Source organism: Heterocephalus glaber, unplaced genomic scaffold (assembly GCF_053883595.1).
Source record: "Heterocephalus glaber isolate CG9 unplaced genomic scaffold, H.glaber_assembly_v1.0 deba00001729, whole genome shotgun sequence".
NCBI classification, from domain to species: Eukaryota; Metazoa; Chordata; class Mammalia; order Rodentia; family Bathyergidae; genus Heterocephalus; species Heterocephalus glaber.
Genome location: NW_028258440.1, coordinates 3,508,548 through 3,580,636, shown reverse-complemented (window position 1 = coordinate 3,580,636; position 72,089 = coordinate 3,508,548). Strand labels below are relative to the sequence as shown.

General features: G+C 37.0%; 1 protein-coding gene across 1 annotated transcript; it reads left to right on the top strand.

The window, feature by feature from the left end:
- The first annotated feature begins 50,685 nt into the window (after window positions 1–50,685).
- Or13h1 (olfactory receptor family 13 subfamily H member 1) lies at window positions 50,686–51,612 on the top strand. The gene has a single exon (XM_004860113.1). The coding sequence runs from the start codon at window positions 50,686–50,688 to the stop codon at window positions 51,610–51,612; it is 927 nt and encodes a 308-aa protein (XP_004860170.1).
- Window positions 51,613–72,089: the final 20,477 nt, after the last annotated feature.

The following is a 72,089-nucleotide window of genomic DNA, read 5'->3' as shown; positions in this document are numbered from 1 at the left end:
CAGCAAGCACTTCCTTTATACATGGTAGTAAGTAGTAGTTTTGTGGGATTATGAAAAGATGAAAATAAAACACTGGTTAAAAATAGTTCTGGAACAAGACAAAGATGTTCACTCTCACCGTTTTTATTCAATACACTCGGGTTTTTTTGAAATTTTAGCAAAAGCAATTAGGCAAGAGAAAGCAATAAAAGGGGGATACAAACAAGAAAGGAAGAAGTCCAATTTTCCTTGTTTGCAAATCATATGTTCCTATACTTTGAAATCCCCACTCTACCCAAAGAATTCTATGCCCGGTAAATGAATTCAGCAATATAGCAAAATATAAAATCAATATTAAAAATAAATAGCATTGACAGCTTCCAATGCAGAGGAGGCTTCTGGATCTACATTCTATAGCTCCCACCACTGAGAAGGCTTCCAGGTCACCGTCCCACAGCTCCCAGTGCAGAGTAGGAGACTTCCGGGCCAACTTACCACCACTCCCAGCACAGAGCAGGTGAGCCACGTGGGTGTCAGCAGCACCGCACCCGATCCCCCCCTCACTGCAGCCCCCCCCCCCAGGTGAAATGAAAAGACATGTACACAAGCCTCAGAACCAGACTTCCAGATTACATACAGCAACCCCAAAGGGGAAACTAGATGGAATATTCTGATACTCAACCACCTGGACTCCTTGAACTAACAAAAGAAAAGGATCTGGAAAAAAAATAAAAGCAGAAATAATTTCTCAGATAATAACAGAGATTGTGCCCATAGTGCAAGACATGATTAATAAATCCAGGAAGCACACAGATAAAAACAATAGAGGAGCTGAGGAACATGATGGAATCTCAACATAGGAAACAAATGGAATCCATAAATCAGACACAAACAGATTTCCAGGAGATTAAAAACTCCACTGAAATTCTATGCAGCAGAATGAGCCAATGTGAGGACAGAATATCAGATATAGAAGATAAGATTGCAATTAGTCACCAGGAAAAGAAAAATTGCTTTAAAATTGTAAGGGACCAGGAGAAATCAATCCAGCAGCTGCTAGACATTGCAAAGAAGAATAACATAAGACTGACTGGAATCAGTGAAGAAACGGGAGAGAGTGCAGATGACATAAAAAATGTTCACAGAACTAATGGCAGAAAATGTCCCAAGCAGGGGAAAAGAACTTGACACACAGATAAGTGAGACATATAGGACTTCAACTAGCCTTGACCAAAAAAATCTACACATAGGCATATAATTCTGAAGATTCCAGAAACCCAACAGAAGAACAAAGTTCTCCAAGGAGTTAGAGAAAAGAAAGAAACCACACACAAAGGAAAGCCCATCAGAATCACAGCAGACATCTCAATGCAAACCCTCAAGGCAAGAAGAGCTTGGAGTGAAGTTGCAAGGCCTAAAGGAAAACAGCCTCCAACTCAGATTGATGACCGCTGGAAAACTATCTTTCAAAATTGATGGTGAAATAAGATGCTTTCGTGACAAAGAGCACCTTAGGAACTTCATGAATACCAAATCAGCACTCAAAAAAATTCTACATAATATCCTAGGAACAGACAATGAGGATCACAACTGCAGGAAGCCCAGCAGAATAAATTCATTGGGTGTGACAAGAAATTAAATGGAAAGGGGGAGATTCCAACAAAAAGAAAAAGTCATGACTATGATAAGTCAATACATATCAGTTATAACCATTAATGTTAACAGTTTCAATTCACCAATAAAAAGAAATAGACTGGCAGAATGAGTCAAGAAGCAAGATCCAACAATATCCTGCATACAAGAAACACATTTACTTCAAAAAGAAACTCATAGACTGAAAGTTAAAGGGTGGAAAACAATACTTCATGAGACGGGAACCTAAAGAAAAGTAGGAGTAGCTATAATCTTTGCAGACCAAGTGGATTTCAAACCCACACTGATTAAGAGAGACAAAGAAGGACACTATGTCCTTGTAAAGGGAACAATCCAAGAGGAAGAAATGACAATCATAAATATCTACAGACCAAAGACTAGTGCACCCAACTATATAAAAAAAAACTGACTTGAAAAATGATATAAGCACTAATACAATAGTAGTGGGGAACCTTAAAAGCCCATTATCACAAATAGATAGATCAACTAGACAAAAAGTAAGCAATGAAATACTAGAACTCAATCAAGCTCTTGAACAAATGAACTTAACAAATGTTTACAGAGTGTTTCACCCCACAAAATCAGAATACACATTCTTTTCAGCTGCACACAGGTCATTCTCCAAAATAGACCACATACTGGCTCATAGAACATAATTAAATGCAAAGGAATTGACTTTAGCCCCTGTATATTATTAGAGCATAGTGTGATGAAATTGGAGATCAATAGCAAAAGAAACTGCAAAAAATTCATAAACACATGGAAATTGAACAACACACTTCTGAATAACCAATGAGTCACAAAGGAAATTAAAGAAGAAATCAGACAGTTCCTTCAATTAAATGACAATGACAATACAACATATTGGAATCTATGGGACACAAAGAAAGCAGTCCTATGAGGGAAATTCATACCTGTGAATACTCACATTGGGAAAAGAGAGCGAGCCCAATTAAACAACCTGATGCTAAACCTCATGCTTCTAGAAAAAGAAGTTCTGGACAAACCCAAAGCTCATACAAGGGAAGAAATTATAAGGATCAGGGCAGAAATTAATGCAAAGGAGAATAAGAAAACTATACAAAAAAATTAATGAAGCCAAGAGTTGTTTCTTCAAAAGAATGAAGAAAATTGACAAAGCCTTAGAAAACCTTATCAGAAAAAGGAAAGAAAAGGCCTAAATCCATGCAATTAGGAATGAAAAGGGTAAAATTACAACAGACCCAGCAGAAATCCAGAGGATCATCAATACCTACTTCCAGAACCTATACACCAATAAGAAAACAGAAGAAATGGACAGATTCCTAGATACATATGAATTACCAAAGTTAAAGGAAGAGGGATTAAAAATTCTAAACAACCCAAAATCAACCAATGAAATGGAAAACGTAATTAAAAACTTACCAACTAAGATAAGCCCAGGTCCTGATGGTTTCACTGCTAAATTCTACAAGACATTTAGAGAGGAACTACTGCCACTTCTGTTTAAACACGTCAATGAAATTGAAAGGGAAACAATACTCCCAAATTCATTCCTGGAGGCAAACATCACCTTGATCCCCAAAGCAGAGAAAGACCAACTGAAAAAGAGAACTATAGGTCAATCTCACAAGTGAACATAGATGCAAAAATCCTTAATAAGATACTGGCAAATAGAATGCAGAAGATCATCAAGAAGATCATGCACCCTGACCAAGTGGGATTCATCCCAGGGATGCAGGGATGGTTCAATATACAAAAATCAATAAATGTAATACAGTATACCAACAGAGCCAAAGACAAAAACCATAGTTCATCTCAATAGATGCAGAAAAAGCGTTTGACAATATCCAACATGCATTTATGTTAAAAAGCGTACAAAAAATGGAATAGATGGTCTCTACCTCAAACTGACAAAAGCCATCTATGAAAAACCAACAGCCAATATCTTACTAAATGGTCAAAAATTGAACTTCTTCACACTAAAATCAGGAACAAGACAAGGATGTCCACTATCACCACTTCTGTTTAATAGAGTTTTGGAAACATTAGCCACAGCAGTTAGACAAGAGAAAGAAATAAAAGGAATATAGACAGGAAATGGAGAAGTCAAATTGTCATTATTTGCAGATGATATGATACTCTATATCAAAGATCCCAAGAACTCCACCCAAAGACTTCTAGACTTAATAACCAAATTCAGTAATGTAGCTGGATACAAGGTCAACACACAAAATTCAATAGCTTTCCTCTACACGAATGACAGATTCACTGACAGAGAAATAGGGCAAATAATTCCTTTCACAATAGCATCCATAAAACTGATATACATAGGGATCAACCTAACAAAAGAAATCTAAGGCCTCTTCGCTGAAAACTATAGCACATTGCAAAAAGAGATTGAAGACAATACCACAAAATGGAAAGACATCCCTTGCTCCTGAGTAGGAAGGATCAACATAGTGAAAATGGCCATACTTCCAATACTGCTATAAAGATTCAATGCAATCCCAATTAAAATTCCAGCAGTATACTTCAAGGACCTTGAGAAAACAATCCAAAAATCATTTGGAACAAGAAGAGACCCAGAATAGCAAAAGCAATTCTAGGTAACAGAGCCATGACAGGGGGTATAACAACCCCCAACTTGAAACTATACTACAAAGCTATTGTGATAAAAACAGCATGGTCCTGGCAAAGAAGCAGACCTGAGGAGCAGTGGAACAGATTAGGAGATGCAGAAACAACTCCAGACACACTCAGCCACCTCATCTTTGTCAAAGGAGTCAAACACTCTCACTGGAGGAAAGATAGCCTCTTCAATAAATGGTGCTGGAAAAATTGGATTTCAACTTGCCAAAGACTAAAACTAAACCTATATCTCTCGCCATGCACTAAATTAAAATCTAAATGGATTAAAGATCTAAATATTAAAACAGAAACACTGAACCGGCTGAAACAGAGGTTAGGTAGAACTCTTGAAGACATTGGTATAGGAAAAGACTTTATGAACAAAACTTCAATTGCCCGTGAACCAGCACAGTCAACAAGTGGGATCTCTTCTTACCAAAAAGCTTCACACAGCAAGAGAAACCACCAGCAGTGTGAAGAGACAACCCACAATGTGGGAAAAAATTGTCACCAGCGGTCCCTCAGACAAAGGTCTACTATCTCGAATTCATAAAGAACTTTAAAAAATCAGACCTCCCAAATTTAAAGACCCAATCCAAAAATAGGCATCTGAAAGGAACAGACATTTCTCAGGCAAAGAAGTAGAAATCACAAATAAACATATGAAAAACTGTTCAACATCACTGTTCATTAGAGAGATGCAAATGAAAACAATGCTCAGATTCCACCTCACTCCAGAAAGAATGGCTGCTATCATGAAATCAACCAATAACACATGGCTGGTGGGGCTGCAGGGAAAGAGGAACACTGCTCCACTGCTGGTGGGAGTGTAGCCTGGTGTACCCACTGTGGAAATCAGTGTGGAGATACCTCAAAGAACTAGGACTGAAATCCCATTTGACCCCGCTATTCCACTGCTGGGGATCTTCCCCAAAGAATTAAAAGAATCATACTACAGTGATATATGTGCACCCATGTTCATAGCAGCACAGTTTGTGATAGCTAAAACTTGGAAGCAGCCCAAATGCCCATCAACTGGAGACTGGATAAAGAAAATGTGGGTTTTTTATAAAATGGAGTACTACTCAGTCATCAAAAATGAGAAATTAGAGACATTTTTTTGGTACCAGGGATCAAACTCGGGTCCTTGTACTTGCGCAGCAGGCGGCAAAACCACTCAGCTAAATCCTCAGCCCTAACATTTTTTGCTAAATGAATGCACATTGAGGCGATACTCTTAAGTGAAATAAATAGGACACACGTGTGTAAATACTGAATAGTTTCTCTGGTGTGAGAAACTGAAAGTGTATATAAGGACTAAAAGTTATAATATATAATGTGAAATAGGGAGAAAAGGGACAAAGGGGAAGTGGAAAGGGTAGGGGAAAGGAAAGAAGGGAATAGAATTAATATGAGAAAATGAAAAAAAGGAAACAAAGTCTTTGTAAATAGGGAGGGATGGAGGGTTTGAAGGGAGGGCAGGAGAAGGGGGAAAGAATAAGAACCAAGAGAATATGTAAAGGTGCATATTTCCAATGGTGAATGTCACTGTATTGTACACCTAAAATGTACCGATAAAAGGATATACCAAAAATAAAATTTAAGAAAACAAATAATTAAAATGATGCTTATTCTACTTTAATTCAAAATTTCCTAAAAGCCCTGGTACTTTGTATAAAACAATAAAACAAATGTAAGGTATAAGAATTGAAAGTTTGGTCCAAGGTCAGTAGCTCAATGGTAGAGGACTTGCAGAACATATGCAAGAGCCTGGATTCAATTCCCAGTACTATAAAAAGGGGTAAAATAAAATAAAACAGAAGCAAACTATAAGGTACCTAAGAGTAAAGGTTGCGAAATATGGGCAAGATGTGTAAATTAAAAATTATAACATTTATAGTAAGAGACTAAGATAAACAGCAAGATATCCATGTTTGTGGCTAGGAATCCTTGATAACCAAAAGATGTGAGTTTTTCCTAAACTGATCCAAATATATGAAGAAATTTAGGTAAAGTATATCAAGTTGGTATATTGATTATTTGAAGCTGAATTCACTGGAGGAACTGTATCTGCAGAAAAGGCCATTTAGCCTGTGTTTTTGTACAAAGATTCTTTTGGGAGGGATGTCCTTCACATACCAAAAAATGCCTTGATTTCCAGACACAAACTGGTCACTAGAGTGTTAGTGAACCTGAATAAACAAACTCTTTGACATCACCCTTGTCTGCCACTAGTTTCCATACTCCTCCACCAATATACCTCTTAGTGACGTCCCTAGAGCGTATTAGAGTGTATCCTCCTAGCCATATATCCATGTCTAGTGTTATTCCTTCACACATATATCATTTTTTTCTAAACTGTATAAAAGCATCATGCTTTAGTCATTTCTTCAGATTTCTCCCACTTGTGAAGATGTCTTCTAAATGTAAAATTAATAAAGATTTTCAATAATGAATGTCATTATATTGTATACCTAAAATATACCAATAAATTTAATTTTAAAAAATAAAGCTTTTACGCTTTACACTTGTTAATCAGTACTTGTACTAACCGGATTCCTAGATCTAGCCAACGACCCCACATGAGAACTAAGGGGGAATAGAGAGGATCTCTCTGACTTGCAGGATTTGGTTCCAACTCGTGGCTCCTTCACTAGCTGGAAGAGTGCTAGCCCCAGGGCTGCTTCAGCTGAGATCCAAGCCTCTGACCAAAGGCCCAAAAAGAGTCAGATTTCTTACCAGTCAGGAGTTAAAATCTCTGCTGTGGGTACTGGACATGGTGACAGTGGTAAGATACCTTTTGTCTCCTTCTTTCTCCAAAAATTTGGATTGACAGAAAAAAATCTTTCGTGAACTAGTTCTGTGGATAAAAGTGACTTTTAGTGTTTTATGAGTACTCTAGATTCCTATTTGATCCTTTGTCTCTTAGAGATAGTCTTTGATTTCATTTGTCTGTCTCCCTGTAGCATTGGTCAGGAGTGGAATGAGAGGGAAAGGACACAGGAGTAGGTCTTTAGAAGCCTGTTGTTGCAACCAGTGCATACATGGAAAGTTCCCACCAGACCCGCTTTCATTTGGACAAATTTTGCTGGGGGTCCCTGAAAGAAAAAGAACAAATAAGTTTCCCCTCTTATCTTATGTCTTGAGAGCTTGGCTTTTGTGACCAAAGAGGACATCCTTTCTGGTCCCTGCCATCTGAGGTGCACAAGTGTCACCTGTGTCTTGCAGGCAGCCAAATGCTGGGTACTTGAGACAAGACACTAAGATACTAAGCAGCCCATTCTATGTCCAACTCACCAAGTTCTTGGGGAAGTTGGTTTTCATAAGAGGCTGGAGTCCATGAGGGGCTTTTGTTGTTCTAACCTTTGTCAACCACTTAGTGCTAGGAAACTCCAGCCCAGCATCACCTGCCCTGTGTCACAGACTAAGTGGGACTGTGACTGGAGGTGTCTAACATTTTTGTGGGCGACCAAAGACACTGCTGCACAAACATAACCCTAACTTCCAGTGGCATCGAAGGTCTTTTCCACTCCTAATCTGTCTCTGAGAGTGAACATGAAGCATGGGTGTCCCAACGCTGGCACCCATTTCAGGAATGCCTCTTGCATCTGAAATGCAGCTTCTGCACTATTTTAAAAACTGACCTCTGTTCCGCACTGTTTTCATGCCACTATACTCTGACTTGCAATTTCTCTCTACCTCTAATTATTGTATATATCCCACAGGAAAAATTATAAAAGCTAGTGAAAAGTTCTCAGTGAAATTTTAGCCAGTGTGATACCATGAATATACACAGCTCTACTCTCCCTTGACTTTTGCATTTTAAAAATAGAGGGAGCAATTATATTATGTTGATGTGTATGTTTATGTCTACATATGTGTCTGCAAATCATCTACATGATACCAAATTGACTTAGAGTGCTCACAAATTAATCGACTCAAATATTTTAAAGTTTATTGCCAAGCGTGTTGGTGCACGCCTGTGAGACTGAGGCAGGAGGATTACCATGAGTTCGAGGCCAGTCTGGGCTACATAATGAGTTCAGAACCAGCGGGAGGTAAACAACTAGACCCTGTCTCAAAAAAATAAAGTTTATGTGGATTTTGGTAAGTAATGATTGGTCTAATTGAAATACACATGTCTATTAACATTAAATACAATGCAGACACACGAGTTTTATCTTCATTAGGTGTTTAAGGTAATAAAAGAGCAAGTTTGAATTAAAAATAAAATTAAATAGATGAAAGTAAAATAAGGTAATAAGCACTTTTAACAATAATAGTATTTTGTAATATATTCACTTAAACAAATTTTCCAAATCTCTTTGATAACTACACCCTTAGAGTTTTGCTAAATAAAATTAAATGATGGATATTCATTGACTAGCTAGATCATTCCCAATAAGATAAAATATTAAAACATAATTGCTATATGTAGCTTTGAGTTTACCCACTTTTTACTTCTTAATACAAAAAATACGTATGTTTAGGCCTGTTAATAAACATAAAAAGTATACTTTGAGAAAACATTTATTTATAAGAGATTATAAAATGATATTAATCTACAGCATGTTGGTTTGCATTTGTTAGAAATAAAAATTCAGATTAGTATACGTGATTTAAACTACGAAAAAGAAGGGAAACATCTATATGTAAGCAAAGTATACAAAAAATTAAAATATTTCATAACTTAAAATTATACAAGTATGGATTTTATTCAAGAAAAAGTAATTTTGCTTAGTTTACAGGTCATTTAATATTTGATTCAAAAAATGTGAAAGTTGTAAAGGATTTATAAAAAATAAATCTTTAGAATAAATTTTATGTATGACCAAGTTCACTAATAATTTTAAAAATTATCTACAAGTCGTTCTAAAAATTAGACATCAATATACTGATGCAAAAGAAAATTTTTGGTCTCTGCTTTGAACAAGATATTCGTGTAGCATTTATAGGAGGTGATAAAAGTTTTGACCATCTTTTGAGTACATTATAAAAAAATAGAATGGAGATAGAGAGTGTGTGTGCCTTACCCTGTCTTTATTAGGTCTTTCCATTGCTTTGAAAAACTGAGTCTTCTCTCTTTCAAAGAAAAGCTTTTTCATAGCTGTGTAGCTTCCTGTACTTGTTCTTAAAGTTCTTAATGATCATTCTAGTTAAATGAATGGCTGTCATTTTCAGTGACTTGTGATTATGTTTTGATCAAGGTTTTAAACATTTTATATTTGAAAAACTTCCCCAAATCAAATTCTCAATTAAGTCATTTTCACTTCAAACTAACTGGACATCCCAAAGGGCCCTGGAAGTCCAAGGAGACATTTTTAACTGAGCTTAATTGTTAAGTTAAAACTCTATGGGAGGTTTTGTCAACTGAGAAATGATGCTTCACCTTCTTTGAGTTATATTAGTATAACTCAACTTTATATATGTGTGTGTGTATGTGTGTGTGTTGTTTGTTTGTTTGTTTCATAAATAGGTGTCCTAAATATGCATTCTAAAATTGAATGATTCCTAAAAATAAGATATGTCTTGGTATGTGGCATCAATCATAATTCTGATATTATATTGGTATATACCACAAGAATAACCAAATTTCCTTGTGAATTATTATTATTATTATTATTATGAACTCTCAGACTTTTGACTACGATTAACTTTATGTGATCCACAGGCAATTATGTTGTTTGATTTTTCTCTAAAAATATTTGCAATCAGCAACAATCCAAGAATCACTTTTTCTTCAGCAAAATTCATGGAAAAAAACTGACAAGTATTCTCAATTGCAGGTTTCTTTTTAAAAAATTCTTTATTAGTACATATTGCCATACATGATGATCACATTCATCATAGAGAATTGTACCTGTACATACTATGTGTTCTTTTTTTCCCTTTTCCCTACCCTCCCTTCAATCCTTTTTTCTCCCCGCCATTTACAAAATCTCCATTCTTTTTTTGTTTTGTGTTGTGTTTTTTTGGTACCAGGGATCGAACTCGGGTTCTTGCGCTTGCGCAGCAGGTGGTGAAACCACTGAGCTAAATCCCCAGCCCTCCATTCTCTTTTTTTTTTTTTCTTTTTTGGTGCTGGGGATCGAACTCAGGACCTTGCGCTTGTGAGGCAGGCGTCGGAACCACTGAGCTAAATCCCCGGCCCCCTCCATACTCTTTTTTAATCCCTTTTCCCTTCTTTCCCTTCTCTCTCCTTCCTTCCTTCCCATTTGACCATGCTCTTCCTACTCCTCGATATCATCTGTTTTGCTCCTTGTTTACCCTTTGAGTTACCCACACAAGAGAAACAATGTGATATTTAAACTTATGTGTCTGATTTATTTCGCTTAACATTACGGTCTCAAGGTGCATCCATTTACCTAAAAAAAAACTCACGTTTATTCTTCTTTATGGCAGAGTAGTACTCTGTTGTATATAAATGCCACATTTTCTTTATCCATTCATCTGTTGATGGGCATATGGGCACTTTTCAAGTTTTAGCTATTATAAATTGTTCTGCTATAAACATTAATATGCATATATCACTGTAGTATGATGTTTTTAATATCAGAAAGATGTCCAGAAGGGGCATAGCTGGGTCAATTGTACATAGATTTCTGATGACTTTAGATTCATGCCATTCAACTGAGTAAAAAAACTTCCAGTACTCTAATAAAAAACTAGACTCATAAAATTGATGACTTCATCCACTAAACCAGAATTGGTGGAAAAAAAACTGAATGATCTAAGATTATGATTTCTTTTTGTTAATTTTTGTTTTGTTTTGCAGGTTTTAGAAAACTGTCTACAGTTTACAGCAGTTTTGCAATGTACACTTTTGGAAACAAAATCAAAACATTTACTTGTCTAACTACTTGATCCCTCCAAAAATTTGAAACTATCAATGAATAATCTTATTTTATGATAATATAATTATTTTCATAAGTTCAGTAAGAATATGTTCTTCTTGTAACAGGACACAATTGGAAATCATTATATTACCTTGGATGGAATACCCCCAGACAGTTCTAAGGAGCTGAGATTAGCACTAAGAAGCCACTAAATCCCATCTTGGAAAGACTGGTCCAATACCTTGTCTGCATGATCCCTTTCAGGGTATCTGGACCTAGAGCAAGTAAAAATGTTAGATTCTGACAGATCTGCAAACCTTTGGAGTTTTGGAGAACCTCAAGAAGAAAGAAATTCATCCTGGTAATATAGGCAAAGTTGGATAGTAAATCCTTGGTTTGGTTTCCCAGCCTTGAGAGGTTTTAAAGGTCTAATCTGAACAAAAGCCAGGTGTGATGATGCACACCTGCAATCCCAAAACTTACAAAGACTGAAGCAGGATCCCAAGTTCAAGCCCAGCCTGAGCAGTTCAATGACTTGCTAAGATCCTGTCTTAAAATAACAAAAAACACGGGTTGGGGGGGTAGCTCAATGCAAAGGACCTGGGTTTGGTACCACAAAAGTAAATTAATTAATTAATAGAAATTTTTATATTTCAGCAAAGCAAGCTTAAAAAGAGTTCCTATATAATCAGTCATTATTCTGGCTATACTTACGTAAATTATCAGTCCAAGCTACAACTCATTGTCCAAATAAATTAGTATTACCTTAATTGTTTTGATTAAAACAAATTGGAAGGGGGGATCAGAGAGAGAAAATTATGTTTAAAAAGGTGATAGTACACCTGTTGTTAGGTTTTAGCCTTGTTCATTGTTTTGAGATTTTGTTACTTACTTACAACTTGGACTACACCCTGAATATTTTGTATTTTCTTTTGCATATCTGGCTGTGACTCTGCAAATTAATGCCTTCAATTTTCTCCTAACTTTATGACATGGAATCACTAAAACTTACCTAGTCACGAAGCTAGCCAACTTAACATAAACTTTAAAAAATTACTACATCTGCATATGTAGAAAGAATGTTCATGCCTGTTACTGTATGGATTACACAAAGTTCCTTGGAACATCTGTTGCAAACTATAATCCAGGGAAGTCTGTCATCTTGCCTTTCTCCACCTCTACTCAGCTGAAAATACTGGAGCTCAAATCTGGGAATGTTCTCAGCTGATTGCCTCTCAGACTCAGAGACCAGTTTTTAGACTTTCCCAAACATTAACTTCTGGTTTTCTTTTGCTTCCAGAGAGATGTCTTTTACTAAATACCTGTTTACTTGTACCATCTATAGTGGCCCAGCTTTGATAAGAATCAATTTGCAGTGCTAAAGTCGGTGAGGGCCTAGAATCTACCCAGACGTAAATTCCTTAATTTAGATTGTCTTCCAGGAAAAGCCTCCAGGCCTTGCTCTAATGATTCTTCAGGTTTAAAATGGGCTTTTCAAGAACTGGACATGAGTAGAAGCCAGGGAGGGGAAGAGGACATAATAAGAAATTAAAATGTGTTATGTACATGTACCAACTCCCCAGTGTACTGCAAAAACTACTAATAAACATAAAAATGGAAAAAAGAAAATGAAAATAATAATATCATGAGCTCAAAATGGGCTACACAGAATGTAATTTCCCATGAAAAGAAATATGCTCCCCCTATTTGTCACCCAGTCAACAAGCAACTTCTCCCCTCTCCCTTCCTATATACTGGGGAGGCAAATTTGAGCTCATGGCTTCTGGCCTTCTTGCTGATGGGACACACGATAAAGCCTTTCCTTTTTGCAAAATCCCAGTGCCATAGTATTGTCTTCCATGCTGATCAGGTAGCAAGGCCCTGTTGGCAAACAGTACCACCTCCAGAAATGAGCTGAAACTGTTCACTCAACTGACCTATTCCCAGAGATGGGAGCCTGGTTTCATGGGCCATCAACTCAGCTTTTAATGTTTTGAACTTCTAGTAACGTTTCACACCAGGAAAATGAAAGAATTAAGGCAAAATAGGCTGAATTGCTATATTGATTCTTTTAAGCTAAAATCACTTTGAGGAACTATAACTTCAGAAAGGGCCATTTAGCCTTTTTCTATGTGCAACAGGCCATAAACATTCTTTCAGGAGGAATGTCCCTCACATATCATGACTGGAAAATAGCCTTGATCACCAGGCAAGGACTGGTCATTAGGACTGCAGTGAACCTGAATAAACAACCTTTTTGCCTTAGCTTATCTTCTACTAGCTTCTATATCACACCCCATGCCTCTGAAGGACATCCCTAGAAGGTACAAACCCTAGCCAAAGATTCATCTGTCCCATCATTTCTTCATACACTCTTGTTCTTTATCTAAAATGTATAAAAGCATCATGGTTTAGTCATCTTTTAGATTTCATGCTCCTGTGACAATCTCCTTACGTATGTAAAATTAATAAAACTTTTATGCATTTCTCCTGTTAATCAGATTTTGTATTAAAAATGACATTGGATCTTTCTCACAGTAAAGTTTAATTTCAGAGTATGACTTTAAAATTAAGCAAATATCATAACATTTTAGATGATATGTAAGACAGTAGCTTTCTGATACAGAGGTAAAAAGAATTTCTTTAACAGCACAAAATAATATCCTAATGCAGGCATTTATATTAAATATTATACTAATATTGGTATACTAATACAGGCAGTTAAATTAAAAGTAAGAATTTATGTTCATTTAAAGACTCCAGAAAGATAAACCACAATTTGAGAGGAGATATTTGTAACACATACAACACTAGTATTGAAAATGCACAAATAATTCCAAAAAATCAATAACAAATTAGACAAATAACCCAAATGTAAGTGGACAAACTATTGGCACAATATTTCAGTAAAAGAGCAAACTAAAGTTCTAAAAGTATATAAAATTATACGTAAACTTTGAATATATAAAATGATAAGAATCCAAATTGCAACCAAGATGACATGTTATTAAACATCGATCTTTAGAAGTATGAAAGTATCAGGTATTGAAGGAAATGTAAATGTAAAAAGATACAAATGCTTTGGAAAATAATTTGGTATTATCCTCTAAAGTTAAACATTTTTCCTTCTCTGTAACTTAGTAATTGGACGTCTGATTATTTACCATTAAGAGACTAATGCTCATCTAAACCAGGAAACATGTACAAACACATTTCATAATATTAAAATTTGGCAACTTAAATGTATATCAGCAGAGAATAAATAAATTGTGCAATTATGCAAAAGAATATTGTATAATAGCAGAAATGATAATGTATACGTAATAGCATGAATAAATCTTAAAAAGAAAATATATTCCTAAAAGACTGTATACCAAGCAATACCAATTTTAGAAAGCTCAGAAAAGGGCAAAAGTAAATCACCCATTGTACAGACATACATATACATGTGATAAAACTAAACTTCAAAAAGTAAAAGGCATGAAAATCATACAAACTAAATAGCAAAAAAATGATTTACCATGCTCACTTTCCCAACTAGGACAAAGAAAATCTTGTGCTCTCAGTAAATAAAGAGCTTTGACTACTTGCTTTACCTGCAAGTATCTCTGGGATCTAGACACATAATTATACTTTTCTAAATCAAAGAAAGATATGTTGGTGCTGTCATTCTTGAAGAAATGCATTTTAAAATGCCATGTTGCAAGTTCCCATTAACTGAGAGAGAAAACTTACATTGCTATGACAGCAAACAACTTAATAAAAAAAATGGAAAACAATCAATCAATTTAGTAATCTGTCATTTCCAGAATTATCAAGTGATGTAATGAGAGTGCTAAGATTGCGATATTTTTTTTCCTTGTGGTCAGATATATACAACCAAATAGACTTCAGGCATCCTTGAATTAATGATAAACATAATTTAGTCAAATAGCAACCAGCCTTCCCATTTAACTGAATACTTAAAGCAAATGTCTGCATGCCAATTGAACTGATTTGATAAATGTCTCTAAATCTCTGCATCAATTTTTTTAAAATTCTTGTCAACCAGCCTTACTTCCTGTTGTGCAAATGTTATTTTTCTACATTCTCCTCACATTTAGTATTTACATGTTTAAATGGTTTTATTCTCAACAGGAATACAAGTTAAATATACAATGTACCAAGTGGAAAATGAAAAATTCATCCTGAGCATGCATGTGGCTCAGGGTGGACCACATTTGACCCCCACTGATAGTACTGCATTCAGCATTCACATAATGCATACTGATTCTGTTCCAAAGATTGTGCTTTGATACAGTGGTTAAATCTGACATGTTCAGTTGCTTTGAGGAGATTCTCTTAAACATAATATCACAATACCATGTCATACATATAATGTTAAAGGTGTGCATAGGATAGTCTAATAATCAGGTAAACAGGGCAGAAAGACGTGTAACCCAGTCTGAAAGAAAAAGCAGAGTGGGAGAGAAACCTAATTTAAATTGGTAGTGCTTAAAATGTTAATTTAGGGTGTGTGTGTGTGTGTGTGTGTGTGTGTGTGTGTAGAGTAGAACAGCATGGGAAAAGACACTGGAGTAAGAAACCATATGGCATGCGTGGGGGAGAAAGATAATAAAGCCATTCATTATTATGGAGTTCAAGGTGTAGCCCAGTAAGTGATAAAAGTTGGGTCTGCAGAAGTAATCAGCAGAATCTCATCTCATAGAGAACCTGGTAGATAATATTGAGAAATTTCTACTTCATTCTGCTAATATTATGAATCATATCAATAGATTTCCTAATAGTGAAGCATCATTTTCTGGGACTGAGTTCCACTTGTGCTGCTTTATTCTGCTCGCTAAAATTTTATTTAGTATATTTGTGTCCATATTCTTGAGTAAGATTGATCTGTTGGCTTGTTTCTTTAATAATATCTTTAACATGGTTTGTTATTAGCAACATTGTGGCTTAGTAAGATATTGAAAATTTTGCTTTCCTGTCTGTGCTAGTACTGTAGTTGTAAAAAAGAATCACTTGGAAAGTTTACAAGAATACAGATTCCTGACTTCACTTTTAAGGCTACAATTCAATAAATCTGGACTACACAAGTGACTTTGAGCACCCAAAGTATTCTTAAATGAGATGGTTTAGGGGCCAGCATTTCTGAGAAACAATCTTATATGCACTGGGCCCAAACAAATAACATAGACATTATCTTTTCTAAAGATTTCATAGAATTCATTTGTAAAAGCAGTCAGGCTTTTACATGGTTAGCTCTCTGACAATTCAACTTTTTTCTGTGGTAATTTTTTTTCTAAATTTTCTATGTTCTCTGGGCTTAAACTTGTTAATGTTTATTTTCCAAGAAAAATTCATCTGCTGCATTAAGGTCTTTAAGTGTATTTTCTAAGAGATGAGCTAAGTATTATGATGATGATGATGATTTCACTGACATCTATAGCTACTTCTTCATTCTAGTTCCTAATTTTATGTGATCTTATTATGGTATTTTCCAGATATCATAAAAATTTGGTTTTTGTTCTATCATCTAAGATGTTTAAGAAGTTTATTATTTAAAATTAAATACATTGTAATAAGTATAACATGTATATAGAAAAAGACTCAAAGTATACATTTTTATAAACTTTCACAAAATGAATAAACTCAACTCACTTTAGATCAAGAAATAGAACATTATTCTTATGCTAGAAGACTGTGTATCTCTTCCCAATCACTACGTCCTCTTCCTAGAGGTAACCACTGTCCTGACCCTTAACACCATGTACCTGTCTACTCTTTTGTGTCCACATTCCTTTGTGCAATATTATGCTGCTTTTGTGTGTGTGTGGTACTGAGGAATGAACACAGGGCCTTTGCAACAAGCTACGCCTCTAGTCATCTTTGTTTCTGTTATTTTCAAATAGTGTTTCACTAAGTCACCCAGCTGCTCCAAAGTCATGATTGCTCAGCATCTCAAATTCTGGAATTATGTTCATGTACCACCATACCCAGCATCATTATGCATTTGAAGTTCATCCACATCCTGGTATACAGTAATATTTCAATTTACAATACACTGCTGTGTATTATATAAAATATATTTTATTTCTATTATCCAATTAATATTATTGCTTTCTGTCTTATTAATTTTAGTCTTCTCTTTAACAGAACATGATCTATATCATTTCTGCTATTTTGAAGTTACTGATATTTCCCTGAAGTTGAGTTAGTGCAGTATTACCATACCCACCTGAAAGGAAGCCATATCTTCTGTTTTCAAGGTATATAACTTAACACTTATTGAATTGACCTCTTGAAACTTGAAATTATGTAGGTCCTCTGTATTCTTAACTTTTTTTCAATCTGATTCAGCACAGGCTGAGGTAAATAAATATCTCTAGTGCTTACTGCATTTTATTTTATGCTATGTTGCCTATAATTTTGGCTTTATATATTCTATTGGTAGTTCATTTTATTCATAAAGATTCATGAGAATTTAACTCACTTTGTCTTTACAACTTTTTTTTTGATTTGAAATTTCTATGATGTTAATAGACTGTCTGTCATGGATCATTAATACTGACATGTCAATTTCATTGGATTAAGAAATGACACAGATTAGTAAAGCACACCCCTGGGTGTGTCTGGGTGAATTATGGGTCTGTCACCCATTCCTCGCTGCCACTCTTCTCCTGCTATGCTTCTGGGATGCCATGAACTAAGTAGGTTTGCTCCACCACACCTTTCCACTATGGCACTATAGCCCTAGTAGGAACCATGATGCTCCTACTTTGAGCCAGTGGATCGTGGACTGAAACCATGAGAAAATTAAGCCTCTCTTCTTTTAAGTTGTGGGTGTTGGGTATTGTGTCTCAGCAATGAGAAAGCTAATACAGAACATTGTTACCAGAGAAGTGGGGTCATTACTGTGACTGTAACTGACCACATAGTTTTGAAGCTTTCCGAACTGGTTTACCAGAGGAGTTTGAAACAGTTTGGAGATGCAGGCTGGGAAAATTCTAGAATGCTGGAAGAAAAGCCTGATGAGTGATTCTGATTGGAGCTCAGAAGAACAAAATGTCAACAGGGATGCAGATAGTAAGGGCCATGCTCAGGAGTTTTCAGTTGGAAACCAGGATTCTATTGAGAGTCTAGAGGCATGTGTTTTACACACTGGCAGAAACTTTGCCTACATTTTATGCGTGTCCTGAAGAATTTTTAAGAGACTGAGATTAAGGGCAATGGACTAATTATTCTGGTGGAGGAAATTTCTAGACAGTCCAGTATTCAGGCTGTGGCATGAGTACTGCTGACCGCATTTATCCAGATTTATGATGAGAATCAGGGGCAAAAAGCAGAGAAGAAAATTTGATAAATTTAAATTTTGGCACAGAGGAACCATGTGTAAAGTTAGGGCCACAGGACAGGCTGCAGCTAAAGAAATTAGCATTATTAAAAAGAAACCAACCATTTTGTATAGGAACAAGAAGAAAAATGCCTTGAAAGGATCTTGGGAATCAGAAAGACCCCAGGCATGGAAGGTACAAAATTGCAAAAGTGTCAAACTTTTATTTGAGAAAAAGTCCCTGGGACTTCTGCTTGAGAATGACTTGATTCCCTGGGATTCATTACTATGCTGAAGAATTCAAGCCCCCACTCCAACCGAGGTCCAACGAAGCCTAGCTACTGCTCCCACTGACAAGAGAATTGACATCTCCATGTGATGCGGGTTTTACTAGCATGCAGAATTCAAGAGTTTTGGGGTCAGGGAAGCCTCCACTAAGTTCAGTAAGTTTTCAAATGAAAGCTTGCTTAATAGGCCAGGCAGGGAGCTTCATCATCATGGTAGAGAGCTTCATCATTACTATCTAGGTTTCCCTAGGAAATGTCTGTTCCTCTGAGATGTCTTCTGGGTGTAGGTGATTCTTGACCTTTCTGTCTGTCCCAAGATCCTACTTTCCCAATCTACTAATGAAGAGAAGTTGCTATCTATTTGGCTTAGCACCCAGTCTTTTGGTATTGAACTATGGTGATGGTTAAGACCCCAGTCACAGTGTTGTCATTTAGGGGAGAACAACTCATTACAACAGATATGAAATCCTGGCTAAAGTAGTGAAATTAGCAATAACAATAGCATCAAGCATAGCCTAGAAACTGACAAACTGTGGTCACTATTAATTTGGTATCTATCACCATAGGAGCAAGATATACAGTTATATAATGTTATGGTTTGTGTTTAGGTGTTCCCGCAAAGCCTCACGCAGATGAAGTGGGACTTTCTTTTTCAGAGGTAGTTGAATCTGAAATATGTGATGCTGGGGTTAAGGGCATGCAATTACTAAATCACTACGTGTGAGCAATTAATTTGGTACCGCCCTAATCCTGGTAGTCTGAATGAGATAAAAGGAGCAGAAAGACCCTGTTAAACACTTGTTACCTTTGCTACCTTGTGTGCGCCATATGGTTTCTCCTCTACAATGCTTGTTTGTCATCACTGTCTTGGAGCCAGCTGATTATGGACTGAAACCTTTATGACCTGTAAGCCAAATGAACCCCTTCAGGTTTAACTTTGGGTGTCAGGTGTTTTGTCTCAGCAATGAGAGAAAAGCAACTAACACATATAACAAAATCCAATGCAAACCAGGAACTTGTAGGCAATGAATTTCCTCTTCATGGAGTCATTTTACCCTGGGGAGAGGGGGAATTTAAGAAAGATAGGGGAGAAAACAGAGAGATAAATAAAGACAAATATAGTTGAAGTAAGGCTGAAGGACAAAGGATAATCACCCAAGCTTTAGGAAATTGGAGAAGAGGGCAGGGGAGAAAGAATGAAGGAGAAAGCAAAACTATTGAAGCAAACCAGAAAGACAAGAAACAGTGTTCGCTCACATGAAGATATCATAAAATCAAGAGAGACAGTTGAGGAAAGAGATAAAGATGATGAGAAGAATAAAATAAAAATAAAGGTAAAAACTGAAACAATCTTCAAAAAACCCAACCAGACAGAAAAAATAAAATGAAACAAAGAAAAAATAATAAAATTCCTCTGGTGTGCACAGTTCTGTGGTAGTGCTCAAGTCAAAGCCCAAAACTGCTGTGTAACCCCGCTAAGTCTGCAGTAGGATTAGTGCTGGATACTGGACTGATCTTGACCTCTGGATGTGGGGGTTTGGGTCATTCTTCAGCCATTAATTTTCTGTATGTCTCCATCCCGCCACTCCCAGCCCAGAGTTAGGGGCTTCTGAGCCACCATTCCTCTGCTCTGGGCCCAGAGGAAGGGGCTTCCAGGGCACCATCCGTCCTGCCACTTCCAGCCCAGAGGAAGGGGTTTCTGGACCACCATCCATCCTACCACTCCCGGCCCAGAGGTAGGGGCTTCCAGGCTGCCCTCCTTCCAATCACTCCTGGCCCAGAGGAAGGGGCTTCTGAGCTGCTGTACCAACAATCCCAGCTCAGAGGAGGTGAGCCCTGCAGGTGCAAACAGCACACTCCCCACCAGGGGGCGAAATGAGAAGACAAGTAAGCAAGTCTCAAAACCAGACTATCAGATCACCTACAGCAACATGAAAGGGAAATGAGATGGAACACTCTGACACTCAACCACGTGAACCCCATGAACTGGCAATAAAAGAGGATCTGGAAAAAATGAAATCAGAAATAAGTTCACAGAAAACAGCAGAGATTTTGCTCATAGTGCAAGACATGATTAATAAATCTAGAGAGGAGCTGAGGAACATGATGAGATCCCAACATAGTAAACAAATGGAATTCATAAAATGGATGCAAATAGATTTCAAGGAGATTGAAAAACTCCATCAAAAGTCTACACAGCAGAATGAGCCAATGTGACGACAGAATTACAGATATAGAAGATAAGATTGCAATTAGTGACCAGGAAAAGAAAAATTGCTTCAAAATTGTAAAGGACCATGAGAAATCAGTCCAGCAGCTGCTAGACGATGCAAAGAAGAATAACATAAGACTGATTGGACAAAATGAAGAAACAGGAGAGAGTGCAGATGACATTAAAAAAAAAACTCTTCACAGAAGTAATGGCAGAAAGCTTCCCAAGCAGGGGGAAAGAATTTGACATATAGACAAGTGAGGCATATAGGACTCCAAAGACCCTTGATCAGAAACATCTACACATAGGCATATAACTGTTAAGATTCCAGAAACTCAACAGAAGAACAAATTTCTACAAGCTGTTAGAGAAAAGAAACAAATCACATACAAAGGAAAGCCCATCAGAATGACAGCAGACTTCTCAACACAAACCATCAAGGCAAGAAGAGCTTGGAGTGATATATTCCAAGCAATAAAAAAAAAACAGCCTCCAACCCAGATTGATGTACCCTGCAAAACTATCTCTCAAAATTGATGGAGAAATGAGATACTTTCATGAAAAGAGCACCTTAGGAACTTCATGAATACCAAAGCAGCACTCCAAAAATTTTAGACAATATCCTAGGAACAGACAATGAGGATCACAACCCCAGGAAGCAAAGCAGAATGAACCCATCGGGCGCAACAAGAAATTAAATGTAAAGGGGGAGAACACAACAAAACAAAAAGTCATGACAATGGTAAGTCAATACGTTTCACTTAAAACCATCAAGGTTAATGGTCTCAATTCACCAATCAAAAGAAACACAGTGAAGGAATGGGTCAGAAGGAAAATCCAACAATATGCTGCATACAAGAAACATACTTAATTCAAAATGAAACTCAGGGCTGGGGATTTAGCTCAGTGGTTTCACCACCTGCTGCTCAAGTGCAAATGCAAGGACCTGAGTTCGATCCCCAGTATGAAAAAAAAAAAAAGAAACTCATAGACTGAAAGTTAAAGGGTGGAAAACAATACTCCATGAGATGCAAACCCCTCAAAAAGCAGGAGTACCTACCCTCTTTGCAGATCAGGTAGATTTCAAACCAACACTGATTAAGAGAGACAAAGAAGGACACTACATCCTTGTAAAGGGAACAATCCAAAAGGAAGAGATGGCAATCATAAATATCTATGCACCAAACACTAGTGCACCCAACTATATAAAACAAATACTAATGGACATGAAAAGTCATATATGCAATAATACAATTGTAATAGGGGACCTCTATACCCCACTGTCACAAATAGATATATCAACTGGACTAAAAATAACTAATGAAATACTAGAACTCAATCGAACTCTTGAACAAATGAACTTAACAGATGTTTATACAGTGTTCCAACCCACAAAATCAGAGTACACATTCTTCTCAGATGCACATGGGTTGTTCTTCAAAATAGATCATATACTCATGCTTAGAACATGTTTAAGTAAGTGCAAAGAAATTGAAGTTATCCCCTGTATATTATCAGACCATAGTGTGATGAAATTGGAGATCCACAGCAAAAGAAACTCAAAAAATTTCCTAAACACGTGGAAATTGAACAACACACTTCTGAAAAACCAATGGGTCACAGAGGAAATTAAAGAAGAAATCAGACAGTTCCTTCAATTAAATGACAATGACAGTACAACATATTGGAATCTATGGGACACAATGAAAGCAGTCTTACAAGGGAAATTAATACCTGTGAATACTCACATCAGGAAAACAGAGTGGGTCCAATTAAACAACCTGATGCTGAACCGCAAGCTTCTAGAAAAAGAAGAGCAGGACAAACCCAAACCTCATACAAGGGAAGAAATTATAAAGATCAGAGGAGAAATCAATGCAATGAATACTAAGAGAACAACACAAAAAAATCAATGAAGCCAAGAGTTGGTTCTTCAAAAAAATCAACAAAATTGACAAAACCATAGCCAACCTTATCAGAAAAAGGAAAGAAAAGGCCCAAATCCATGCAATTAGGAATGAAAAGGGTGAAATTACAACAGACCCAGCAGAAATCCAGAGGATCATCAATACCTATTTCCAGAACCTATACACCAATAAGATGGAAAACACACAAGAAATGAACAGATTCCTAGATGCATATGAATTACCAAAGTTGAACAAAGAAGACCTTAAAATTCTAAACAACCCAACATCAACCAATGAAATTGAAAATGTAATTAAAAACTTATCAACTAAGAAAAGCCCGGGCCCTGATGGCTCCACTGCTGAATTCTACAAGACATTTAGAGAGGAACTGCTGCCACTACTGTTTAAACTCTTCAATGAAATTGAAAGGGAAGCAATACTCCCAAATTCATTCCTGGAAGCAAGCATCACTTTGATCCCCAAAGCAGAGAAAGACCCAACCGAAAAGGAGAACTATAGGCCAATCTCACTAATGAACATAGATGCAAAAATCCTTAATAAGATACTGGAAAATAGAATGCAGAAGATCACCAAGAAGATCATACACCCTGATTAAGAGGGATTCATCCCAGGGATGTAGGGATGGTTCAACATATGCAAATCAATGAATGTAATACACTATATCAATAGACCCAAGGACAAAAACCATATGATTATCTCCATAGATGCAGAAAAAGCATTTGACAAAATCCAACATACATTTATGATAAAAACCCTACAAAAAATTGCAATAGATGGTCTCTACCTCAAACTGATAAAAGCCATCTATGAAAAACCAACAGCTAATATCATACTAAATGGTCAAAAACTGAAATCCTTCACAGTAAAATCAGGAACAAGACAAGGATGTCCACTATCACCACTCTTGTTCAATATAGTTCTGGAAACATTAGCCATGGCAATTAGACAAGAGAAAGAAATAAAAGGAATAAAGATAGGAAATGAAGAAGTCAAATTGTCATTATTTGCAGATGACATGATACTCTATTTAGAAGACCCCAAGGACTCCACCAAAAGTCTTCTAGACTTAATAACCAAATTCAGTCAAGTAGCTGGTTAGAAGAGCAACGGACAAAAATTAATAGCTTTCCTATACATGAATAACAGACTCACTGAGAGAGAAATAGGGCAAATAATTCCATTCACAAAGCATCCAAAAAACTGGAACACCTAGGAATCCACCTAACGAAAGAAATCAAAGACCTCTTCTCTGAAAACTATAGCACTCTGAAAAAAGAGATTGAAGATGATATCAGAAAATGGACAGACATCCCCTGCTCCAGTGCAGGAAGGATTAATATAGTGAAAATGGCCATACTTCCAAAACTGCTATATAGATTTAATGCAATTCCAATTGAGATTCCAGCAGCATACTTCACGGACCTTGAGAAAACATTCCAAAAATTCATTTGGAACAAGAAGAGACCCAGAATAGCAAAAGTAATTCTATGTAGCAGAGACATGGCAGTGGGTATCACAATCCCAAACTTGCAACTATGCTACAAACCTGCTGTGATAAAAACAGCATGGTACTGGCAAAGAAACAGACCTGAGGACCAGTGGAACAGATTAGAAGATGCAGAAACCACGCCAGACACACTCAGCCATCTCATCTTCGATAAAGGAGCCAAACACCCTCATTGGAGGAAAGATAGCCCCTTTAATAAATGGTGCTGAAAAAAATGGATTTCAACTTGCAAAGATTAAAATTAGACCTATATCTCTCACCATGCACTAAACTAAAATCGAAACGGATTAAAGATCTGAATATTAAAATAGAAACTCTGAACCAGTTGGAAGAGAGGTTAGGTAGAACCCTTGAAGACATCGGTGTAGGAAAAGATTTTATGAACAAAACCTCAGTTGCCCATGAACTAGCACAAACAATCAACAAGTGGGATCTCTTCTTATTAAAAAGCTTCTGAACAGCAAGAGAAACCACTAGCAGTGTGACAAGACAACACACAATGTGGGAAAAAATCTTCACCTGCTATTCCTCAGACAAAGATCTACTATCTCGCATCCATAATGAATTTTAAAAAATCAGATCTCCCAAATATAAAGACCCAATCTGAAAATGGGGATCTGAAAAGAACAGACATTTCTCAGACAAAGAAGTAGAAATAGCAAATAAATACATGAAAAAATGTTCAACATCACTGGTCATTCGAGAGATGCAAATGAAAACAATGCTGAGATTCCACCTCACTCCAGAAAGAATGGCTGCTATCATGAAATCAACCAGTATCAAATGTTGGCGGGGCTGTGGGGAAAGAGGAATCCTGCTCCACTGCTGGTGGGAGTGTAGACTGGTGCAACCACTGTGGAAATCAGTATGGAGATACCTCAAAGAACTAGGACTGGAAGTCCCATTTGACCCAGCTATTCCACTGCTGAAGAATTAAAAGAATCATACCACAGTGATATATGTGCGCCCATGTTCATAGCAGCACAGTTTGTGATAGCTAAAACTTGGAAACAGCCCAAATACCCATCGACTGGAGACTGGATAAAGAAAATGTCGTTTTTTATAAAATGGAGTACTGCTCAGCCAAAAAAAGTGAGAAATTAGAGACATTTATAGCTAAGTGGATGCACATTGAGGCCATACTCTTAAGTGAAATAAATAGGACACACATGTACAAATACCGAATAGTTTCTCTGGTGTGAGAAACTGAAAGTGTAAATAAGGACTAAAATGTATAATAGATAATGTGAAATAGGAAGAAAAGGGGCAAAGGGGAAGGAAGTGGGAGGGCTAGGGGAAGGGATAGAAGGGAATGGGATTAATATGAGAAAATGGAAAAATAGGAACAAAATCTTTGTAAATAGGGAGGAATGGAGGGGTTGAAGGAAGGGCTGCGCAAAGGTGAAAAATAAGAACCAAGAGAGATTATGTAAAGGTGCAAATTTCCAACGATGAATGTCATTATATTGTATACCTAAAATGTACCAATGATTAGAATGAATAACCGATAATGCAAAATAGGAAGAAAAGGTCTAAAAGGGTAGGGTTAGTGGGAGGTGCAGGGGAAAGGAAAGAAGGGAAAGGAAAAATGCTGAGAAATGGAAAAAATGGAAATAAAGTCTTTGTAAATAGAGAAGGATGGAGGGGGTGAAGGGAGGGCTAGGAATGGGGAAATAATAAGAACCAAGATGCATTATGTAAAGGTACAATTCCCAATGAGAAATGTAAATGTGTTGTATAACTAAAATGTACCAATAAAAGAATTTAAGTAATAAAAAAAATATCTTTCTCTATGTCCCTTGGCAGCCTACCCATGTCTCCTTACCATGATTGTCTCTGACCTGCTCTCCAAGTTGTTGTGGCATCCTCAAGCTGGGACAATCTGGGGTTGGTCCCAGTCTCTACATAGTTGGCCCCTCCTGGTCTTTGCACGGCCTTCTCTGTTCCACCCCCACTGGCACATCTGTATCCTGTGATGCTTCTTGTCACAGGGGGGTACTGCCTGCTTCACTGCCACAAATACAGCCCAAACTTGCTCAGTTCCCCTTCAATATCCTCTCTAATATGTTGTGTGCTGACCTCCCAAGCCTGTTTTACTTCCACACATTTGTGTCCTCTCAAGCTACTGGTCACCATTCACTTCTTTCTCTGCCTCCTCTGCACTGCAGTCCCTAACTTTGTTGTTGCTAGGGGTTCCATTTAGCAGCTAGGGCACATGACAGGAAAAAAAGCTGCTGGCCTGTCCTTCTGGGAGGGAGCAGTTTCCTGGTCACTCACCCCTGTGTGTGCTGACAAAATTTGCTGCCACGCTGCAGCGTCCTCTGTATGGAGGAAGGCAAAAGAGGCAGAGGGACTTATATCCCAGATCTCTCCTGTGTGGCTTGAGTTAGCTGCACCTTTGCAGTCTATCAGTTTCTTGGAGACCTCCCAATTTGGCAGTTCTTGCTCAGCACACAGGTGACAGTGCCACTGGCAGCCTTGTGGGCTGGTTCGACATTTTATCTGGTCCTATGTCTATGTTTTGTTTGATCTAAAAGTGTCTTATTTCAGATTAATTTTGGGACTAGGTTGCATGTCCCTCACTTTCTTCCAGCTACCTTTGTTTTTAGTTGATTTTCTCTGAGCAGTTCCAGTGTGGCTCCTCCTCTATTCAGCTGTGTTGAATCTTCTCTTGATGAATATTTAGATTGTTTCCAATCTTTATTACAAACAAAACTGCTATGAATATTAATGTATGAGTAAATATGAAGATGTATATTGGTACCTTGGTTCTCAGACAATTCTTTCCACAATTCTGGTCTCAAACCCAACAGGACAAGAACTGAATTAAATTCAATGGTTGGGTTCAATGCTCACCTTATGGGAAAATTTGATTTGGTTCTTAGCCCATTCAGTTTGCTACCAGAATCATGGAGATAATTGAATTTGTGAACTGACGTACCACGGTATTTTTTTCTTTCAGGTAAATACCTAGCCTTGAAATGGATCATGTGATAGGTACATATTTACCTTTCTGAGAGACTGCCAAACTGTTTCGAAAAGTTGTTATGTCATTTTGCATTCCCACCAGCAGTGAATTTTACCTTTAAATATTCTTAAGCTTTGTCCAAAGACACAAGTTCTTAGGAAAATTTTTAATTTTTGGCTTCTAATTTTTTTTAGGTTAGAGAAGAGCAACATTTATTCTAGGAATAATTTTGCACCAAAAATGAGGCAAATCTACCCTGAGTACTCTACTCAATGCCCCATAATGTGTCAGGTTTTCTAGTTTGACTGGTAGAAACAGCAGTTAGTCCTATATCTGTGTGAACTCCAGAGATGATTTTCCCTCCTCGTTTCAGATGGCTTTCCCCAAGCCTCACATAGTTCACATGCATTTGTTGACCAGTTCTCCCCCAAATAGTCAAGGAGGGCCTTCTGCATTCTCTGGAGTTCTCCCTGTGCAGCTGATTTCTGTACTTTGTCCTGCTCACAAGAGGTATTTTGTTTATCCTGGACTACCAAATCTGTCTCTGCAACGCAAGTATCTGTCAGGTTCTGGCTGACTCCCTTTAAGTCAGTAAACTGGGACAATTATAGAGGTTCTCCTTTACTTCTCATCTTCCATGGATCACTATACCTTGTTGACTGTTAGGGTCTGAAAGTATGTGCCCCTCTTCCCAAATTCTTATATTGAAACCTAACCCCAATTATGATGATACTAGGAGGTGAGACCTTTTGGTGTTGAGCAGGTCATGAGAGTGGAGCCCTCATAAAATGGATTAATGTCTTTATAAAAGAAGTTTGCTCTAACAAGATCCCTTCTTCCTCCACCAACTAAGGACACAGTGAGACAATCTTGTCTAAAAAATAGAAATCTGACCTTCACCAGACACAAACTCTCCTGGTGCCTTCATGTTGGACTTCTCAGCCTTCAGAAAAACTGTGAGACAGAAATTCTTATTGTTCATAAGCTACCCAGTTTATGGCATTTTGTTATAAGAGCCCAAATGGACTAAGATATTTTCTAAACTCTAGTGCTTTGAAACTTATATTTTATATACAGTATTTAATCTATTTTGGTTGTTTTTAAAAGGGGAGTAAAACTAGTAGCTGCTACTCTATCTTGTTTTGAGAGTATCTCTGATGTGCAAGCACATAAATCCATATATGAATGTACATATTCATGTTCAGCTAATGCCTTTTAATGGGTAAATTATTTCCACTTACTGATGTGCCAGTTTTTGCTTTTATTTCCTCTTATACTTTGTATATAATGGTTGCTTTATCTTTTCTTATATACCTATTTGTCTTTGTTTTAATTCAATTATTCCTTCCAAGGCTTATAGAGTTTTTAATTCCAGATGCTCCATTTTAAACCATGGTGTTATAAAATAAATTTAAATTATGATTTCTTTATCAACTTGAGAAAATACAGTACAGACTACCCACTATGGTAGATAAGAAAATCGCTGTATAATATTTCTGCCGACTCTAAACCCATCTCCACCTCACAATTTCAGCTATCAATATTTTAGGTCTTTTCCACACCAATCAGTGAAAGTTATTTTTAGAAACCTGTTTACCCCAATAAATATGAAGTACACCTCAAACTCACTGGGCATCCATAGCGTGATGACCCCTATCTTGTAGCACTACTCTGTTGCTAAGATAGCTTTTTTGCTTTATCTGTATTTGTCATACTTTACATAAACTTTGCTTTGTACCATAAATATATATATTAGGTCTTTTACTGGTTACCTTTATATACACAAATGATATACCTAAAATAATCTTATTTTATCAGCTTCTTAAAGAGCCACTATGAAAGGTAAAGGAATAATATACTTAAATATTTTCACAACTTCTCTTCTAGTTATAGTATTCCTTTCTCTTGATTTTGAACAGAAAGACTATTCACATTATTTCTATATCATTAATGATTATTAGGGCAGAAAGCAGATATACATCAATTTCATGTCTTCTTCCTGTGAAAAGAAAGTCTACATTTTAACCTTTCAGTTAGGCTGGCAGCTGGTTCATGTGATAAATTCCACTAAAGGAATATGAGCAGAAATGATGCTGACCATGTCCAAATCTGGCCTCTGTAATATCTGAGACAGTCTCTCTCTCTCTCTCGCTCTCTCTCTCTCTCTCTCTCCCCCTCATTTCATTTTTGTGAAGAGTTAAAACTCCAACACAGGAATATATAAAGAACTCAAAAAAAAATAGACCCTGCAAAATAAAAGACAGAGTCAAAAATGGGCCACTGAAATTAGCAGACTCTTCTCAGAAGAAATAGATATATGGCCAATAAATATATGAAGAAATGCTCAACATCACTGGCCATTAAAGAAATGCAAATTAAAGCAACATTGAGATTCCATCTTACCCCTAAAAGAATGACCATTATCAAGCAATCAAATAATTACAAATGCTGGCAAGGTTGTGAGGAAACGAATCCTTCTTCATTGTTCATGGAAATGTAATCTAGCACTGATTTCTATGAAAATCATTTTAGAGATTCCTCAAAAAAGTAGAAGTTTCATCCAACCCACATATACTCCCAAAAATGTTAAAGACATCATACTACAGCGATGCATGCAAACTCATCTTTATAGAAGCACAACTTGAGATAGCTAAATCTTTGAAGCAGCCTCCATGGCCATCAGCAGATGAATGCATAAAGAACATGTGGTATTTATACACAGTGGAGTACTACTCTGCCATAATAAAAGATAAACTTAAGTCATTTGTAGTAAAATGGATGCACCTCGAGACCTTACTGTTAAGTGAAATAAATCAGACACAGATGATTAAATATCACATGATTTCTCTTATGTGAGAAACTCAAAGTATAAATAAAGAGCAAAATAAAAGATACATAACAGGAAGTAGTGAGATAGATCTTTCTGAAAGGGGAAGGTGACTAAGAGATGGAGGGCAGGGGAGCGAGGGAAGGAAGGGAAATGGAAAAAGGAATTAAGATGTGTTATTTACATGTACCAACTCCACACAAGGAGTGTAAACACTAAGCACTGCCAATATCTAATGATGAAAAAGGTTTTTAAATTTTCAAGACAGGGGAACCACATATTGGAAAGAGCTTCTCAGTCATTATGTGAAGAGTAGCCAGTTAACAGAGCCACATGACATTCATCAGAAATCATGCTAACAACAAATTACCCTTTAGTGAATCTGATATTTTGATGTTGTATATCATTAGTAGCCTTCAAACATTTTCATAAATAAAACAGTTGCTTTATATTCTGATCTGTAACAATATATCCCATGTTCTATTTTAAAGAGTATTCCATATGCATCATCAACCCTTCTATTAAAATGTCTGTATGTGAATAAATTACTCACACAAAGACTAATACAACATGGAGTAGCTGGAAAAGTTTGATCTCAGAGAAGTAGAGAGGAGAATAGCAGTTACTAGAGACAGAAGGGGAGTGAGGAAAGGGAGACTGAAGGGGATATAGACAAGGATTGGTCAGAGGGTACAAAATTACAGTTAAATATAAGGATTAAGTTCTAGAATTCTATAACACAGGTGACTACAGTTCACAATAATTATCAATTATATTTCAAAATAACTAGAAGACAGAATTTTGAATGTTCTCAAAACAAAAAAGTATTTGAGGTGATGGACATACTAATTATGCTTATCTGATTGTACACATTGTGCGTATAAGTGTGGAAATATCATGCTGTAACCCATGATTATGTACAATTATTATATATAAATTTTTGAAAAAATTATCTGGGAGTGTAGCTCAGTGCAAAGGCCCTATGTTCAATTCCCAGTGCCACCAAAAAAAATTTTTGAGAGAGAAAACATTTATTCAAGTGTATCGTAATTGGTTTAATTTTTCATAATGATTTATGGAGATTTTATAACCTACTGTGGTAGGACAAGTAAAGTTTTCCCAAGATGTCCTTGTTCTAATCACAGGATCCTGTGAATATAGTATGTCAAATTGCCAAAGGGAGTTAATGGATGGAATTAAAATTACAAATCAGCTGGCCCTGAGTTTGGGAGATTATCTTACGTTACCCAGAAAGGCCTGATGTAATCACACAGACCTCGAGCAGAGAAATCATCAAAGCTATTCTGTGCCCAGACTTCTCAACTACAAAAACATTGAGATAGTACATTTATGTTCTTTTAAGTCTTGAAATTCCTTTAATTTGTTACAGCAACAGTAGACACCTGCTTTCTTGCATTGCGGTGATTATGATACATAATTAATAGTTTGGCTGTGTACAATTTTGTGGTCTCATTTCTTCCCTTTTAAAGACCTGTTAGGCATCATTTCACAGTTTCTATCCTCGACTATCAAGTAAAGGTCTGATTCCAGTCTTACTTTGATGTTCTTACAATTAATTTGATGGGCAGGAGTGGTGGCATGAGAACCCTTAGGATTTTTTTTATTTCTATGCAGAGAGCAGTAACATTAGCAGACTATGTCTTCATGTTGATATTTTTATGCGACAACAAAGCTGAAATCAAAAGGAAAGAAGAGCCTCTATGTGGATAAGCCAGTATGGGCAGTGTATACATCATTCCAAAGATGCATAGGAAATTTCTAAATGAAAACGTAGAGTTCTTAGATGGTACTTTTCCTAGCCCACAGTTGTCAGGAATTTTCCTAAAATTTCTTGACAGACAAGGCTCGACTTTAATTGTGCACTTTATAACCTTTGTTGCTTTTTAACTTTGTTTCTTTTTTCTATTTTCTTCAGAAATAACAATTATGTACCTGAAGGATTTCTGTTATTTTCCTTCTTTACAATATTCTGTCCAAATCTTTTCAACTATTGTTTCATTTATATTTCAACTTGATCATTTTTCAACCCAGTGACATAGATGTGTATATAATGCTGTAGACTGTATGTTCGGCAAAGCCTAGTGTCTCATTTTCATTACACTTATTGTGCTTTCTGTTTCTGCAGTGAATTGTTAAAAATTTCTGTACCCTGGCATTTCTTTCTGAAGCACAAACAGTTCACTTTTTATTTCTGATATCTTTTAGTTATTGCCTTTTTAATTTTGCAGATCACTTTTGACATTCTCTTTCAAAGCCCCATATTTTCTTTAATTTAGAGGATATTAAAGAAAAGACTTTGTTCAATATTTTCTTATGCTTTTTGGTATATTTCTTACTCTGGATACCTCAACTGACTTTCATTTGTTGCGTTTCTTTCTCTATCATCTCCATTATAATTATCTTTCTTTTTGTGACATTTTAGAAACTTTTTGCCTGTGATTATCTTTTAATTAAGACAAACCTTTAGTCAACAATACAGTCTGAAGAAAGATCAAAAATAGTGAGCTTGGACAAGGAAAAACTTGATTCATCTTCTAAAAAATCTTTCTAACATTCTATTGTGGGGATACGTACCTTTTGTGAGGAAATCATACATTTCCATAGGTTACATTTCCTACTTGTGAAAATTTTATATTCACTTTTCTTTCATTAGCCCAGAAGAAAAGTTACATGGTAGACTGCAAACAAACAAATAAATACACCATATCCATATCCTGAATTGTGGTCCTCTCTGAATCCAGTCCTCTGTTAGTTTGAGCATTAAATATTTCCAGAGGTTCAAAGAAAATCAAATAATAACTACTTTGCCAGTCACCTTATCCTTTCACTAAGTCTGCAGAATCCTTGTCTCTGTTTACTTTCATCATGAACACCAGTTCAGATGTTTGCATTTTTCCAAATTATCTTAAAGTTGTTTGATCTCCTAACAATTTCCATTTCTGAGAACTTTATCCTCAATACCCTGTTGCTACTGTAAGTTTATATTCCCTGTACTGTTATTCTGACATTTAGAGAGTATTGAGAAAATATAGTGACATATCAAAGACACAGTTGTCTTCCATAAATCAAAAGGCTGTCCAATGCCCTCATATATTTTTTAAAGAAATTGGCTAACCTATCCCATTGTGGAGACCCAGAGAGATTTTATTTAATTGACAGGGAAGATGCACTGATGTAACATGGATGCCTAACAATGCACAGCCTCTCAGGGAATTAAGGATTTTCTTTTAACCAAGAAGTTGGTTTTTCTGCTATCCAAAAGAAAGGACATGAAAACAACCCAAATGCCTGCTGTGGAAATGTCTCTTTCACTGGTCTCCAAAGTCTCCATTTTATGCTGACTTTCACCAGAAAAATCAAATCTCCCCCACTCAGTCACCTGGGAAGCTGGGATGTTAACTACCAAGGGCCTGCGTGACAAAAGAGCTGAAACCAAAGGGCAAGAAGAGGCTGCATGTGGATAAGAAAGCAGGGGCAGCATGAGCCCTGAGCCAGGCAGGCTTTGTGAGTGTGCAGAAGGAAATACAGAGCCTCACAGGTGGCATTTGCCCTGGCCCTTAGTGTGCAAGAAGCACCCTGCAAATTCTCAGCAGAGGGAATAGTGGGAGCCAGGAACCTGTTCCCAAGCCCTTTCTGACAACCTTCAGATTTTATGTATTCAGATTGCACTTAGAAGTATCCAGCAACTCACCAGTCTCTTTTGCAGCCTTCCAAACGCGTCACCTTTCAAAGAAATAATTGGAGGCAGGCTGAGAAAACAGCAGGCAATGGATAAATGCTTCTATGAATGAGTGACTGAAATGAATGAATGTGTGAAGGGAAGAATAAAAACCCCACAAATTCCAGAGTCTAAATCTGTAAATGACTAGAAAAGCACATTTCCTGAGGGAACTATTTCATCTCAATTTGGAAATACTCATTTCTGACCTCAAGGAGTCTACATAATGTATTGTAGCATCTGGTGAACTCGTTTTCATAAAACTATCTTTCACTTTTACCTATTATTGGAAGAAGTAAAAACTGATAACTTTTTCATGTCCTTTGCCCGAGCCCTCAAATTTGTTTCACTCAAATGAGAAGCCCAGATCCTGCCAGCTTTTGCCTAATGTTACAGCCATCCAAGGAAATTTTGGTTACATTTTACCTAGCCTCTTCCTTTACAAGCCATAAACCCCAGTACACTTGTAGGGTGCCCAAAATAGGAAGATAAATAAGACTTTCCACTGGAATATCAAGTAAAAGTCAAAATCTACATCTTCATATTTGAAAAGGGAAAATCTATGACTTACATACAAGTAATCATTGTTACGATTTTGTTGCAAATACATAAAGACTTTATATAGTTACTGGAACAACAACAACACAGCACCATTTATTAAAGAGGCTATCTTTCTTCCAGTAAAGGTGTTTGGCTCCTTTGTCAAAGATAATTTAGCTGAGTGTGCTTGGAGTTGTTTCTGCATATTCTGTTCCATTGGTCCTCAAGTCTGTTATTTTGCCAATATCATGCAGTTTTTATCTAGCTTTGTAGTATAACTTGAATTCCTGGACTGTGATGCCCTCTGCCTTTTCCTTACTGCCCAGAATTTCTTTTACTATTCTAGGTCTTTTCTGATTCCATATGAATTATAGGATTATTTTCTATAATTCTGTGAAGAATGCTATTGGGTGAGGCATATGGAACCTCAGATACCCATGATCAGAAAAGAACTACACCAAGACATATAATAGTTTAGATTCCAGAAATACAACACAGAAACAGAATCTTAGAGCTGGGGATTTAGCTCAGTGGTTCCGCTGCCTGCCTTGCAAGCACAAGGACCCGAGTTCGATCCCTGGCACCAAAAAATAAAAATAAAAACAGAATCTTAAAAGCTGCTAGAGAAAAGAAACAAAACACCTATTAAGCAAAACAAATCAGAATTACAGCAGACTTCTTAGCACAAACCCTAAGTCAAGGAGAGCTTAGAGTGAATTGTTTCCACCTCAAAAAGAAAACAACTTCCTACCCAAATTGACATATCCTGCAAAATTATGTTTCTAAATTGATGGAGATATGAGATACTTCCATGATAAAGAGCACCTAAAGAAATTCATGACAACCAAACAAGCACTCCAAAAAAATTCTCAAGGATATTCTAGAAATAGACAATGGAAGATGACAATGTCAAAAAGCCCAGTAGACTGAATTTACCAGGTAAGACAAGCAAATAAATAGAAGGAAGTGAGAAGGATCTATCAGCAGGAAAAAATAAGTCAATACCTATCAGTTATAACCATCACTGTAAATGGCCTCAATTCACCTATCAAAAGAAAGAGATTAGCATAAAGGATCAAGAAACAAGATCCAACTTCATATAAGAAAGACATTTCACACAAAAAGCAATTCATAGACTGAAAGTCAAATGATAAAAACACAATACTCTATGCATCAGGAAACTGGAAAAAAGCAGGAGTAGCTATGCTGATTGCAGACAAAGTGAACTTCAAGCCAAGACTGATCAGAAGAGACAAAGAACATCACTACATGGGGCCAGGGATTTAGCTTAGTGGCACCGTGCCTGCCTCACAAGCACGAGGTCCTCAGTTCGAACTCCAGTAACAACAACAACAAAAAACAATGTCGCTACTTTTAACATTGCTTAAGGGAACAATTCAAGAGGAAGAGATCACAATCATAAATATATATGCATCATTTCTCTTTTTTAACTAGAGTGATGGGAACTCAGTGAAAGAAAATGATGGATAAGGTGACTAAGTTCCTTCATCAATTCTTATCTGTAAGGATGGTAATATTGACCTACCTCTTTTTTCTAGTAAGGCTGCCAAGAAGGACAGCTTTTTGTTGCTGAGACCAAATATCTGAGAAAACAAAAGTAGAAAAGGTTTATTTTGGCTCACAGTTTCAGAGACTTCAGTCCACAGTTCAAGGCAGAAGCATCACTGTGGTAGGGCATGGAGTAGAAAAGCTGTTCACCTCATGGCAGCTAGGAAGCAGAAACAAAGCAAGAAAGACAGAGGAAGAAGCTGGGGATAGCATATATTCTTCAAAGGCAGGCCCCTGGTGACCTACTTCCTCCAATTGGACCTGACCTCCTAATAGCTCATTCAACACCATTCATAATCCAATCGCCTCTTTACTATCCAAAAAAACATTACTACACTGGGGGTCGAGCCTTCATTCATGAGTGTGTGGATAATACTTCATATTTGAACCATAACAGTATTAGAAAATTTCTCCAAAATGCCTGGAACAGACAGATCCAAGTCAATTTAAGGCAGTCTACATTTAACCCTGTTTGTCCTAGTAAGCATGGAGGATGAGGAATTAATGATAAACTTCACACAAATGCTTGATCAGGTCAATTTTGCTGTGGCCAAAGTTTACTGGAGGAAATATCACAGTGAAAAGCTTTAGATCTCAAAATATTTGTCAGTCTCTAACAAAGACCCCAATGATTTCAGCAGAATTTGACACAAAATCCTTAGCAAAACTAGGATTTAGCACAGTCCCTAAAGTTTATTATAAGATTAGAGAATCATGTTATCAATGTCGCATGTAATGAAGACATAATTTTAAAATATACTCATGCAATCTATATAAAAATACCAACCGTGACAGGAATTTCATTAAAGTACCATAATATTACCTCATTGAAAGCTCAGGTTTCCCTTAAGTGACAAAAATGTTTTAAAAACTAGGGATATAAGCGAATTTCCTCAATCTGATAAAGGTAATTTGTGAAAAGCTCACAGATAGCATCATCCTTAATCATAAAAGAGTGAATATTTTCCTCTTAAATTATGAAAACTGCAAGGATGTCCACTCCTGCCAATTCTATTTGACATTGCATTGTGGGTTCTAGGCAGGGATAATATGCAATAAAAAAGACTTCCAGATTGAAAAAGAATAAGTAAAATTATCTCTGTTTTCAGGTGATATGATCTTATATATAGAAAATCCTATGACATCTACCAAAGAAAAAATTAAAACAGCAACATCATCAACAACAAAGCACTGTTGGAACACCAAGATTACTAGATATAAGGTCAATATGCAAAATTTATTTGAAGTAAACAATGCACTCAACTGTAAAGAATGATAAATTTGACACATTTTCAGGGAAATGGATGCACCTTGAAAATATAATGTTAAGTGAAATAAATCAGACACACAAATTTAAGTACCAGATGTTTTCTCTCATATGAGAAACTCAAAATACAAGTACAGTGAAGAGCAAAGTGAAGGATTTGTGAAAGAAAACAAGAGCATAGGCCTTTTGCAAATGGGAAGAGGACCAAGAGTCTGAAGGGGGGAAGGAGGAGGAGAAGAGGAATGTAAAAGGATTTTTAAGATGTGTCATGTACATATACTAGTAACTCTCAGTGAATGTAACCATTATGTATCACAAACATGAACTAATAAAATGAAAATGAGGGAAGGGTATCTAGAGACAGGGAGGGATAAGAATGGGGAGGGGAAAGGGAAAAAATTGAAATATGCTAAGTACGTGCACCTACTCCCTAAGATGAACATACACATAATGTACTACAAACATAAAAAGTAAGCAATACAAAAATGTATTTTAAAATAATGCCATTGACAATATTGTCAAAAATAATAAGACACTTAGGAATAAATAGAAAAAAGTATCACATTTATACAGTGATTAACTACATGATATTGTTAAAATAGAGAAGATCTAAATAAGTGAAGAAAACCCCATGTTCATGGATTGGAGGACTTAATGCTGTTAAAATGGTAATACTCTTCAAAGTAGTCTACAGATTCAACACAACCCTTATCAGAATCTCAGCTTACTTCTTTATAGAAAATGAGAAGTTGATTCTAAAATTCATATGCAATTTCAGCTGTTATGGTTTGAATCTAAAATGTCCCCTCAAAGGGTCTTCTGGCTTAGTCCCCACTGCAGCAATGTTCAGAGGTGGAGCATTTGGGAAGTGAATGAATCATGCAGGCTCAGACATCATCAATGGATTCAAAATTTGATAGTACAGTATTGGGAAATAGTGGAAACACTAGGAGTGGGTCCTTGTTAAACGAAGCAGGTCACTGAGAGCATGCCTCACAAGTGTGTCTCTTGTGTCTATTGTCTTGTGCCCCTTCCTTGCTCTCTCAGTGCCTCCTGCCCACCAAGAGATGAGCTACTTTGCTCCACCACATGCTCTCCACCATGATATTCTGCCTCACTCTGGTCCCCAAGCAACAAAGCTAAGCAATTATGGACTGAAGCCTCTGAAATCATAAGCTGAATTAAATCTTTCCTCCTTTGAGAAAAGATTTCTCAGTTATGTTACACAGTAATGGAAAGCTAACACATCAAGGAACCCATATTAACTAAATTAATTCTATAAGGAACAAGAAAGTAAGATTTACACTTGCTGGTTTCAAACTACAAAGCAAACAATAATCAGTATACTATCTTACTGACATAAAGACAGGCATTATATATGCCTCTAAAAGAATTCAAAGCTTGAAAACTAATCCACATATCTATGATCTACTGATTTTTGACAAGGGTGCTAAGACCATTGAAAGGGGAAAGAAAAGTCTTTTCAACAAATGGTGTTGGAAAAACTAGATAGCAACATGCAAAATAATGTAGCTGAACCCTCACCTCACAATATGTACAAAAATTAACATAGGTCAAATACTTCAGTATAAGAGTTAAACTGTAAACCCTTAGAAAAAAACATATGATGTCTCTTCATGATCTTGGATTTGGCAAAGGATTATTTGACATTCAACCAAAAAGGTAGATAAACTGGACTTAATCAAAATTAAAAACATTTTGTCTCAAAATGAAGACTAATGAAAAATGTAAACACAAGCCACAGAATAAGAGAGAATATTTGCAAAACATGTATCTGGTAATGGACTTGTATATAAAATTTACAAAGAACTCAAAAATAGAAAACAAGATATTTCTGGATCATATCATAGTTCTATTTTATTTAATTTTTTTAAGGAACCTCTAAACTGTTATCTATAGTGCCTGTACAGTTTTACACTCCCATCAGTGGTTGTAAAAGGTTGCAATTTCTACATGCTCATCAACGGTAAGTGTTCTTACCACAAAACAAAATCAAAGGGACATAAGTAGTCTTTGAGAGGTGGTAGATATGCCCATGTCATTGATCTATTACCCTGCTCATGGTGAGGATATTGCAGGTATCTACATATATCTAAACTCATCAAAATGTACTATTAAATATGTGCAGGTTTTTGTATATTAATTCCTCCCTAATAAGGCAGTTAAAGATGAAACAAAATTTTTAAAGATTGAAGAAATGAGGTGAATAAACATTTCTCCAAGGTAGATAGACAAATGGATAAAAAGACCATGACAAGATACTCTGTATCATTAGCCATCAGAAAAACACAAATCAAAACAAGCATGGATGTTAAAGGTGTGAAGGTACCACTTTACACTCACTATGATGGATAGAATCAAAACACCAGATAACAGCATGTGTTGCTAAAGATGAAGACAAATCAGAAGAACACTTATACAATGTTGCTGGGAATTTAAAATGTTGCAACCATTTTAGAAAACAGCCTTCTAGTTCGTCAATGATTATACATGGAGTTATCATATTATGCAGTAGTTCTGCTCTTAAATATAACCCAAGAGAAATTAAAATATCCCCACATAAAAACGTGCACACAAATGTTTATTGCAGCACTATTTATAATACTCAAAGAGTGGAACCAAACCGAAGGTGCATAAATGAATGAATGAGTAAACATGATGTATTACATCCATGCAGTAAAATATTATTTGTTCACATAGAGGAATTGAGTATTGATAGATCCTGAAACTTAATAAACCTAAAAACACTAGGCTACGTGAAAGAAGCCAGTCACTCAAGTCCACATACTATGTAATTTCATTTATACAAGTCTAGAATGAGTAAATCTATAGAAACAGCAAATAGATTAGGAGTTGCTTAAGGCAGGGAGAGGGATGGGGTAGGTACACATAAAGGGTGTAGGGTTGCTTTGCAAGGTTATAAAAATATTCTGAAATTGAGATTCTGGCTGCATGTATCTAGGAATATGCTCAAAACTACTGTATTGTACATTGGAAAATGGATGTATTGTACAAAATGTGAGTTATATCTCAATAAACTTGTTTTTAAAAATTGAAAGAAAACTTGGTCTTGCAAATTGCTCTTTGTTGAATTAAAGGTCCAAACTCTAAACAAAAGAATAAATTTTTCTTTGGAGTAAAAAATTAAAAGTTCAAGAAAGGCAGAAGGAATACATTAATATTTCAATTCATGTTATAAAGTTATATGGGAGATGTGTACTTGCTAAAAAATTATTAATCAAGGCGATCAAAATCCTGATCTCGAGGAGCTTACATTCTTTTTGTCTAGCAGAATTTCTATATTGTTTCCTGAGTGCCAGGTACTGTTCTAAGAACAATATCTCCTTTAATCCACATAAAACCTTATGAACTATTATAGTTTTCACTTTGTGTATGATAGTACAACTGAAGTAGAGTGAAGTGAAGCAATATGTTCAAGGTCAGAAAGCTAGTAATTTTCTGGATGATCTCCTCTGTGTCATACTTTCAGTTATCAGTGATCCCTGCATTCATGTAATCTAGCTGCATCTCACCTTCATACTCTAGAATTATGTATCTAAATTTTTATTAACATCTTCACCCAAATATCTCTCAAACTCAACACACTCAAAACTGTATTATCCCCTTCCAAATTGTTTTTTTCTCTTACACTGTCTACATCCATGAACACACGCATTTAGTCACCTTCACCTTCTCCTATTTCACACTCCTTATTCCATTCCTGTGTCACTTTTACCACTCAAGTGCATTGATGAGCAAGTTTGGTCTTTCAGTATCTCATATCTGGTTCATGTTCTCTACATCTGTTGATATGCCTTGATTCGCATCTCATCTGGACTATGTCAGCAGCCTTCCAATGGCTCTCACTCTCCCCAGACTTGACCTTCCCCAATTCCACTTTACAGAATGCTGCCAGGGTGATCTTTCTAACACTCTCCGTCTTTAAGCTCTCTATCTGTAATCTCTCCCATAGTTTTTCACGACTTTTACACAAAGTACAAGTCCTTACTATGGAGATCGAAGCTTTCCCTCACCTGATCTCTGGCTAATTCTCCAACCTAATTGCTTACCCGACTTTTTTCTTAACTGTTGTGTTCAGGTAAGCCGTGCTGAGCTGCTTATGGTTTCCCAGTCTAGAAAAGTGGCTTCATATATCTTAGTACATGCTTCTACTTCTCTATTATTTTTCTTTCAACATGCATCATGGCAAGTATTTATCTTAATGGCTCAGCTCAAGCACTGTCTCCTCTATCACACTTGCCTAGCGGCCTATGATCCCCAAAAGAACTGACCAGACCCTCTTCTGTCTTTCATTATAGCTGGTATTCTTATTGAAGCACTTACAATGTGTTTTCTCATGAACTCTTTTAAATGACTGTATCTCCATTCATTGGTTGATGGACATTTGGGTTGTTTTCAAGATTTAGCTATTACACACTCACTATAAACATGGGTGCACATATATCATTAGAACCTGTGCTCTTAAGGATTCTAACTTCTACCACAGTTCCCTCAGTAACTTATAGGATCATTTTGATTGCATGTATTTGTCTGAGTTAATGCAAAAATCAATGTGTCTTCCCTCCTTTGTGAGAAAGGGGCATTACTATAATTATATAAATAAATTTAAAGAAAGTGTTTCTTAAAGAGAAAAAAAATAAATGGCCATATCTCCACACTAAATGATAAGATCACTGAATTTAGGAACCAAGACTTGGTTATTCCTAAACTTTGTGCGCCCAATATGTTGTTTGAAACCACAGTCTATGGTCAATATTTATTTGTCTAATAAATAAACACATTAATGAATAATGAATGAATGAGTAGATCAAGTAATCAGAATTTTCTGAAAAATTGACCACTGCATAGGGTCCCCTGCTGCACCAATTTATGAGCTCTACTGACTCAATAGGCTTTGCTCAAGTTGTGTCCCTCCTCAGGAACTTATCATGCCCCCACGCTGAATGCATCAACTGACTACATGATAAAGAATATCCACAATACTAATTGACATCTGTCATGTGTTTATTATGTTCTAAGCATGTTGTTTATCACTTTCCATTTAAGTTATTTCATTTCTTGATCTTGTTTTCTAATCTAATTAAGTGAACTAATCTATACATCTATGGATTTGTATTCCACCAAAATAATCAAATTAAATACATTTAACTTCAAATTTAGACCTGATTATGAGTTCTATAGATTTGCTCTCATTCAATTCAAATCCAGGCTTAAAATAATCCCATAAACTGATATATTTCTTCAGATCCTCAAGTATCTTTTAAACTCATCATATAATTTTGTCCTTATGTCACCCATGGACAGTACCTAGAATGGAGATTACTGTTCACTATTTCACAAACAGGAAGAAATTAATGGACTTAACATAATCACAGGCAAGTTTGTGACAGAACAAAAACTGGAATTTAGATCTCTCCTAGGAATTTATAGATTGAGGTCCCTTGTGATAATCTCATATTCTAAAGTATGTGTCATTTAAATGAGCACGTTTATTACAACTCTCTTGTGTCAAACTAACAAAAAGTTTTAAAAGTTAATTCCCATGGCTTGGCCTATGTTGGCTTAGAATATCCTTTTCATTATTTTTAAGCCTTCAAACTTTTTCCACTCTCATCCTGAGGAAGTGTTCAATATTTTCTCCACTGTTTACAATTAGAGGTCATTACAGGTACAAGTTGCAGGTAAAGTTAACTGCCAGGTTTGCCAACTTCTTAACAACGCCCAGTGTGGCATCTTTGAGGGTTTACAAGAAATAGTTTTTAATTGCTCAACTTTGAGCAGTGCACCAAGGCTAATCACGCCCCCAGAGCCTGGAGGAATCTCTACGACACAAAGCTACTAGAAGTGTTCTGTTTTTCTTGAACCAACCTAAAGCAACACTGGAGAAGAGCATTTTTCCAGCTTAAGCTGGGAATATCATTTTTACAATGTTGAGAGAAATTTCCTCAGAAATCTGAGATGTTTTGCTAGTCAGTCCTCTCTAGTACTTCAACATTCCCTTTATTCTGCTATGCTATGTCTCTTAACTCAGGGTTCAGGCCTACTTCATAATCGAAGAGAAAGGAAGACAGTAGAGTTGTCACTTGCTACAATAGGACTGTGGATTTGTACGTAACTCCAAACAGGCACCCAAAGAACTTCTTAGAGCATGGTTAGACCTCTAAAATTAAGTGTACACTTTCTCTTTTGCTCATCCTTTAAGAATTTTCCTAGAGTGAACCAGAAGCAAAACTTACTGAATAAAGTCTTCTACTGGTGACAATCTTTCCTAAGTAGTGAAGTGTATTCTCACCACCTCAGGCCCTGACCCCTCACTTTCCCCTCACCTATGACAATTCATTCTATTCCCTATCCTAAGACCCTCATTTGACTGCCAGGAAACATCCCTACTCTAGTGACAGAGCTCATTAGTGTTTCCTCTTTCACTGTAACTTAGATCTACCCTGACACCTTTTTGCTAGAACTTCAATTAACTTCTTTAAGTGCTTTCTATATACAAAAAAAGATATTTATGGCCTAGTATCAAAAGAATGCCTTCAATACAGTTTCTCTAGTAAAGAATGCCACAACTGGAATGAGCTTCAGAGATCATCTGCACAGTCAAAGAAAGAGGCCTAGAAAGTTGAAGTGATTTGTCCACAACCAGCCAGCTGTATTAGGTTCTCCCTTCTGACCAATTTGAGAAATGATGTTAAAGATTCAGTAGTCATGATATTAATTGAAGCTAAATTATTCTCATATGGAATGATACTACATCCTAAATATTACTGTATTTTGATTGGCAGTGAAACAAGCCTCAGCTAAAGACTAGTGTTGGTAGTTGGTACCCATATTGTGTCACACCCAAGGACCAGGACAAAATGTTGCTGAGTATAAGATCTGAGACTTCTGTTTTCAAAGTAAGCACCAAGGAAAAGACCATATGGATAATTTCTCAAAGGGCGCCAGCCTGGAAGTAAGAAACTCTAAGTTTCCTAGCCATCTCTGTTTTTAATTACTTGTGTCCTTTGGTAAATTCACTTGATTGCTTTAGGCCTCAGTATTCTCAACTATAAAGTGTTGGTACCAATTTATGGGAATACATTTGGAAAAATAAAAATAGCTAGCATGCCAATATTTGAGACTCTCCATGTGCCAGCACTGTTCAAAATATTTTACATATATTTACTCATTCCATAAAAAGAAAAATGAGGCCCACTTTCTGTGGATTACTAGAAAAAGTTTACTGAACCAGTAAGGCCCTAAGAACACAGCCATAACCACTATCCTGGTTGCCTCCTACCATCTTATATTGTATCTACTGCCATTACCATTAAGTGTTAAATGAACAGAAAAACAATGATCTGTCCTCAGGCTAGCTATGATATAGGTGAAGAGCCAGATAATATAAAAATACAAAATAACTGGAGAACTAGGCTGAGACTTAAAAGAAGATTGGGTAGATTTGGGCTTTCCAAATTATTAGAAGATCTCAAGTGTGAGTGCAGGAGTGGGAGTGAGAATGAGAGCATTTGTGCAGCAAAGAAGAAACCAATCTGATTTTAGTGAAGAGATTATGTTCAGGAGTCCCGGGTAACAGAGAGTGGAGTGGAATCTATAACCCATACTCTGTCACTGTGTACTTCACAGTATACTACTTGCCACAGGTGCATATTTATGTTCCTGACTCCTTAGTCAGTTCCAGTTTTCTCCACCAAACGGTAAGCTCCCTGACAATAGAAACCATGTCCATACTGTTTTTGTGCCATTGTATTCTCAGTGTCAGCGCATAGCCTGACACATCATGGGTGCTCATAAATATTGGTTGAATAAATGTATTTGTGTGTGAATGAATGAATGAATGTTAATGACAGATGTGGAATTGCCATCATTGACATTTAGCACCAGGTGAGGAAATATAGACGTGATACAGATGACAAAAGCACCCATGAGACAGTTGGAGCAGCCTGGGGTGGTGACAGTGGGCCTGGAAGGCAAACATAAGGGCTATTCCAACGTGAGGATCAATAACATATGCATTCTCTGCTGCATACTCTCTACACCAGCTGTCCCAGATAAACATTTCTCTACCAGCTGTGGGCTCAGTCTCAACACCAGTTTCTTACAGAAGAATAGGAAGAAACTATGGACCAAAATTTAAAAAAAGAATTATTTCTTAGTTCTCTAGAAAACTTAGCAATGGTATATGAAATTCCCATGGACGCAAACGTCTCTTTTCTCTTTTCTTTATTTGTTTTCCCTATACAAAATGCTTCTGTTGGTATTTTTTCAAACATCTCTGATTTAATTAAAAATTTAATTACCTGTTTGGGATGAGGTCCCTAAAGCTCTCGGAAGCTAATTATTTTTATTTTATTTCTTTGATGGGGGAGGGATCAGAAACTTTGAACTCTACTCATGAGATAAATGGTCTGGTAGCACGTAGGAACTTCAACTTATTTAAGCTACTGTGCAGCTCATCAACTTAGTCCCTGCATTTGGTATTGAATCTGGATGTGAATTGGACCCCAGACATCATGTGTAAGTCAAGGATGTAGGAATTATAGATTTAGTTTAGAGCACAACATATTCCAAGAGATAGAGGCTGGGTGACAGGTTCCAGATGAGCATATAAATGCATGGATTTGAGACTAACTAGAGAGAAGAGAAGATATAGCACAGTTTCTACAAACTGCTCAGTGAAAAGCAAGTTCTAGTCAGTTATATTTTCAGTATAAGAGAGCAGTAACCAAAAGACTTTATTGGCTTCCATTCCAGTATAACTCTTTTTAAATGCTTGAGCTCATTTTCCAGCTTTGGTGGGGAGAGAGACTAGCATTAGATCGTTTTGCTGTCTGAGGGATCCACAAAAACTTGGAGGTATCAGATTCTACATTTTCATGCTCCACCACTTAGAATGGGTGATGGAGAAAGAGTAAGAAACTGGGTAGGGTATGTATAGAGCCCAGAGTCTCTCTTGAAAGTCGTCCAATTTAGTTTAAAGTCCTGGCGCAAAAGTGTGGTTATTGTTTCCCTGTTTTTAACAAAAGTGACAATTTGGTTTAGTTAGGTTCCAGGTCACCAAGATAAAATAATAGATAAATATTGCCAGGAGGCACAAGATGTCTAAAATAGAGGGTTGCAAATTGAAATAACCCAAAGATCTTAATGCAGGACATTCAAGTGACCTCTGTCCTCCACTGGTTATAACTTTTCCAGGAGAAATTGAATAAGAATGTATATGCCTCAAAGGTCGGTGAAGGAAATGTTCGCCCAAGGACTTAAATAATTTAATTAGATACCATTACCAAGGGCAACAGATAAAAGGGTTTGTCAGTTGATGTTTGACCTAATCTAAAAGAATTTTCTTTCTTCAGAAATTCCCAGGCATTTGGAAGTTTGAGAATTTGGGAAGGCTTTTGAAATCTTGCCAAGAGAGTTTGCAGAGAGAGCTAGACAGTTTCAAATCAGGCAAGTCTTCGAGAACTGTTCTTCAGGGCAGTCCCATTCTGCTCCTTCTGCTGGTACATGAGAGGGACCTCAATGGTGAGTAGGTCACAAGACAAAGCTCTAAGTTCTTTTTTTCTCCTTTTCTCATATATTTTCCCATATATTAGGGTCTCTGACAATCTCTCAGGCATGGCCAATCTCCAGGAAGGCAAGTGGAAGCATTAGTAAAAGAGAAGTTAGGCTGCATAAGTAATTGCAGGTAACAAGACTAAGATAGAAAACATGCTGAGCTCAGTTTCCCAGGAATCTTTTAATGGTAATTCTGGGATGAGACATTCAGCAGTCTTTGCAGGGCAAGCCCAGGCCAAACAAAAAATAGTTTCCTCAATTTAGTTGCTGAGTAGCCTTTAAGTGTGAGAGGGAAATTGACATCAGTTTTAGTTTCATGGATCCAAACATAGTACTAATTGAGGCAAGGTCTTGGGTCCAACTTCACCCTCTGTAAACATAACAACATTTAAAAACAAGTCTGTCCCACAGCCATAGACTTATCACCGATTTTTAGACAAAATGGCTCATCGATTTATTCTACTGGGTTGAAGAGGGAGTAAGCAATAGTCTTTATAACTCCTCTTTCAATACTAGAGAAACAAAATACATCCTGGGGTTCATTAGGTATGATAGACTTATATAAAGATGGAAAACATTTATTTATCAATATTTGATTTTTAACAGCAGAAACAATATATTTTATAGAGTGTTAAGAGCAATCTCTAGATGCCATCTTCAGATGGCATAAAATCAGCTGTCTACTTCTATGTGAAACTAGTTCATCCTCCCATGTGCAACTTACCCTTCATCTTTATAGATATTCCACCTGTGAATGGCCTGTGTGTAGACAACTGGTAGCTAAATATACTCCCAACTGTACCAATTTAAAATATAACAGGCATCAGGGCATAGCTTCATGTAGCCATTTGATTCTGATCTTTGCGCACTCACATTCTGTAGAGATGATTTGCCAAGGTAGATCCAGTTCAAAGCAAACCTCTTTCTTTGGGTCCTACGATAAGCCAAAAGCAGCATTAAGTCTCTCAGGTATGAGGACACTCCTACAGAGCCAGACCATCACTTCCTCCACCTCTCATATTTGTTTGCTTCATGATTGGCAAACACTTTCAGACCTATACGTTTACTTTTCTTGTGTACTTAGCCTGTCCAAGTGGCTGAGTGAGGTAGAGAATGAAACAGAGGGATAGGGTTACTGGGAGGCCAGGCTGTAGAGAGGCATAGTCATGAAATCTTCCTTCCCAAAGATTAAAGGCCAAATGAAATTCCATCCCTTAGCAAGCCCCTTCTCAAATCCACATGCCTCTACAAAAAGGATGACAGTGTAATGGATTCCTATTACTATGATAAATCTTTTTTAATTTCACCTATGAGAAGTTAGAGAATTCTCGTTTGTTAGGGTTAGAAGGACTATTAGTTTAACCAGATTGCAATTGAAAATTTAGGCCAAATGAGGGTAAGAAACTTCTCTAGAGACATAGATAGGGAGCAGCAGAAGCTTCAAAACAGGGATTAGAAAGAATGAAGGGGCACATATACATTAAAGGGTGCTTGCCATATAAATTGCAATGTCAAAGAAAGAGGTGGATGGAGAGAGAGGTTACCTTTCAACATGGAAGAGCCCTTTCACACATTCATTCACACATTCATTCAGCAAAGAATTATTGATCACTTACTATGAACGAGGTACTATTCTAGGTTTAGGGCATAGGGCAATGAAAAAAAAAACTGAAACAAAATTCCCTGAACTGATTATTATTTCTAGTTGATAGACACATAATTAATAAATAAAATATACAGCATGCTAAAAGTAATTGTAAAGAAAAGAATGCAGAAAAGAAGAATATAAAATCTCAGGAGTTAAAGATGAAGTTCTAGACAGGGTGACTCGGGAAGGACTCACTGAAAAGATACCTTGTGAGTAGAACAAGAATTAAGCCACACAAGGATGTTGGGTCTCATAAATACCAAGCAGCGGCTATTTCATAACTATAGAGCAGCATGATCAAAGTCTCTGAGAAGGGGATGTGGTCTGAGTGTTGAGAAATAATAAGGTGTCCAATGTGACTGGAACAAAGTAAGCAGGGAAAGGGTACTAGGAACTGAGATCAGAGTGGTAGGTAATGGAGAAGTGAACCGTGTCAGGTCTTGTGGGTCGTAGTAAGGAGACTGGTGTTTAACGATGTTGAAATGGGAAGCTACAGTTAACAATATAGTATTCCAACCTTAAAACTGTAGATCTTGAGAGTAGATCTTGGTTTGGGGGGGGCAGCGATTTGGATTTTGTTTTTTTCTGCTGGGCTGGAGATTGAACCCAGGGTCTCAGGCATGCTACGCAAGTACTCTACAGCAGCCCTGAGAGGCAGATCTTTTGTTAAATATCCTTATCACAAAGATAAGAGAGAGAAAAGGAAAATTTTACAGAAGATGGTCAGACTTATGGCACTGTAGGGTTTGGGGGGCTTGTAGTGCTGGGGATGGAACCCAGCACCGTGGACATCCTAGGTGAGCACTCTACACTGAGCTACATTCCTGCCCTTGTGTCATTACTTGTGATTACTATTTCATGGGTATATATTTATCTTCACACTCACAAAGACATATATACTAAGTGTGCATATTTTTGTATGTGCATCATAGCGCAAGAAAAAAAAGAAAAATTTTAATAGACAAGTGATCTGATCTAATTTACAATTTAACCGAATCATTTGAACTGAGTAGGGACAAGACCAAAGACAAGAGAACTAGTAAAGAAGTTGATGACAAAATCCAAGTCAGGAATGATGATGTCTTAGAATAAAAGATGGCCATGCAGGTGTCAAGAGTAGTGATAGATTGTGGATAGTACTCATGAATGCTTGAGATTTTATATGTTCATTTCGTATCTATTTGATCCCTGCCATTCCCCACGCACTATTCTAAGTGTTAGGGATATTTCAGTAAACAAAGTAGACAAGGTCCCTGTCCTCAACAAATTTCCATATCGGAGGGGAAGACAGATAATAAGTTAATCATTAATGTAATTTCAGATATTCTAAAGTGCTATAAAAAATAAATCATGAGTGGAAAGAGAGTGGTGAGGGTGAATAAAGTGAATCTTTTCACACAGGCTGCACACTCAAGCCCTCCTCTCACCACCCACACTTTTATAAATGTCACATTAGATTTTCACACTCTTCTTTCAACTAGGGCTGAGCAACCACAGCACATCAAGCACATGAGAATCTAGAAATGTAACTTCGGTGGGGGACATTGGCAGATGGTTTCACAGACCTCAAAGGTTCAAGGAACTTCTCACAGTATATAATATTGGTTCAGGTCAGAGAAGTAGTTTGCACTACACTGTGTTCAGACACCATGGTAGATCCTGGCACTGTGGGAAATGGAGCCATGTATAGTTAGGAGTTAGAGAGCCACAAAAACAGGCAGAACTTAGCTGAAACAGTTGCTCTGTCAGATGATCTCCATTTGATGGCTATTAGTAACTCAAGCTAGCTGAGTTTGAACTGTATCTATGCTTCCAATTTGTCTTGGAAAAGGGAAACTGCATGTGAGAGTAAGGAAGATGACCTCCCTTTCTTCTCTTCTTAGTTGGGAAAAAGTATTTCAGAAGGCAACTGGTGGAGGAAAGCTGAAGAATTTCATAAAACTACGTTCAAAGGGGTGGAAAGCTTTCCATTTTCCTGAGGGAAAAGAGGGTAGTAGTACTTTTGCCTCTGTTTCCATTTTAGAAATCCTATTTGTGTTCTGTCTCTTCTGAATAGGGCAGAAATAAAGATCCTGCACAATCTAATTCTCTCCACCTTTCTCACAGCTCTTATCTTTCTTCTTACTCTCTTATGGGATGCTAGAAAGCCCTGTTGGCACCTTTTGATGCACTTTGGTAAAAGAGAAGGATGGCAGCTGGCAATGCCACAGCAGTGTTTGACTTTCTTCTCATCGGCATCTCTAACTATCCCGAGTGGAGAAGCACGTTTTTCACATTGGTGCTGATAACTTACCTCAGCACATTACTGGGAAATGGACTTATCATCTTTCTAATCTACTTTGATGCTCACCTCCACACACCAATGTACTTCTTCCTTAGTAACTTATCTTTCTTAGACCTTTGCTACGGAACAGCCTCCATGCCACAGGCCTTAGCACACTGTTTCTCTACCCATCCTTACCTCTCTTACCCACTGTGTTTAACCCAAATGAGTGTCTCCTTGGCCTTGGCCACAGCAGAATGTCTCCTCCTGGCTACCATGGCCTATGATCGTGTGGTGGCTATTGGCAATCCCCTGCGCTATTCTATGGTCATGAGTGGCCCAGTGTGTGTCCAACTGGCTGCCACCTCATGGGGGGCATCGCTTGTGCTCACTTGCATGCTCGTCTTGTCCCTGAGGCTTCGCTTCTGTGGGGCTAATGTCATCAACCATTTTGTCTGTGAAATTCTCTCCCTTGTTAGGCTGGCCTGTTCTGATACCAGCCTCAATGAGATTATGATCCTCATCACCGGTATTTTCACCCTGCTCCTACCCTTTGGGTTTGTCCTCCTATCTTATGTCCGAATTGCTGCTGCTGTCCTAAGGATTCACTCAGCACAGGGAAGGCTCAAGGCCTTTTCCACTTGCAGTTCTCACCTGACTGTGGTGACAGTGTTCTATGGTACAGCCATCTCCATGTATATGAAACCTCAGTCCAAGTCCTCCCCTGACCAGGACAAGTTTATCTCAGTGTTTTATGGGGCTTTGACACCCATGCTGAACCCCCTGATATATAGCCTGAGGAACAAGGATGTTAAAGAGGCAATGAGGAAAGTTATGGCAAAAATGGCATAAGCTTCTTTCACTTGTAAAATTCTAAAATAACACTCAGTTATGTATTCACTGATGGAGAAAAGTGTTTAAAGGAGTCTGACTTTATCTTTGGAAGAATGGATGACTAATATGTGAAAAGCTTCATCAAGTGTTCCTACCCCAGAATATTCCTACTGAGATTTGAATTTCCATTAGAGCTATTACTTTGGCTCTTCCTTTACACATGATGATGCTAATGGTCATCCATTAGGTTACTTACCTTCAGAAAAATTAGTTAATCGGTATCATTTCATCACTGACAGATGGAATCACTTATGACTGTAGCAGTAAGCAAGGCATAACTGAAATTGGAAAATGGGACAAAAACTGCTTTAATAAAAAGCCAGAAGACAAAGGTCAGAAACTTTACAACCTTACTGAGGGCAAGGCCTGTTGTATAAGCACAAACAACTTGGTCCACTGAACCTCAGACGTAGGAGAAAATTCCACCATAGCTATTTTCTACAGTTTTATACAATGTTCTTTATTTTTATTTTTTCTGAACTTATTTCTAATCCATTAGATGGTTTTATAGCCCTAACATCTCTATGAATTGATAAGAAAGACAGCACATCTACCATATTAACAATGAAGAAATATAGAGACCCCAAAATAGTGTTGAAACTTTTCTGAAGTCATACACAATTAGTAGTGGAGTCAAAATTAGAATACAGATCACATCAATGTCACATCTGAACTTTTTCATGTAGGTCTATAAAATTATTTTAAATCATAGAATTAGAAATGTAGCTAATATTTATTGAACACTTACTATATGTTGGACACTGATTTAAGCTCTCTGAGCATAGAATTATCACAACAGATCAATGAAGTAGTACTATTTTGAACCCATATTGAAAATGAGGAAACAAAGGCTTATAGAGACTACGTGACTTGCCCATGACTACAAAGCCAGTCAAGAGAAGGGCCAATATTAATGCTAGGTCTGGTTTTTTGTACTGTATTTGAACTATAAGGGAACCTAGAACTGATCGATGTGTGACTTTCCATCAAGTTTATTGTGATATAATTTATGAATAAACATTATCCAATTACAGTGTGCAATTTTATATGGTTTGACAGATGCTTACAGAATAACCATAACAGTCAATCTACCTAACAATTCCATCACCTCTAAAAGTTTTCTTGTGCCCTTTTGTCAACCATCCTTTTCTCTACTACCAACTTCTTGCAACCGCTGATCTTATTTCTTTGGTAAGTTAGTTTTCATTTTCTAAGAGCACCTATAAATGAAACCATACAGTATGTCCTCATTGTGTTTGGCTTCTCTCATTCAGCCTGCTTTTGAGATCCATCCATGATATAACAGGTATCAGAAATGGGTTCTTTTCTGTTTCTGAATAGCATTCCGTTGTATGAGTGTACCACACCTTTTAAAAATTCCATTCCTGTTGATGGACATAATGCAATGGCTTTCAAACCCTATTTTCATAATCCTATGGATTCAGTTGTGCTGCTTGGAGCCTGCTAAGGGAGATAAAGTTTTCTGTGAATTACTTCATTTGAAAAGGCAGTCCTAAACTGAAAGAAAGGGGGTTGGGAATAGACAGTCTTCCTTAAGATCATGAGACAATTTGGATGCAGATCTGGGGCTAAGACTCAGTTGTTCTGCTTCTGGACCTGATTGACTTGAGTCAATTCCCCCGAAAATGATGAAGTCACTTTCCAAGAAGCCTGACAAGAAACTAGAGACAAACAGGTAGAAAAAATATGGTACAAAGCACCTAGGTGTGAGGCAAGGGCCTACTGGGCAAGTGGTTCTTGAATGCATCCCTCCCATCCCAGTGGTCGGGGCTCAGGGTGACCTTGCACAGTGCTACAAAGGGAGTCTCTGGCACACCCAGGGACTGTTTCACGTACTCACTCACTAAATGCAAGAAAGTAGGATGAATAAACCATTTGTCAAAATAACTTCATTTCAAAATAAATACATTTATTCAAATTTTCTCTATTATACATTTTCATTCTAAATATTTTTATTTTAGCTGTACCAATCTATGGGATACAGTGTGATAATTTGATACATGTTCCATACAGTGTGTAATGAACAAATCAAGGCCCCTGTGGATCAAAATTCATGCATATTCAAGCCCCTTATGTAAACAGCATCATTCCCATCTCTGTTATCATTTTTCCAATCTTTGATTACAACTTAATATTAGTGCATATTTATGAGTGACAATGTAATGTATCAATACATGTATGCAATATATATTGATCAAATCAGAGTAATTAACATTTACATCTCATCATTACATTGTCTTTGAAGGCTTCAAACTCCTCTCTTTTACTTATTTAAAAAATAAAACATAGTAACCTATTGTGAACTATAAATACAGTGCTATGGAGCACTGTAATTTACTCCTTGCACTTAACTGTGTTTGAGTACTTGTATGCAACTGCCCTTTGTACCCCCTCAGCCATCCCCTGCCAGCATCTAGTAATCACTGTAATACACTCAGATACACTTTCTGAAAAGTCTACTATACATTTTTAAAAGTATAATCTTTTCCTCAGAATCTGTGGGGGATTAGTTTCAAGGCCTCTGTGGATCAAAATCTGCACTTTCAAGCCCCGTATATTGTTACGGAAATCTCGGAAAGAAGTACACAGAGACCCAGAATTCAGATAAAATAATAAAATTTCTTCTCGCGAGTGGGCAGGAATGCCAGAAACTGGTCTGGTCAGTATCCTTGCCCCCTTTGTTCAGTGTTTCCCTTTTTATATCCTTTTTAGCCATTATCTCAGCCCTAGTGGTCTTTGATGTGTAAATACAGTTCCAGTTCCTATTTACAAGTCACAGACACCAGATAGGCACATATACATTGTAAATTCACCCTGGCATGGTAACTTTGTTAGGTTAATGAAGTTACAGGTTAGGGTCAGATAATCCTCACCTTAAACAAGGAGTTATGGGAAAAGCAAATCTTAAAAGAACACTTATTTTGCTTCTACAACTACCTTAATATTCAATCTATTAAGCTATCTAAAACTTTTCTGTATCATTCGTCCCTCTGTTTACTTCAGGATAATTCTATCCATTACAAGTTCTATACAGTTTATCTACATAGAAGTGTCCCTTTTTTCATTCTCAGATTGTTACATTTTAAATTTGGTTGGCTGCCAATAGAACAGTAATAACCTTGAGATTTGACATGTGTATGTCAGCCCCAAGGGATCTTATTTGACTACCAGGAGTAATATATTTCATTAGGACAAGAAATTTAAAAAGATCTTGAGGAAATTCGAGACACACTTCAGACTTTAGAAACCCAACTAGATTCACTGGCCAATGTCATTACAGAATAGATGTGCTATGGATTTGCTCCAGCCCAGAAAGGAGGGACTTGCTTATTTCTTGGGGAAGAGAGTTGTTAATATGCTAATAAATCTGGTGTAGTACAAGAATCACTAGACAAACTGAAGGATCAGATCAAAGCTCTTGATGAGAAATTTGGTATAGGAGAGCTGTCCTATGGGATTAATTTTACTGGGGAAGGATGAAAAAAACTTGGATGGGACATCTTCTGAGTCCCCTTCTTGTTATAATATTAATATTAATGTTTAGTCCTTGTGTCATCCATTGGATTTCAAAATTTATACAGTAGCGCAGTGCTGCAGCTCAAGACTACCAAATGCTAGTGTTAAGAAACGTAGATAAGATGTCACTTGGAGCTGGGCTCTTCCTCACCACGTGCAGCAGCAGTGGCATGCCCGGAACTGGGGCCAGCGCCTGGCAGCCCTCAGAGGGGCTGCTGGATCCCCTCTACCCGCACACGCAGGGGACACTTCTGAAAGTGGCCCAAATGTCCTGAGTCCTGGGGAAGATGCCGAATCACCCCGCCGCAGACAGGCAAGTCTGCCCACTCCGTGCTGAGGTCCCGAGTCTCATAGAACATACCGAATCACCCCGCTGCAGACAGGCAGCCACCTGGTTCCACACTACAAAGACGCAGAGGACACCACACAACCAGACCAAGGTACTGAATCCTGCTGCTCCCAGGCCAGAGGTAGGGGCTTCTGAGCCACTGTCCCACTGCTCCTGGTCCAGAGGAAGGGGCTTCCTGGTCACCATCACTCCCACTGCTCCCAGCCCAGAGGAAAGGGCTTCTGGGCCACCTTCTGTCCTGCTGCTCCTGGCCCAGAGAAAGGGGCTTCCTGGCCACCATCCCTCCCACTGCTCCCAGCCCACAAGAAAGGGCTTTTGGGCCAACATCCCTACTGCTGCTCCCGGCCCCTGTCCCACCTCTCCCAGCTCAGAGGAGGTAATCCGTGCAGGCCCTAACAGCCCCCTGCCCCAGTCGAAATGAGAAAAACACATAAATAAGTTTCAAAACCAGACTTCCAGATCACCTACAGCAACCCCAAAGGGAAATGAGATGGAACACTCTGATACTCAACCACCTGGACCCACTGAACTGGCAACAAAAGGAGATCTGGAAAAAATGAAATCAGAAATAATTTCTCAGATAACAGGAGAAATTGTGCCCCTAGTGCAAGACATGATTAATAAATCTAGAGAGGAGCTCAGGAACATGATGGAATCCCAAAATAAGAAACAAATGGAACCCATAAAACAGATGCAAACAGATTTCCAGGACATGAAACACTCCACTGAAAGTCTACACAGCAAAATGAGCCAATGTGAGGACAGAATTTTCAGATATAGAAGATAAGATTGCAATTAGTGACCAGGAAAAGAAAAATTGCTTCAAAATTATAAGGGAACACAAGAAATCAATCCAGCCACTGCTAGATGATGCAAAGAAGAATAACATAACACTGATTGGGCTCAATGAAGAAACAGGAGAGAGTGCAGATGACATAAAAAATCTCTTCACAGAAATAATGGCAGAAAACTTCCCAAGCAGGGGAAAAGAGCTTGGCATACAGATAAGTGAGGCATATAGGACTCCAAATAGGCTTGATCAAAAAAAATCTACAGATAGGCATATACTTGTTAAGATTCCAGAAACTCAACAGAAGAACAAAGTTCTATAAGCAGTTAGAGAAAAGAAACAAATCACATACAAAGGAAAGCCCATCAGAATCACAGGAGACTTCTCAACACAAACCATCAAGGCAAGAAGAGCTTGGAGGGACACATTCCAAGCGCTAAAAGAAAACAGCCTCCAACCCAGATTGATGTACCCTGCAAAACTATCTTTCAAAATTGATGGAGAAATAAGATTCTTTCATGACAAAGAGCACCTTAGGAACTTTGAGAATACCAAACCAGCACTCCAAAGAATTTTACACAATATCCTAGGAACAGACATTAAGGATCACAACCCCAGGAAGCAAAGCAGAATGAACCCACCGGGCATGACAAGAAGTTAAATGTAAAGGGGGAGAACCCAACAAAAAGAAAAAGTCATGGCAATGACAAGTCAATATGCTTCAGTTATAACCATCAACATTAATGGTCTCAATTCACCAATCAAAAAAAAATAGACTGGCAAAATGGGTCAAGAAGCAAAGTCCAACAATATGCTGCATACAAGAAACACACTTAATTCAAAAGGAAACTCATAGACTGAAAGTTAAAGGGTGGAAAACAATACTGCATGGGACAGCAACCCCAAAAAAAGCAGGGGTAGCTATCCTCTTTGCAGATCAAGTAGATTTCAAACCAACACTGATTAAGAGAGACGAAGAAGGACACTACATCCTTGTAAAGGGAAGAATCCAAGAGGAAGAGATGACAGTCATAAATATCTATGCACCAAACACTAGTGTACGCAACTATATAAAAGAAATACAAACAGACAAGAAAAGTCATATATGCACTAATACAACTGTAGTGGGGGACGTCAACACCCCACTGTCACAAACAGATAGATCAACTAGACTAAAAATAAGTAATGAAATACTAGAACTCAATCGAACTCTTGAACAAATGAACTTAACAGATGTTTACAGAGTGTTTCACCCCACAAAATCAGAATACATATTCTTCTCAGCTGTACATGGGTCATTCTCCAGAATAGACCACATGCAAGCTCATAGGACATATTTAAGTAAGTGCAAAGGAATTGAAGTTATCCCCTGTATATTATCAGACCATAGTGTGAGGAAATTGGAGATCCATAACAAAAGAAACTCAAAAAATTTCATAAAAATATGGACATTGAACAACACACTTCTGAATAACCAATGGGTCACAGAGGAAATTTAAGAAGAAATCAGACAGTTCCTTCAATTAAATGACAATGACAATACAGCATATTGGAATCTGTGGGACACAATGAAAGCAGTCCTATGAGGGAAATTCATAGCAGTGAATATGCATATTAGGAAAACAGAATGAGCCCAATTAAACAACCTGATGCTGCACCTCAAGCTTCTAGAAAAAGAAGAGCAGGACAACCACAAACCTCACACAAGGGAGGAAATTATAAAGATCAGAGGAGAAATCAATGCAATGGAGACTAAGAGAACGATACAAAAAATCAATGAAGCCAAGAGTTGGTTCTTTGAAAGAATCAACAAAATTGACAAACCTTTAGCCAACCTTGTCAGAAAAAGGAAAGAAAAGGCCCAAATCCATGCAATTAGGAATGAAAAGTGTGAAATTACAACAGACCCAGCAGAAATCCAGAGGATCATCAATGCCTACTTCCAGAACCTATATGCCAATAAGATGGACAACACAGAAGAAATGGACAGATTCCTAGATACATATGAATTACCAAAGTTGAACGAAGAAGACCTAAAAATTTTAAACAACCCAATACCAACCAATGAAATTGAAAATGTAATTCAAATCTTATCAACTAAGAAAAGCCCAGGCCCTGATGGCTTCACTGCTGAATTCTACAAGACATTTAGAGAAGAACTGCTGCCACTACTGTTTAAACTCTTCAATGAAATTGAAAGGTAAGCAATACTCCCAAATTCATTCCTGGAAACAAGCATCACCTTGATCCCCAAAGCAGAGAAAGACCCAACTGAAAAAGAGAACTATAGGCCAATCTCACTAATGAATATAGATGCAAAAATCCTTTATAAGATACTGGCAAACAGAATGCAGAAGATCATCAAGAAGATCATACACCCTGATCAAGTGGGATTCATCCTAGGGATGCAGGGATGTTTCAATATACAAAAATCAATCAATGTAATACACTATATCAATAGAGCCAAGGACAAAAACCATATGATTATCTCCATAGATGAAGAAAAAGCATTTGACAAAATCCAACATACATTTATGATAAAAACCCTACAAAAATTGGAATAGATGGTCTCTACCTCAAACTGATAGAAGCCATCTATGAAAAACCAACAGCCAATATCATACTAAATGGTCAAAAACTGAAATCCTTCACAGTAAAATCAGGAACAAGACAAGGATGTCCACTATCACCACTCTTGTTCAATATAGTTCTGGAAACAGTAGTCACGACACTTAGACAAGAGAAAGAAAGAAAAGGAATAAAGATAGGAAATGAAGAAGTCAAATTGTCATTATTTGCAGATGACATGATACTCTATATAGAAGACCCCAAGAACTCCACCAAAAGTTTTCTAGACTTAATAACCAAATTCAGTCAAGTAGCTGGTTACAAGGTCAACACACAAAAATCAATAGCTTTCCTCTACACCAATGACAGACTCACTGAGAGAGAAATAGGGCAAATAATTCCTTTCACAATAGCATCCAAAAAACTGAAATACCTAGGAATCAACCTAATGAAAGAAATCAAAGACCTCTTCTGTGAAAACTGTGGCAGTCTGAAAAAAGAGATTGAAGATGTTATCAGAAAATGGACAGACATCCCCTGCTCCTGGGTAGGAAGGATTAATATAGTGAAAATGGCCATACTTCCAAAACTGCTATATAGATTTAATGCAATTCCAATTGAGATTCCAGCAGCATACTTCATGAACCTTGAGAAAACAATCCAAAAATTCATTTGGAACAAGAAGAGTCCCAGAATAGCAAAAGCAAATCTAGGTAACAGAGACATGGCAGGGGGTATCACAATCCCCAACCTATACCTATAGTACAAAGCTACTGTGATAAAAACAGCATGGTACTTGCAAAGAAACAGACTTGAGGACCAGTGGAACAGATTAGAAGATGCAGAAACAATGTCAGACTCCCTCAGCCATCTCATCTTCGATAAAGGAGCCAAACACCCTCACTGGAGGAAAGATAGCCTCTTTTATAAATGGTGCTGGAAAAATTGGGCTTCAACTTGCCAAAGATTAAAGCTGGACCTGTATCTCTCACCATGCACTAAACTAAAATCAAAATGGATTAAAGATATAAATATTAAAATAGAAACTCTGAACCAGTTGGAAGAGAGGTTAGGTAGAACCCTTGAAGACATCGGTGTAGGGAAAAATTTTATGAACAAAACCTCAGTTGCCCATGAACTAGCACAAACAATCAACAAGTGGGATCTCTTCTTATTAAAAAGCTTCTGAACAGCAAGAGAAACCACTAACAATGTGACAAGACAACACACAATGTGGGAAAAAATCTTCACCTGCTCTTCCTCAGACAAAGATCTACTATCTTGCATCCATAATGAATTTTAAAAAATCAGATCTCCCAAATATAAAGACCCAATCTGAAAATGGGGATCTGAAAAGAACAGACATTTCTCAGGCAAAGAAGTACAAATATCAAATAAATACATGAAAAAATGTTCCACCTCGCTGGTCATTCGAGAGATGCAAATGAAAACAAAGCTCAGATTCCACCTCACTCCAGAAAGAATGGCTGCTATCATGAAATCAACCAGTATCAAATGTTGGCGGGGCTGTGGGGAAAGAGGAATCCTGCTCCACTGCTGGTGGGAGTGTACACTGGTGCAACGACTGTAGAAATCAGTATGGAGATACCTCAAAGAACTAGGACTGGAAGTCCCATTTGACCCCACTATTCCACTGCTGGGGATCTTCCCAAAAGAATTAAAAAAATCATACCACAGTGATATATGCGTGCCCATTTTATAGCAGCATAGTTTGTCATAGCTAAATCTTGGAATCAGCCCAAATGCCCATCAAATGGAGACTAGATAAAGAAAATGTGGTTTTTTAATAAAATGGAATACTACTCAGCCATAAAAAAGAGAAATTAGAGACATTTATAGCTAAGTGGATGCACATTGAGGCCATACTCTTAAGTGAAATAAATAGGACACACATGTATAAATACCAAATAGTTTCTCTGGTGTGAGAAACTAAAAGTGTAAATAAGGACTAAATGTATAATAGGTAATGTGAAATGGGAAGAAAAGGCACAAAGGGGAAGGAGGTGGGAGGGCTAGGGGAAAGGATAGAAGGGAATGGGATTAATATGAGAAAATGGAAAAATAGGAACAAAATCTTTGTAAATAGGGAGGACTGGAGGGGTTGAAGGGAGGGCTGGGCAAGGGTGAAAAATAAGTACCAAGAGAGACTATGTAAAGGTGCAAATTTCCAGTGAAGAATGTCATTATATTGTATACCTAAAATGTACCAATGATTAGAATGAATAATCGATAATGCAAAATAGGAAGAAAAGGTCCAAAGGGGTAGAGGTAGTGGGTGGAGCAGGAGAAAGGAAAGAAGGGAAAGGAAAAATGCTGAGAAATGGAAAAAATGGAAATAAAGTCTTTGTAAATAGGGAAGGGTGGAGGGGCTGAAGGGAGGGCTAGGAATGTGGAAAAAATAAGAACCAAGATGCATTATGTAAAGGTACAATTCCCAATGAGAAATGTAATTGTGTTGTATACCTACAAAGTACCAATAAAAGAATTTAATTAAAAAAAAAAGAAATGTAGATAAACTGGATAGAACTCGTAATGTATAGAAGAATTATCCTGAAGTAAACAGAGGGAGGAATGATTTGGAAAAGTTTTAGATAACTTAATAGATTGAATATTAAGGTAGTTGTAGAAGCAAAATAAGTAATGTGTTCTTTTAAGATTTGCTTTTCCCATAACTCCTTGTTTAAGGTGACAATTGTCTGACCCTAACCTGTAACTTCATTAACCTGACAAAGTTACCATGCCAGGGTGAATTTGCAATGTATATGTGCCTATATCCTGTCTGTGACTTGTAAATAGGAACTGGAACTGTATTTACACATCAAAGACCACTAGGGCTGAGATAATGGCTAAAAAGGATATAAAAAGGGAAACACTGAACAAAGGGGGCAAGGATACTGACCAGACTGGTTTCTGGCGTTCCTGCTGGCTCGCAAGAAGAAATTTTATTATTTTATCTGAATTCTGTGTCTCCGTGTATTTCTTTCCAAGATTTCCATAACAATATAAAATGGCACAGTACTGCCAAATAACCCACACCTACACTCCTATATCCTTTAAATTATCTCTAGATTACTCATAATTCCTAGTACAATGTAAATGCTGTTTGAATAGTTGTTATACTGCATTGTTTAGGGAACAATGACAAGAGGAGAGCATCTGAACATCTTCAGTGCAGATTCATTTTTTCCTAATACTGCAATCCACAGATAGTTGAACCTGTGTATATAGACCCCATAAATATAGAGGGCTCCCTGTATGGTACACTTGGGCACTGAGACCATGTCTTAATATCAATAAAAATTATTTAGGAAAATGGCAAATAAAATTGAATTTTAATGTATTCATTGAAGAAATATTAAGTTTCTGCTTTCAGACAAGTACTGTACTAGGTGCTAGGGCAAATTTCATAATTTGAACCAATGTTCCTTGCTACTGAAATACACTTTTCAAATTACTATTGTGAAATAAATCTAAATTATTGAAATCAGTCAAATATTAAAGGAATAAAAGAGAGCCTTCAAGTAGAGAAAAATTCAAAAATTAGGAGGAATGTTAAGAGGACTCATTTAATGGTCTGGCTTTAGGGGAGAAAAATATTCCATTTACCATTACAGGTCATTTAAGAATTTAACATGAGAGTATATTTTCACTAATGGTGCTCTTATCACAAAATGGTATGTGTGTCACTATATTTTTGATCTTTTTATTGACTTGTCGGCAGAAGTACAGTTTGCAGACAGAGTGACTAGAGAAGCCTGGGGTTAGGTGGTGTGGAATTGATCCTACTACTAACTAGCCATGTGGTCTTAATTACATCACTCTCTGGCCTTCATATTTGCTCATCAACATAACAGGAAGTTGGTGTTTAGTTAGCCAAGGACTTCTCTAGTATTAATATTCAGTATCTAGATTTTATTTTCTATAGGTTTTCTTTCTGTGATTTAAAAAATAAAAGAAATCATATCATCAATTTACTCTGCAACTTGCTTTTTCCACTTGACAATATATCATGAACATTCCTCCAGATCAATATACATAGATCTATCCCCTGACTTTAAATGTTAGCTTTGACTGAAAAAGTAGGCAGACATAGCAGCTAGTTAACATGGTTCTGGCCCTTCCAGCTGTAACAATCTGATATGAGGTATTAAACTCGAAAGGCAATCTAACTCAACATTGATATTAATTTATTTTAAATACAGAAATGAACTCTATGAGGGAGTGTGAAACAAAATTGAAGTTGAGTTTTTGGAAAACCCTAAGGATTGAATATCGTTTCCCACTTGATCAGTCACAGGGATTCTGAGAATCCTTCCTCAGTGGCCACCCTCAGCCTCCATCCCAGTCAGCTGGCTAGTGAAGCTGCCTTGCTTTACCCTGGAAAGTGAGATGGAAAGACTTACTTGAAACTAAGATGGTTTTATCAAACATGGAGAGAAAATTTGCAAACTGAAAAACAGGTTCCAAATGACATTGTGCACTGCAATATTCAAAGTGATTTAAGAAATGACTTACCGTTCCCAGGCTTTGAGTTTTCAGCTGAAAACAGGCAGTGGAGCATAACTATGTGGAACCGTCCCTGCAGCAAACTGGTTGGATTTGGTCCTTTGTTCTGCCACTGCTCTGGGCTTTGGTCTCTTCATCTGACCTGTACCACTTAGAGTTTAGTCGGGTAAACAGAAACGACAATAGACATTTCAGACAGGAAGAGACTCCATAAAGAAAGAAAACTAGAGAGCCTACAGATCCTTTGGAAATGTTATAAGACGAACTGTAAGGAACTATTACCAACAACTTTAGACAGTTGTAGGAATTCCAGGACTCTTGGGAGATTTTAGAGACATTGGAAAACTGTTGACAATGACATTACTGAAGCAAGTGTCTCACAGAAATGGTCAGAAATCACTTAAATCTCTTCTGACAGAAACCATACACTTAAACACGGTGTCAGAAATAGCAATAATGGGTCTACTTCTCTTCTGCTAGCAAGACTCTACAAACACCTCTCAAAATTGGAATCCAACATTGTTAAACCGTTCTATATATTTATTGCAATTGCAATCAAAATACCAATAGCATTCCTCACAAAACTAGAGTAAACAATCTAAAATTCATATGGAATCAGAAGAGACCCAGAATAGCAAAAGCAATTCTGGAAACTAAAGGCAAGGCAGGGGGCATCACAATCCCTGACTTGAAACTATACAAGAAAGCTACATTGATATAAACCGCATAGTCCTGGCAGAAAACAAACCCAAGAATCAAAAAAACAGATTAAAAGATGCAGAAACAATTCCAAACACACTCAGCCACCTTATTTTTGACAAAGGGACCAAATGCCTTCACCAGAGCATCTTCAATAAATGGCGCTGGAAAAACTGGCTTTCCACATGCCAAAGATGAAACCAAGACTCATAGGGCTCACCATACATTAAACTAACATCAAAATGGATCAAAGATCTAAATATTAAAATAGAAACATTTAATCTGCTGGAAGCTAATATGAGTTAAACTCTTTCCCTATGGTGTAGCCAAAAGCTTTATGGACGAAAACCCTGATTGCACGGAAAAGATTAAAAAGAATCAACAACTGGGATCTCATCAAACTAAAAAGCTTTTTCACAGCAGAAGAAACTAGCAAGAGTGAAGAGACAACCTAGAGAATGGAAAAAAATTTTAAAAGCTACTTTCAGACAAAGGACTACTACCTAGAATATATAAAGATCTCAAAAATTCAGACACCCCAAATTTAAAGATCCAATCCAAAAATGGGCATCTGAAATGAATAGACATTTCTCAGATAAGGAAATACAAACAGAAAACAAATATATGAAAAAAATTTTCAACATTGCTGATCATTCAATAAATGCAAATTAAAGCGACATTAGGATTCCATCTCACTCCAGAAAGAATGACTAGCATCAAGAAATCAACCAATAACAAATACTAGACAGGCTGTGGGGGAAAAGGAACCCTTCTCTGTTGTTGGTGGGAGTGTGATTTGATACAACCAATATGGAAATCAGTATGGAGATTCCTCAAAAAACTAAAACTAGAGGTACCATTTCACTCAGCTATTCCTACTAGGTAGCTTCCTGAAAGAGTTAAAAGCATCATACCATAGAGATACAGTATATGCATATCCATGTTTACAGAGTGCAATTTATAATAGATAAATCTTGGATACAGCCCTTATCCCCATTAACAGACGAATGTATAAAAAAAAGTGATATTTATATACAATGAAGTACTACTCTGCCCTAAAGAGGAATAAACTTGGGGCATTTTTAGGTAAATGAATGCATTTTGAGACCATAATTTTAAGTGAAATAAATCAAACACACAAATTTAAATATCACAGTGTTTTTCTTGTGTGAAAAAGCCAAAGGGTAAATTAGGAACAAAATGGAGGATAGATATTGGGAAGTAGGAAGAAATGTTCAAATAGGAAGGGAAACAAGGGAAAGAAAAGGGAAAGAAAGGAAAAGGTATTTTTACAAAAGAGAATCAAAGAGAAAAATAGAAACAAAGCTTTTGTAAATGGAGAGAAGGGTTGAAGGGAGTGGAGGGGATGGGGAAAAGAATTAAGATATATTATGTATAGGTACAAATTCTCCATGATGTTTGAGATTATTATGTATGGCAAACATGTACTAACAAAAAAATTAAAACAACAAAAAAGTTACATGAATCAATAGCGTAAAGCACTTAGAAAAATGCTTTTCCTATGGAGTGCATGAAATGTTAGCTGTCAGTATGGTGTCTGGGCACATGGGCCTAAGATGCCAGGAATCGAAGTCACTAAATACCATATCCCAAGGTTGCTTCTTCACCTGAGCATGCAAGCATCTATGCAAATATTTTCCATTCAGTTATCACCCAGTATATAGCAGGTCTCATGCTCATTGCTAGGGATGTAGAGGTAAAAGAAACATATTTGGTGCCTTCCCTCAATCAACTCATTTTCTAGATGGGGAGAAAAACATGTACACAGGCAATGTTTACTGCATGGATTTATAAATTGCTAGTTCTTGTGTTCAAAAGGTAGTTTATACACCTTAAAATTTATCTTAGTCTTAAGCATATACTGCCCCATATCATCCTCAAGCTAATTTAATGAAATAAGCCAAACAGGTAATATTATAAAGATCATTAACTTCCGCTTACTAGAAGATTTAGAGAGACTGTAATGCTATCAAGATCAATAATAGTGACAAGATTGGGATTGGAACATAATTCTCCTGATCTTTCTAGATTAATGATCTTCCTTGTAGGTTCTGGGAATCCTTGGAAAAGAGGAGTAAGAATAAGGTAAGATTGTTGCTAAGCAGAGGAAGGAAAAAAGACATTTATTTTTCTGAAAGCTTAGATTCAAAATATGACCCTGACACTATATGATAGTGGGCAAACTATGCCTCAGTTTCCTCATCTATAACAGGAAAGAAGACTGGCCACATACAGTTAAGAAGATTATATTAGTTCACATACTTCCTTTTGAGACATGTTACATCCTCAATAAATATTTTCTATTTTAATCATTGTTATTAAAGTTAATGTTATTATTAAATTCTCAGTTGACTCTAAAGTAGTTGGAGCTCATATCCCAGGATGCCTTCTCCCTCTCCTCTTTTTCCCTAGTAGTAATGTGCATAGTAGCTCTTTCTGATTAAATTTAAGTTTCAAGTCAAAAGCATTTCCAGTGCAGCATCATGATGGAGTGGAAAAAAGTCACATGCTTAGGCGTCAGAAAGTCTGGATCATAGTCTGGGTTCTGCCATTAATGAGCTATGAAACTCTAGATGAATCACTTAACCCCTCTGGACTGCATCTGTCAAACGAGGAGAATATATTCCCTAACCAACTTCACAGAATGGTTGAAAGATCAAAATGAGATCATAGGCATTAAATGTTAAAAAGTTACAGGCACATTACAAATGGTAAGTGATGGTATTATCATTATCCTCAGAATTGGGCTGTATATCACCTTCTCACTAATCCTTGACAACCATCCACTCAGTGAATTTCTTGAGTCTTGATCTGAAATGTCTACCAAATTCATCTCTTCTCCTCTCTCCTCAACAGATCTCTCCTAGACCATGGCCTCATCAATCCTTACCAAGGTTAACTGTAACAGGCTCCTAACAATTTTCTCTTACTTCCTTCTAGAGTAGCTATCCAAACTGTGTCTCCAGAGTAAATGTTTAATTTTTTATTTTGTATTAGTATTTTTGGAGTACATAATGATTATATTCAGGGAGCAAGTACATGTATATAACACATCTGGATTCTTTTATATTCCCCTACCCCTCCCCTTACTCCCTCTCCCTTCCCTTTTGCAAAAGGTCTATCTTCCAGTTAGCTATTATCTATCCATCATTTATTTTGTTCTTTATTAATATTTTGAGTTTCTCATGTAAGGAATCATGTGATATCTAAGCTTGTGTGTCTGATTTATTTCAATAAACATTACAGTATCAAGATGGATTCATTTTCTTAAAAATGACTCATTTATTCTTCTGTAAGGCAGAGTAATACTCCATTGTGCATATATACAACATTTTCTTTATCATCCATCTGTTAATAGACATATAAGTCCTTCTAAGACTTAGCTATTATTAATTATGCTGCTATAAACATGGGTATGCATATATCCCTGTAATATGATGTCTTTAACTCTTTTGGGAAGATACCTAGAAGGGAAGTAGCCAGGTCAAATGGAATTCTATTTTTAGCTTTTTCAGAAATCTCCATACTGATTACCATAGCAGTTGTACTTATTTACATTGTCACCAACAATGTAGAAAGGGTCAATTTTCCCCCTCAGCCTCTCTAGCATTTGTTATGGTTTGATTTCTTGATGATAGACATTCTTGTCCAGAGTCAAGTTTTAAAGAGAAAATCTCTTGTTACCTTCCCTCCTCTATAATCCCACTTCCAAGTTAAAAAAAATAAGATTTCCAGTGGCTCCCTATTGCCTGTAGGATATGCAACACCAATTGAGACTCTTGCTAACCCTTCCATCCTCATTGCCTACTTCCTATCCACAGACCTCATACTCCAGAAAAACAGTCCATCTTTGTCTGTATCATTTATCCAATTATGCCACCACATACTTCTTCCTGCTTGCAATGTCCTTCTCACCTTCTATGCCTGGATAAATCCTAGTCATCTTTCAAGGACAAAATCAAATTCTCAGCAAATCCCTCCTCAGAGATCATTTCACATTACTCAACCCTGCATGGGTGATTTAATTCTATTTTCTTTGCTTAAAACCATCATACTTGATCTTAAATTTAAGCTTTTTCACACTGTTTTATAATTAGTTGTTTTCCAGTGCTTCTCCCTAATTAGAATATAAGTTGATTGTGAGCAGGAACCCTGTTTTATTCATCTGTATATCCACGCAGCATAGTTCCTGGCCACGAAGTTAACGCATAAAAAGAAGTTATTAAATAAGTGTTAATGCAATGCTTCTCAGACTATCTTTTGTAAAACACAGTAAAAAAAGTGCACATGCTGTTGCAGATGGATGGTTCATGAAATACAATAAAAATACACTATAGCAATATCATATCACTTTTAAAGTTGCTAAATGTCTACTCTGGATTTTGCCCTTATCTCACTGCAAATATTTTGAATAGCATTTGGCTAGACTATTTCCAGAGATGCCTTGTATATGCTTGGGTTTTTTTCTTAAATTCTTTTATTGGTACATTTTAGGTATACAACACAATTACATTTCTCATTGGGAACTTGTACCTTTGCATGATGCATCTTAGTTCTTCCTTTTTTCCCCATTCCTAGCCCTCCCTTCACCCCCTCTACCCTTCCCTATTTACAAAGACTTTATTTCCATTTTTTCCATTTCTCAGCATTTTTCCTTTCCCTTCTTTCCTTTCCCCTGCCCCTCCCACTACCCCTACTCCTTTGGAACGTTTCTTCCTATTTTGCATTATCGATTATTCATTCTAATCATTGGTACATTTTAGGTATACAATATAATGACATTCTTCATTGGAAATTTAAACCTTGACATAGTCTCTCTTGGTTCTTATTTTTCACCCTTGCCCAGCCCTCCCTTCAACCCCTCCAGTCCTCCCTATTTACAAAGATTTTGTTCCTATTTTTCCATTTTCTCATATTAATCCCATTCCCTTCTATCCTTTCCCCTAGCCCTCGCACCTCCTTCCCCTTTGTGCCTTTTCTTCCCATTTCACATTACCTATTATACATTTAGTCCTTATTTACACTTTTAGTTTCTCACACCAGAGAAACTATTTGGTATTTATACATGAGTGTCCTATTTATTTCACTTAAGAGTATGGCCTCAATGTGCATCCACTTAGCTATGAATGTCCCTAATTTCTCATTTTTGGGGGTTAAGCAGTACTTCATTTAATAATAAAACCACATCTTCTTTATCCAGTCTCCAGTTGATGGGCATTTGGGCTGTTTCCAAGTTTTAGCTATTACAAACTGTGCTGCTATGAACATGGGTGCACATATATCACTGTGGTATGATTCTTTTAATTCTTTGGGGAAGATCCCCAGCAGTGGAATAGTGGGGTCAAATGGGATTTCCAGTCCTAGTTCTTTGAGGCATCTCCATACTGATTTCCACAGTGGGTACACCAGACTACATTCCCACTAGCAGTGGAGAGGGTTCCTATTTCCCCACAGCCCCGCCAGCATTTCTTATTGGTTGATTTCATGATAGCAGCCATTCTTTTTGGAGTGAGGTGAAATCTCAGCATTGTTTTCATTTGCATCTCTCGAATGAACAGTGATGTGGAACATTTTTTCATGTATTTATTTGATATTTGTACTTCTTTGTCTGAGAAATGTCTGTTCTTTTCAGATCCCCATTTTCAGATTGGGTCTTTATATTTGGGAGATCTGATTTTTTAAAATTCATTATGGATGCAAGATAGTAGACCTTTGTCTGAGGAAAAGCAGGTGAAGATTTTTTCCCACATTGTGGGTTGTCTCCTCACAATGCTAGTGGTTTCTCTTGGTAGGCAGAAGATTTTTAATAAGAAGAGATCCCACTTATTGATTGTTTGTGCTAATTCAAGGGCAACTGAGGTTTTGTTCATAAAATCTTTTCCTACACCGATATCTTCAACAGTTCTACCTAACATCTGTTCCAACTGGTTCAGAGTTTCTATTTTAATATTTAGATCTTTAATTCATTTTTATTTTAATTTAGTGTATGGTGAGAGATATAGGTCTAGTTTTAATCTTTGGCAAGTTGAAACCTAATTTTTTCAGCACCATTTATTAAAGAGCCTGTCTTTCCTCCAGTGAGAGTGTTTGGCTCCTTTATCAAAGATGAGAAGGATGAGTGTGTCTGGCATTGTTTCTGCATCTTCTAATCTGTTCCATTGGTCCTCAGTTCTGTTTCTTTGCCAGTACCATGCTGTTTTCATCATAGTAGCTTTGTAGTATAGTTGCAGATTGGGGATTATGATACCCCCTGCCTTGTCACTATTACCTAGAATTGCTTTTGCTATTCTGGGTCTCTTCTTGTTCCAAATGAATTTTTGGATTGTTTTCTCAATGTCCACGAAGTATGCTGCTGGGATCTCAATTGGGATTGCATTATATCTATATAGTAATTTGGGAAGTATGGCCATTTTCACTATATTAATCCTTCCTACCCAGGAGCAGGGGATGTCTGTCCATTTTCTGATATCATCTTCAGTCTCTCTTTTCAGAGTGCTACAGTTTTCAGAGAAGAGGTCTTTGATTTCTTTCATTAGGTTGATTCCTAGGTACTTCAGCGTTTTGGATGCTATTGTGAAAGGAATTATTTGCCCTATTTCTCTCTCAGTGAGTCTGTCATTGGTGTAGAGGAAAGCTATTGATTTTTGTGTGGTGACCTTGTAACAAGCTACTTGACTGAACTTGGTTATTAAGTCTAGAAAACTTTTGGTGGAGTTCTTGGGGTCTTCTATATAGAATATCATGTCATCTGCAAATAATGACAATTTGACTTCTTCATTTCCTATCTTTATTCCCTTTATTTCTTTCTCTTGTCTAATTGCCATGGCTAATGTTTCCAGAACTATATTGAACAAGAGTGGCGATAGTGGACATCCTTGTCTTGTTCCTGATTTTAGTGTGAAGGATTTCAGTTTTTGACCATTTAGTACGATACTGGCTTTTGGTTTTTCATAGATGGCTTCTATCAGTTTGAGGTAGAGACCATCTATTCCAATTTTTTGTAGGGTTTTTATCATAAATGTATGTTGGATTTTGTCAAATGCTTTTTCTGCATCTATGGAGATAATCATATAGTTTTTGTCCTTGACTCTATTGATATAGTGTATTACATTGATTGATTTTTGTATATTGAACCATCCCTGCATCCCTAGGATGAATCCCACTTGATCAGGGTATATGATCTTCTTGGTGATCTTCTGCATTCTATTTTCCAGTATCTTATTAAGGATTTTTGCATCTATGTTCTTAAGTGAGATTGGCCTATAGTTCTCCTTTTCAATTGGGTCTTTCTCTGCTTTGGGGATCAAGGTGATGCTCGCTTTCAGGAATGAATTTGGCAGTATTGCTTCCCTTTCACTTTCATTGAAGAGTTTAAACAGTAGTGGCAGCAGTTCCTCTCTAAATGTCTTGTAGAATTCAGCAGTGAAGGCATCAGGGCCCGGGCTTTTCTCAGTTGATAAGTTTTTAATTACATTTTCAATTTCATTGGTTGATGTTGGGTTGTTTAGAATTTTAAGGTCTTCTTTGTTCAACTTTGTTAATTCATATGTATCTAGGAATCTGTCCATTTCTTCCGTGTTGTCCATCTTATTGGTGTATGGGTTCTGGAAGTAGGTATTGATGATCCTCTGGATTTCTGCTGGGTCTGTTGTAATTTCACACTTTTTATTCTTAATTGCATGGATTTGGGCCTTTTCTTTCCTTTTTCTGATAAGGTTGGCTAAGGTTTTGTCAATTTTGTTGATTCTTTCGAAGAACCAACTTTTGGCTTCCTTGATTTTTTGTATCGTTCTCTTAGTCTCCATTTCATTGATTTCTTCTCTGATCTTTATAATTTCCTCCCTTGTATGAGGTTTGGGGTTGTCTTGCTCTTCTTTTTCTAGAAGCTTGAGGTTCAGCATCAGGTTGCTTAATTGGGCTTGTTTTTTTTTTCCTAACATGCGT

Coding starts and splice junctions, on each gene's coding strand:
- Or13h1 (XM_004860113.1), top strand. CDS start 50,686: ATGGCAGCTGGCAATGCCACAGCAGTGTTTGACTTTCTTCTCATCGGC.